The sequence below is a fragment of the Lampetra planeri genome, chromosome 23, assembly GCF_965212315.1.
Source record: "Lampetra planeri chromosome 23, kcLamPlan1.2.h2, whole genome shotgun sequence".
NCBI lineage: Eukaryota > Metazoa > Chordata > Hyperoartia > Petromyzontiformes > Petromyzontidae > Lampetra > Lampetra planeri.
Window position 1 is genome coordinate 2,051,555 of NC_136129.1, and position 69,410 is coordinate 2,120,964.

At 55.0% G+C, this 69,410-nt stretch overlaps 2 protein-coding genes across 3 annotated transcripts; one reads left to right on the plus strand and one right to left on the minus strand.

Annotated features, from left to right (window-relative positions):
* Positions 1-37: 37 nt before the first annotated feature.
* DSCC1 (DNA replication and sister chromatid cohesion 1) lies at positions 38-13,617 on the plus strand. The gene is made up of 9 exons (XM_078604743.1): positions 38-1,151; positions 2,754-2,928; positions 4,370-4,501; positions 5,403-5,493; positions 7,352-7,490; positions 9,088-9,143; positions 10,465-10,628; positions 11,857-12,005; positions 12,556-13,617. Exons 1-9 carry the CDS (start codon positions 886-888, stop codon positions 12,662-12,664), a joined length of 1,281 nt encoding a protein of 426 aa, XP_078460869.1. The 5' UTR covers positions 38-885; the 3' UTR covers positions 12,665-13,617.
* A 10,071-nt stretch (positions 13,618-23,688) lies between these two features.
* LOC144726224 (ADP-ribosylation factor GTPase-activating protein 1-like) lies at positions 23,689-55,865 on the minus strand. Of its 2 annotated transcripts, none has more exons than XM_078604745.1 (14): positions 55,736-55,865; positions 54,477-54,550; positions 52,532-52,641; positions 50,158-50,329; positions 49,884-49,984; positions 47,137-47,229; positions 46,609-46,720; positions 46,018-46,074; positions 38,174-38,206; positions 32,801-32,857; positions 31,108-31,167; positions 27,127-27,230; positions 26,697-26,862; positions 23,689-24,031 (listed from the first exon to the last, which is right to left on the minus strand). In XM_078604745.1, the coding sequence occupies exons 2-14, from the start codon at positions 54,534-54,536 to the stop codon at positions 23,780-23,782; spliced, it is 1,377 nt and encodes a 458-aa protein (XP_078460871.1). In that variant the 5' UTR covers positions 54,537-54,550; positions 55,736-55,865; the 3' UTR covers positions 23,689-23,779. The 2 variants fall into 2 exon arrangements, with proteins under 2 accessions (XP_078460871.1, XP_078460870.1); XM_078604744.1 differs by having other exon boundaries at positions 54,477-54,553; positions 55,736-55,839.
* Positions 55,866-69,410: the final 13,545 nt, after the last annotated feature.

Genomic DNA, 69,410 nt, shown 5'->3' on the forward strand with positions numbered 1-69,410 from the left:
AAGCGAGCGACATCCTTCCCGCACAGCGCTGCGAACTGTAACAACATTAACAACATAACGCTCGCAACACAACAGCAGTAACAACAACCAGACGTCAATACCTTGACATTACCTCAGCATACACACACACACAACACAGCAGTAACAACAACTAGACGTAAATAAAATCGACATTACCTCAGCACACACAATACAGCAGTATCAACAACTAGACGTCAATATAATCGACATCACCTCAGCATATATACACAACATTCACTCAAAACCAACAATAGCCTGCACAAGCGTGAACGCAGTACGGTATGAATGTTAATCACAGGCACAGTAACGTCGGCGCATCATTACAATAACAACACAACATTAACAAAATTACCTCAATAACAACCACATCAATAACATTACCTCAAGATAAACAACATTACCTCTAACCACAACACTAACATCGCCTCAACAACAATATCCACAACATTAACGTCACCTCAACAACTACAACACTAACATCACAACCACAACACTCACAACATCACCTCAACAACAATACCCACACACATCATTAACAACATCGCCTCAACCACCACCATATACCACACACTACCCCCACACACTATCACCACACACTACCCCCACACACCACACTACCCCCACACACCACCACCACTACCCCCACACACCACCACCACACTACCCCCACACACCACTACCCCCACACACCACTACCCCCACACACCACTACCCCCACACACCACTACCCCCACACACCACTACCCCCACACACCACTACCCCCACACACCACTACCCCCACACACCACTACCCCCACACACCACTACCCCCACACACCACTACCCCCACACACCACTACCCCCACACACCACCACCCCACGCGATGTGCGCGCCCCCGCGCTCGCTGAGCGAGGTGCTCGCCACGCTCGAGGTCGCCCGTCTGGACGAGGCGGAGCTCCTCCCGGTCTTCCAGAGCCTCAGCTTCGCCCCGCGGGGCGATGGGCGACAGCGACGACGACGAGGTGGTGGTGGAGGAGGAGATGGACGAGGAGGTGAGGACGACAAGGAGGGGGAGGAGGAGGAGGAAGACGCCATCGTCATCCTGGAGACGGACGAGACGCTCAGTGGTGAACTTCGTGCGGGCCACAGGTGCGGTGGACAGGGAGATACACCACAGCACTCACCACAGCACTCACCAGAGGTGGGACAAAGTCATTGTTATGCAAGTCCAAGTCGAGTCGCAAGTCATCAAATTCATGACTCGAGTCTGACTCGAGTCCAAGTCACATGACTCGAGTCCACATCTCAGAGGTGGGACAAAGTCATTGTTATGCAAGTCCAAGTCGAGTCGCAAGTCGTCAAATTCATGACTCGAGTCTGACTCGAGTCCAAGTCACATGACTCGAGTCCACATCTCAGAGGTGGGACAAAGTCATTGTTATGCAAGTCCAAGTCGAGTCGCAAGTCGTCAAATTCATGACTCGAGTCTGACTCGAGTCCAAGTCACATGACTCGAGTCCACACCTCTGGCACTCACCACAGCACTCACCACAGCACTCACCACAGCACTCTCCACAGCACTCTCCACAGCACCGACTTATTAACCGACTCAACTGTTGGTTTAATTTGCCAGGTGTAAGGCCCCACTGAGCTGTACAGTGTGGCTGTGTGTTTTAAGGGACCTGGCTATCGACGAAGCTGTCACAACCTGTCACAACGGCTTTGACCCCGAATTCTTCTTGTACAGGGACATTGAGTTTGCGGGTCTATACCGGGTACAGCCGTTTCAATACGGGCACAAACATGTTTTGCTCTATTTGTTTGTGTTTCTCTCCTTGTGATGGGACTTTATAGGGGGAACATTGAGATTTATAAGGGGCACAGGGTGACCAATAAGATCTGAATTGGTCTGTAATAAGGTAGGCACTGATAAGGGGTTGATAGGTAAACTATCACAAACGATGGGTCCAACCAAAAGTGGCTTATCATCATCATCTTTGCGTGTAAATGTAGAGCAGCAGCCAAATAATCTTTAACGCGTGCTGTGGATTCCTAAATTAGAGGGGGAAAAGAACCGAAGGAATCCGGAGGAAAAAAACCCACGTGACCACGGAGAGAGAGAAACACGCAAACTCTAACTATACAGCGGGCGTCAGTGGCCAGGGATTGAACCCACGTCTTGCTGTGTAGAAGGCGAGGGAGTTAACATCTCCTAGCCAACGTGCAGCCAACGTGGCGTACCGTGCAGTACGACATTAGCAGCAATACTCGCGTAGCCAAGCATAGCAACATTCCTATGTCTTCAAGACCCCATCTCATATAGGCCACCTCTTTCTTGAAGACCCCACCTCTCATTTCGGCCACAATTTTTTTTTTTAAAGGCCCCACTTTCGCCTGACTTTCGAGTTACACAGGACCTGCATCTGTGCCTCAGAGCCACGCCCGTGGGTTCGATCCCAACCCTGATGCCTGCTGTATATTTGGAGTTTTCGTGTCTCTCTCCCCGTGGACGCGTGGATTTTTCTCCGGGTCCTCTGGGTTTTCCCCTCCACATTTATAATTGTGCGTTCAGGGAATTTTGCTGCTATAAATTTCCACGTGAGAAGCCACTTCGTTGGGCTATCATTTGTGAAAACCAGGTCGCTTCTGAAAAAGAGCTACACTGCTCAGTGGGCCTTACCCAGTAAAATAAATAAAATAGTTTTCATGTTTCTTCTTCTTCTCCTCCCCTACCGATGGGTGCGTGCACAGCCTGGTGATCCGGGGCGACGGGGAGGACCACGCGGTGCTGTGCACCGGCGACGCTACCTACGAGCTGCGCACCGCCGACACCTCCAACCTACTGCTGCTGCTGCCCGACGGCCGCACGGCCGACTCGCTCCGGGCGGAGGGGCATGCCGAGGCCCCCCGGCTGCTCACCGCTCACGTGAGCCCCCCACACACCCCCCACAACCTCCACCGCACCGTGACGGCAGCCCGCATCGCGAATGTGCAGTAGACTCTCGATTATTCGCGTGCGGTTTATCCGATTTTCAGATTAACCGCGCACACAGAGATTTTGACAAAAGTTAATAACTCGTGGGTTTGCCCTTAAGCCCAAATGAAGAAGCTAAAAACAATTATATATTGTTAATCTTTGAAATATTGATTACAAGTCACGTGCTTGAACCGAACAAATATGTTGCTCCGCCAATCTGAAATACACGTGATCGCCCCTGGAGTACAGTAGTTGCCATATCGTTACAGCAGTGGGTGGAGATTGATGGATGTTGGTTGGCGTGGCTCTACTGTCATCCACTTCGTGGGCCGAGTCTTCTGCGCGTGAGCAGGAAAGTCTTATCACTGAGCAGGCGCTTCGACGGTCGATCCTTAGTATTCGTTCTAAATTTATACCCCTATATTCATGGTTTTTGGCATAGAGATCCATGGAAAATTATTATATTTTTGGATTACCCGAGATTTTTTTATTATCCGCGGCCGTCCTCCCCGTACGGAGTGAACTTCTTTTGCACCGTACGTAGCCAACCATGCTCAATGGAGGTGCGGGGGGGTGGACAACAAACTAAACAGACAAAGCAGTTCTACAGAAATGAGTTTTCAGTCTAGATTATTTTAAAGCCCATAGCTCCAGTGGCTTTGTAATATCGGAAGGAAGAGCGTACCAGACGGCCGCATCATCAACATCACCACCATCAACATCCCCCACTTCCTCATCATGCAAATACCTCCTCAACGTCACCACCACCAACATCATCACCACCATTGTGTATGTATGTACATTGAACTGCTTGTGGACCGTACGTAGCCATTGCGCTAATCGGAGGTGCGAGGGGAAGGAGAACAAACTAAACACAAAAAGCAGATATAAAGAAATGAGTTTTCAATCTAGTTGATTGAAGAGTGCATAGCTCCAGTGACTTCCTAATGTCGGAAAGAAGAGCATTCCAGATGTCCGCATCATCAACATCACCACCATCAACGTCAACATCCCCCACTTCCTCATGCAGCTACCTCCTCAACATCACCACCATCAACATCATCACCACCATTATCACCACCATCGTATATCTATGTATGTTGAACTTCTTTCACACCGTACATAGCCAACTGTGCTAATCGGAGGTGCTGGAATAGCCTGGGGGAGGGGGGGAGCTACGGATGGGTGAACCAGTGGATGCAATGCGTGACAGCTTTAATCATCCAGACTTAGACGGTGACCAAATTAAATCCACATTAACTAAGGTGTGACTCAATGTCCGTGGGTTGGTCGAGAGTTGACCGGACTAAGACTGTGACTAAGTCAGACTTGCCGGCTGCACTAATACTTACTTGGTGGCGTGTTGCGGGGGTGGGGGGGGTGGCGGTAGGTGTTCGGGTTTGCCAACAGCTACCTGGAGGTGAGGCGCTGCCGGCCTCGACTCAAGAAGCTGCGGAGTCTCCTGGGAGAGTGCCCCTTCAGCGGGCCCGAGAATGAAGCGCTGTGTGCGGGGCAGCAGAAGGCACGTGGCAGCATCGCACGCTGCGGATTCACACATCGCTGTGCCGGGGGACCTGTACAGTCGCCCAACCACCAACATTCTTTACAATCGCCCAACTGCTCAGTTTAACATGTAGTAGGCTTTCGCGTCCAACATTATCCACAATCGAGGTGTTTGATCGCGTGAATATAAATGTGTCATTAGGCCCGCCACCACCACCCGACACGGCCAATTAATCAGGGTTTGTCACGTAACAAAATGTGCCAATTAGTTACTATTTCAGTACACCGGTTGTTTGTTGGAGAGTAAACCCACAGCATTTACAATTAGAGAACGACCTTTTTGCTGATAATTACAACCAGCTTCATCAGGCGATAAGCCCGGCTGCTACCATCCACACCCCACGCCACCACCACACTAAACGTTTCCTAAGAGTGTCCCAAATGCATGTGCCTGCGTTTTCATCCGGTGTTTGTGATGTCCGTGCATGACTAAATGTATTTGACACAGAGGGATTACTGCATCTGAATTGGAACCAAACGGTGACCAGCGTAGAAGTTAGAAAAAGGTGGCACATAGAAGAAGACGACCTTGTGATGCGGGCAGTAATATGAGAAGGAAACTGGCACGATTTTGACACACATATGGGATGGAAACAACAGGAAAATTAAAAGTGTGCTGTTCAGGAAAATGTAAGAAACCAGAAAGAGAGGAATACCTCACGGAGATTGGCTTGACGATGGCATTATAAGAGATTGGTGCCAGAAAGGTGTGGTGCACTACTTAGGCATATTGGCACAGGAGACAGGAAAGTGGAAACAAATGACGACTTGGGCAGTGGACACCTACGAGCTATCTGCACCATGGATTGTGATGATGTGATGATGACGATGTCTGTGTGTACACGCGTGTGTGTGTGCAGTACACGACGGCCGATCTGCTGGACAGGGTGCAGGCGAGCGAGGTGGAGCTGCAGGCCGGCCTCAAGGCCCTCAATGCCTGTCAGATCGACGGTGAGAGTGTCGGCGGTGTGTGATGAATAATCTGGACCGGTCCTGGGCCTCCCCTATGTTTGAGTTGGCATTAAATAAGTACCTGGTACGGTGTGTAAACAATCGGTAGTCGGGGAAATAAAGCGCGGCTGGACGTGGAGTTGGCATCACACCATCCCTGCTTTTGCAGTCCCGGTCGCTAACAGCCCTTGGCCAAACAATCTGATAAGGCTATAGGGGATGTCTTTGCTGCACCACCTTCCCTTGGACAGTATAACAGGGAGGAAATGTGAACGTGAGGGTGTTTTTGCGTGGTCTTTGGCAACCGGGCTGAGACCATCGTCTCACTGCCTCTGAAGGCCGCAATTAGAACCCGTTTGAATCAAGCGAGGTTATGGTTGAGAGAGTGGAGCGGTACGAGGTAAGAAACGGAAAGAAAAGTGTTGTGTCTTGTGCCGCCATGTCACGAGTTCACATTTTTTTTGTGTTACCAGGTGGTGAGGATTCAGTATCTTGAATGAGTTAAAATTTCTTTAGAACTGCTTGTTGTTGTGTTTAGTTTGTCCTTCCCCCCCCCCACACCTCCGATCAGCGTGGTCAGCTACATGCGGTGCAAAATAAGTTTAACATACATGATGGCGGTGATGTTGAGGAGGTACCTGCATGATGATGAAGTGAAGGATGTTGACGTTGATAGTGGTGATGTTGATGATGCGCCCGTCTGGAACGCTCTTCCGATATTAGGAAGCAATTGGGATCTGTGCACTTTAAATTAATCTATTTTAACAAATTTATTTATTTATTTATAACAGCTGTTTGTGTTTAGCTTATTGTTCTTCCCCCGCACCTCCGATTAGCACGGTTGGCAACGTACGGCGTGAAAGAAATTGGACACACAACATGCATATCAGGATAGTCTCATTTGCAAGAGTGATGTGGGTGACCACAGTGACAACAGCATAAATAATATAATAAATTAAGTCTGTTCTACGCAGTGGTAGTTGGGTTCCTGAAGAATACAGAGGGTAAAGCACGGTCCACGATAACCCCGTGAGAGGCGTAACGCAGGCCGAGCAAAGACCAAGGCGCGTGGGTAACATCTAGAAGCAGCATCCAGAAGCAGCATCCAGCAGCAGCATCCCAATGCCTTGTGTGATGATGATGATCATGATAATGCTACACCGAGGCAGCAGCCTTTACAATTGCGGGCAACGTAGTTCCGGTCGCTCGATCGCGATCTATCCGATTCGCCGTGATGAAAACAATGTGTGGTGTTTATAGGCAGAGTTCGACTTCTATATTTTCAACTTCTACATCGCTTAGTACCTCACATTAGGAATTGCGGGTGGATATAATCAATGTACAGGGACTCGTCTACTTACGAACGAATTAGGTTTCAGAGTTCCAACTTTACTCCTGTCGATTCCAAACATGTTGTACAGTGTGTACACTGAACATGGGGAATGGCTTTAAAAGTTGTACAATCTCATGTAGATGTAGATGCCACTGGTTCTTCATGTTCTGCAGATGTAGATGCCACCACCGCCATCTATTGCGCGGCGGTTAAACTTACAAACTCTCGGTCCGAACAGGAAACTGGACATACGGACAGGTTTGTTCGTATCTCTTGAAGTGCGTAAGTCAAATGTAAGTAGAGGAGTGCCTTTATTTTTCAATCTTAAAAGTGAACTACTGAATTTGATTTATAAAGGTGCCCAGTTTGGGTGGGGCTATCGCCCCCTCCACCCCCCGTGCCCCCAAAAAACTCCGCCCATGCGCCGCGGCGTTTCTAGGAGAACGGGCTACACCGCACGGCGATGACGCGGATAGAAAATGGGGGGGGAAAAAACAACAACAACGCAAACTGTGCCGCCGCCAGGGCGCTGGCGGATGCTCGACTTCGACTACGAGATGCGGCTGCTGAGCCTCCTCACGCAGCTGGTGGACTCGGAGTCGTGGAGCTTCCGCCACGTGCCACTCCGCGTCTGCCTGGACGAGCTCGGCTTGCTGGAGCCCAGGTGAGAGGAGGAGGCAGCTCTCCTGCGCTCGGTGGCTCTGATTGGTGGCTCACGCTCGGTGGCTCTGATTGGTGGCTCTGATTGGCGGCTCCTCCGCTTGGTGGCTCTGCTCGGTCGCTCCGCTTGGGGGATTAATTTGGGTCGCGGCTGTGCCCCCGTCAGTGATACGAAACGTTCAGAATCTGAATATTTATTTACACTGGAGGAATCCGTTGAGCTACAAATAATTTCCACACTCGGCAGATCACCTCCAGTATACTTAAACAATTTTTATTTTACCAGCTAAGGCCCATTGAGCTGTATAGCTCTTATTTTCGAAGCGACCTGGCCACAAATGATAGCTAAATGAAGTGGCTTATCACGTGGAAATTCACAGCAGCCAATCACTCTAAACACGTGATGGCGATTCTAAATGTGGAGGAAAAAACCGGAGGACCCGGAGAAAAATCCACACGACCACAGAGAGAGAGAGACATGCAAACCCCAAATATACAGCAGCAGGCGTCAGGGTCGGGATCAAACCCACGACCTCCTGTATACCAGGCAATGTGGTTAACATCTCGACACCGTGGCACCCCCCATCTCGCTATGGCTGTGGCTGCTGCTGCTAGTCACATGCCATCGACTCCAGACTACCAGTGACCCGTACAATATTCAGTGATAAATTCACCCCGAAAAATCAAAATGCATACATGGAAGCCGATTCCATTCGTAAATACTGTTGGTTTTGGTTGTTGGGGCAGTCTTCAGCATAAAACCCGATTATTTTTCTTCTTTGGGTCTTTCGATAAAGTCACGTAGATAGGTTCAAAGAAAATAACAAAAAACAAAAAGTACGACGTTTCGATCGCAACACAAGCGGTCGTCTTCAGGGAAAGGGGGGTTAGTTTCCAAGGCAAACTGTTTATAAGGGTTTGAAATGGGCATAGCCCAAATGTCAGCAGCCAATGATAATGCAAGTGGTGGGCAGCCAACCCGACGGTGGTTGGTTTTCCACCAGGTGAAAATGAGCATGTTAACGTGAGATAATTAATCAATTCCTGCAGTCACGAAAGCTTTAAGTCCGATTAAGTTTGTGTATGGGTGTGAACATATACACATCCCAACGGTGGCGAGATGTTAACTACGTTGCCTGTTATGCAGGAGGACGTGGGTTAGATTCCGATCCTGATGCCTGTTGTATATTTGGAGTTTGCCTGTTCTCCCCGTGGTCATGTGGATTTTTATAAGGGTTCTCCAGTTTTTCCCTCCACATTTAGAAACGATGTGTGTACCCTCTGTAATTTGTGTTAAATTGTACTGCTACACACAAGTGTCGGGTGCAGAATCTTTAACGTAACGTCGTGGGTGCATCTAGGGTGAAGGCACGCGCGTTAACGCAGCGGCGTCACCGTACCACCTCCATTGTCTCCGTTCGCGCGGGGAAAAAAAATGTCCTTGACGTTGCTCCGACGTCCGTGGTCGTCGGCACCATTTCAGTGAACGTATCTCTGCTCGACGCAAGCCCGGGGGCGTTGCTGCTCTATTAATAGATCACGTGCGAGGAGTTGGAGTTGGGTAAAAGCGACGCGTCTCTGGTGTTGTTGCCTTTTTCCAGGGACATGATTGAGCACTGCCTCAACTGCTACGGTGAAAGGACAGACGGAGAGGAAGGTGAGGTGTTTTTTTCTTCTTTGAGAGTTGTGCAATTATAACCACACTTTGTTTCAGGCCCTTACACAGATACGTTTGGCCATTCAAACGTAAAGGAAAGTTGAATATCAATCGCAATGGTACGATGCTTCGTGGACATTCTATAAACAATTTTTTATGTTACCAGGTAAAGCCCCACTGAGCTACGTAGCTCTTTTTCAGAAGTGAACTGGCCATCACAAATGATAGCCCACAAAGTGGCTCCTCACGTGGAAATGTATAGCAGCCAAATACTCTAAACGCTTGATTATAAATGTGGAGGGAAAAACCGGAAGACCCGGAGAAAATTCCACGTGACCACGCGGAGGACATGCAAACTCCAAATATACAGCAGCAGGCGTCAGGGTCAAAATCAAACCCACGACCTCCTGCAGACCAGGCCAGGTAGTTAACATATCACCACCATGGCGAGAATCTTCCCCCCAAGCATCCGTGCTGTCGACTCCCTCGCTCTGTTCAAGTCCAGGCTCGCGACCTCCCTCTTCTGCTCTGCCTATGACCAACCGACTGCTTCTCCGTCTAGAATGAACATACCCACTGCTGCTTCTGTAGTGTCTTTTGAGAGGCTTTGTAAAGCCACATTATATTATTAACTCTTTCCCGTTCATGCGAGTCGTCAGTTTTTCTTCTGATTCTATTCCGATGACGTAAGTGCGTGCACATCATCGGAATGGAATCGGAAGTAAAAGGGCATTTAGGAAGGCGTGTGGCAGAGTTTGGCGCCAGCTATCGTAGAGTGCGGTTGTGACGCTACAGTTATCTGTGGTGAGCAACAATGTCTTTAAAAACAGCGATGCTATGCCTCTCTAAATAAAATTAACGCCAACCGCTCGCACGTTCCGAGAATCAGCGGTGAACGGGAAACCCACCCTGCAACTTGCAGATGTCTCGGAGCGGGAAAAGGGTTAATTGTACGTAAATGTTCACATTGTGTTCTGTAGACGCACGCAGAGTCTATAGACTCGCATGTCCACAGAGACCCATTGACTTTGCACAGAGATGCGGTTGCATTCCAAAGTTATAGAAATCCACATTGTGTTGTGCCGTATGCCGGCTGGTGTGGCACCCCATTCTCCCTTAGGCGGGGTGGCCGGCGCGGTGTACTGGCTACACAAGGACAGGGTGTGCCTCCCCCCCCTTGCCGTGTAGGCGTTGCGGCCGGGGCGGTGTATTCGCTATACTCGACAGGGTGTGCCTCCCCCCCTTACCGTGTAGGCGGTGCGGCCGGGGCGGTGTATTCAATATACTCAACAGGGTGTGCCTCCCCACCCTTGCCGTGTAGGCGGTGCGACCGGGGCGGTGTACTCGCTACACGAGGACCGGGTGTGCCGCGCCCTCGCCGTGATGCTGCTCAAGGGCTGCGTCAAGTTCAACCTGGCCGAGTTCTGCGACGTGTGGAGGCAGAGCGTGCCCGAGGGCATGGACGCTCAGCTGGGACAGCTGCAGGTGAGGGGTTCCCTCCAATCCAAGACCCGAGCTGTCTGGTCGTTGATAGTACAGGCAGTCATCGACTTACGAACAGCCGCACTCACGAACGCCACCCCCACTCACAAACACCACCCCCACTCACGAACACCACCCCCACTCACGAACACCACCCCCACTCACGAACGCCACCCCCACTCACGAACGCCACCCCCACTCACGAACGCCACCCCCACTCACGAACGCCACCCCCACTCACGAACACCACCCCCACTCACGAACACCACCGACACTCACGAACACCACCCTCACTCACGAACACCACCCCCACTCACGAACACCACCCCCACTCACGAACACCACCCTCACTCACGAACACCACCCTCACTCACGAACACCACCCCCACTCACGAACGCCACCCCCACTCACGAACACCACCCCCACTCACGAACGCCACCCCCACTCACGAACGCCACCCACACTCACGAACGCCACCCACACTCACGAACGCCACCCCCACTCACGAACGCCACCCCCACTCACGAACGCCACCCCCACTCACGAACGCCACCCCCACTCACGAACGCCACCCCCACTCACGAACGCCACCCACACTCACGAACGCCACCCACACTCACGAACGCCACCCCCACTCACGAACGCCACCCCCACTCACGAACGCCACCCCCACTCACGAACGCCACCCTCACTCACGAACGCCACCCACACTCACGAACGCCACCCACACTCACGAACGCCACCCTCACTCACGAACTCCACCCTCACTCACGAACGCCACCTCCACTCACGAACGCCACCCCCACTCACGAACGCCACCCCACACTCACGAACGCCACCCCCACTCACGAACGCCACCCTCACTCACGAACGCCACCCCACACTCACGAACGCCACCCCCACTCACGAACGCCACCCCACACTCACGAACGCCACCCTGACTCACGAACACCACCCCCACTCACGAACGCCACCCCACACTCATGAACGCCACCCCAGACTCACGAACGCCACCCCCACTCACGAACGCCACCCCCACTCACGAACGCCACCCCTCACTCACGAACGCCACCCCCCACTCACGAACGCCACCCCTCACTCACGAATACCACCCTCACGAACGCCACCCACACTTACGAACGCCCGCGCTTACGAACTCTCGCAGTCTCTCTCTCCCCGAGTCGTCCTCTCTATCTGAGTCGTCCTCACATCTCTTCTGGCGGTGCTCAGGGCGTGGCGCTGGTGGAGCGTGCCGCTCGACCGGAGGTGATTTCCCTGCTGCGGGTGGAGGACCTCCCCGACGATCCCCAGGAGCGCTTCTCCAAGCTCTTCAGCCTCCGCGACAAGTGGACGGAGGAGGATATCGCCCCCTACGTCCGGTGAGTGACTCCTCTGGGCGACTCTTCCCCTCCCCGCCAATGCTCCCACGCGCCCGGTTTAACGCATAGTAGTAGTAGTTCAGAGGCTTTTGTGACCAATATCCACACTAGAGTTGTTGTTTTTTGGGGGGTTAGATCGGGTGAATATAAATGTGTCGTGCAACCCGCCACCACCACCCGACGACACATGGCCAATTTAGTAAGGGGTTTGTCACGTAAACAAAACCGTGCCAATTCATTACTAGTTCAGCACTTCACCCGGTTGTGTGTCGGAGAGAGCGTGGCTCACGACATTATTGTGTTTAATAATCGTAGTCGCTGAACACAACACAGACCTCCGGGATGGCCTATGTAATACAATCACATTCTGTAAACTTTGCTGTGTGGGAAATGTTTTGTGGACAGCAACCTGGCATTGGGAGAAGTGAACTCTCTTTCGTGTGAATTTCCCAGCTCCTGTGGAGGCTGCTTTGACCGAGACTGCCTCCCCCACCCACCACCCCCCCTCCCCCACCCCCCTCCCCCACCCCATTGTGCCCCTCGCCCCCAGCGATCTGTGTGCAGAGAAGCAGAGCGTTTCAGCGCTGCTCACCAAGCACGCTCGCTCCTCCATGCACAGCGGGGTCAAGGTGTTCAACTCTCGCCGCTCCGTGTCGTGAGGACCGCCGCAGCCGGGACCGGGACTACGGGGGGGGCCCGGACTATGAGGGGCCCCCAGTACGCCCAGGAGGAACGGGACCGAAAAACGGAGGCAGGGTGGGCAGATGGCCGCTGTACCCCAACGAGTTCTTTTTTTTTGTTGCGCCGGTGCGTTTTGTTGGAAGAGCGCCGCTGAAAGTCAAAGGGGGTCGGTGACGCAGGCAAATACATTTCGCAGGAGAAACCGAATAACTGTGTGCGTCAGTACGGCGAGTCTTCCTTCTTCTTAAAGTGAATGTGTGAGTCGTCTAGTTTCACCTGTATGTATTATTTGCACGAGGCTCTTCTAGGATACCCAACAAGGCAGTGATCTTCGCTAATTTTCAGAGGGGGGGGGGACACATTGGCCGATAAGGCATCACAATCGGTGTGAGCGAGGGCCACCATATTTGAAACCATTGGGGGTTTGAGAGCAGCACGATGATGATGTGGGGGTAGGAGGTTGTTTTCACATTTTGTTGTGTATTGTCGGGGGAGGGCCGCACGTCAGGGAGCCGCACTGAAGGCCACCCAGGGGCCGCCAGTGGGCCCGCGGTGGCCTTGCATTGAAGAACACAGGAACAAGGCCTACGACCAAATCACCCGAGATGTGGCCCGATCTCGGCAGATCTCGGCAGCTAAGTTGGGGGTTGGGCCTGGATAGCACTCGGATGGGTGGCCACCTTACACAAACATATCTTCTCAAACACATCATCTTCTTCGTATGGCTGATGTTGATGGAGACTGTTTCTGAAATTGTTTGGGCTTACCGTCAACTTCCCCTTCTTGAATTTAGTTTCAACCTAGTTAGACCAACATGGTTCTGAGAAATAAATGTCCGAATAATGAACATCAATATTTTAATCAATTGTCCATTTTGCCAGGTATATCCTAACTAGCTACTAACTGCAAGCGAATAAAAAAAATCAACTTATGCCTCTGCGTGCGTAACGTCATTTGTTCGCGCTCGCTGGGTTGAGCTTGAAAACCAAAATTGCTTCCTATCAACGCGTTTAGAAAGGTCTTTGATATCGTTCTCGGTTACCATATCAATTAAAATGTTATCACATTTATTTTTTATATTGGAAGATTCATCCATGATTATCCACCAATGACTCATGCGCGATATAATTTCACATTTATAAATCGGCTCGCGTTACCCCCCCCCACCCCCCCACTAATGTAACAGAGCAACAACCGTCATGTTACATTGCGGTGGCCGAGCCGGATAATTGCGTCAGGAGTAGCGGAGCGGTGAACTTACCGTTCAGTGTCTGTGAATCAGCCATTCAGTCTTCGTCATGGTTCTGTTGTGTGGGGAGCTGTGGTGCAGCGGTTAGCGCTGCGCTACAAACCTGGCGACCCGAGTTCGATTTCTGCTCACGGCCAACACCAGTGACGATTATCTGAACTGGTCCTGGGCCTCAAATGAGTACCTGGTGCGGTGTGTAAAAAACATCACTGGGGAGACAAAGGCGGCTGAGCATGGTGCTGGCCACACTCCCTCGTGTGCTGTTCTGGCCTTCATAGGTGCTCGCTAACAGCACTTGCCCCAACAGTCTGTTAAGGCTATACGGGAGATCTTTGTCTTCATGTTTTGGGCAATCGCAGCCGATGAGTGCCGATGTCACGTGTACCGACGTCACTGGGAGGAAGGGGGGGGGGCTGTTACGTCGCAAGCTGTCAAAGACAAAACCTTTCAGCATCCGGAGTTTAGGGCAGACCCTACGGTAAATGTTCGTGCGGTTTTCTCAAACAGCGACGCTTCAACGCTCACGGTTCGTCCACAGAAAATCATCTCAACGAGAGTTTATTGTTGCCGGAGGCAATGCGTTAACGCTTTTGATCTCGGCATTCGAGAGAGAGCGAAAACTGCACAACGCTGAGAAAAAAAGACTCGATAGTTTAATGAGATTGCATTCCACTTAAAATCGTTTCGCTCAAAGCTCGTCACGAAGTTGAATTTACAGCAAACTGCAACGCCCGATTTGGTAAACGTTATTAAGGCGTTGCGCTGCCATGCAATACGATCACCCGCGGTGGGGGGGGGGAACACGGGAGAACATTGATCGCTTTCCCGCTCCAAGACGTCCGCAAGTTGCAGGGTGGTGGGCGTCCCATTCACCGCCGAATCTCGGAACGCGCGAACGGCTCCGCGTTAATTATATTTAGAGAGGCGTAGTAGCGCCGTAGTTGTAAGTTCACATTGTTACCGCAGAGAACTGTTAGCGACACCACCGCTGCCACTCGACGATAGCCGGCGGCCAAACTGTACCACACACGGCCCTCCAGCATGGCCTTGTGGGAGCCTGGGTAACGATAACGTGATTTTATTTCAGCTTTTTCTTAAATTAACACGGCAATGGAATTGGAAGAACAACTCATGACGTGTACGTACGTATGCACGTCATCGGAACGGGACAGGGTCAATGAATACGGTACAGTTACAGAAGACGGCACAACATCACACTTAAATTAACACTCGGCAATACGGTTCGCAACCCAAATGGGTTCGTAATGGTCGACACGCTTCCCCAGAGCACGCGACCGTTCGCCACTATTGTCCACACAGCGATGATACACTACTACTACTCGGCTGCGCCTGACGCGGTTGTCTGGCTTGACCACCGGAATGTGAAATTGTCGTTGTTGCTCTGCATCTACGTCAGCCGTACGACAAGAAAAAAGATCCACACGCCTGCCCCGTAACGCACCACGATCGGCAGCTGCTATTTAACAATGAACGAAGGCCCCCTTGAAATCCATCGCTTGCAAGGCAGTTCAGTCAATCCCTAATTTGTAGTAGTAAGTCAGCGGGCCAGTTAGCCTGGTCAGCAACGACAGCACAAATAAAACACGCATCACATTCTGGTTGTGCACTTAAGTTGGCGAAATTACAGCTCTAGAGAATTAAAACTACCAGTTTGTCCGTGGCACGGCGAACATTTACTCTGGTGTAGCAGAGCGAGTGGCATGTGGCTGCCCCCATAGCATGCATGCACCAGAGAGGTCACTCGAAGGAATCTCAGAGGTAGCTCTTTGATATCCGCTTCCGCATGCCGTTCACCAACGTGGGAAGTGAGATGCCCTCTGTGTGTGGGTCTTGGAGGTAGCTCTGCAACGGAATTCGCTTCCGCGAGGTCGTTCAGGAGATGTCTATCTCATGCCGCCAACAGCACAATCGGGATAAACTTAATGAAAAATTTACTAAATTAGTTTACAAACAATATTCTCTCTCAAGTCTTTATTTCCAGGTGATAACTAAATTTGGGATTTGTTAGATGACGTGAAAACCATGTCCTCCTGCTGATAATGTGACGAAGTCTTTAACATCTTTTTTTTTGGCATCACGCCACGCTTTGGAAATCCCCAGAATAAATGGGTTGGATCGCGTAAATATAAATGTGTCGTTAAACCCACCACCACCACCACCACCCGACACAGCCAATTATTAAGGTTTGTCCCAAAAACAAAACGTGCAAATGTGTTACCAGTACAGCACACCGCTTGTGTGTTGGAGAGTAAACCTACAACATTTGCAATTCGAGTGACGTTTCACCACTAATTACAACCAGCAGCACAACTGGCTGTCGCCTGATGATGCAGGTTGTTGTAATCATTGGTGACGTCACTACTCGAATTGCTTCAGTGGCATGTCTGTCGGCGAGCCCCAAACTTGTACTCGGTAATTGACAAGCAAATCGGGTGGTGTGGAATTATGCGTTAAAGGAAACTACTTTAAAACGCCAGAACGTCTGGCAAAATGACATGGTTACTACAGCAACACAGACAAATATAAAAAAAACATTTTTTTTTAGCCAAACTTGAGTATACGGGCTAAAATCGCCATTGAACAACAGCAACGTGTAGAGAATGTGAAGCGCCACCCCTGCACCACTCTCCGTATTAACTTTAACGACTCGCAGAATGGAGCGGTTGCGACGATACCCAGAGGCATGAGTTTTATTCCCAGTCCCTGTTAATATTGGCTGCAATTGATATATGAACGGGTCCCTGGCCACCCTCCCCACCCATCACAAAATCCTGGTGAAGTATGGTCAAACAACCCCCCTGACCGATAGAGCGTGGCGGGGCATTAATCAGGCAGTGGATTGGCAAATGGTTTCCCACCTACCCACGCATTGGTAACCAAAATCATTTCGGATCGATTTAAATTTTAACAAGAAAAATAACCTAAACGCATCCCGCTGCTGATATTGCGTTGCAGTCGACGACGCAAGACGGAGTGTAAACGACGCAAGACGGAGTGTAAACGTTATGCACAAAAGGTTATTCGTAGGCGGCAAAGGTGCGTTATTCACGAATTGGGCTGTCCACGGATAAAGAAAGTAATGAGAGAGAATGTGATGCGAGATAAAGTGATGCGATAAAGTGACGAGAGATAAAGCGATGAGAGGTAAAGCGATGAGAAAAAGTTATGAGAGAGAATATGATGAAATAAGGTAAGTTCATTTATAAACTATTATTTAATCCTTTTATATGTATTTAGTATTTACTTTGTTTATTATGACCAATTCAAATTGTGTTACGATAATCGTCACGTATTTAATAGCTCATGTATTTATTTACGGTAAATCATTTAAAAGGTTTTCCTCGGCCAATATCATTATCCGCGAAATCTGCTTCCCTCGCCGCGAATAACGAGGGAGGCGCTGGGCATGCAGTACCGTGGCGTCACGTGACGCGCGCATCGCAGGAGGACCGATCTTGTGGTCACAATGGCATCTCTCTCACGTCGAGTAATCACATTTTGCGTGCTATTACCACCACTTGCCGCTCACGATTCATCATTCTCCAGCCCCTGCATGAACGTGTTCTGTTTGATAAGTTTTCCCCGTCGTAAACGGAGAGCGTTAGAATTGGTTTCAATATTAGTGGAGTAGAACCCCTGTTAACGACTAATCGCTAAATGACGGGCCTCCAGGAGCCCAATGTGTTCGCTTACCGACCATTCCCCTGTTAACGGCGTGCTGTTCTAGGTACAGTAAATATGAATGCATTAAGCCTTTTTTTAACTATGTGTTTATCATTTTGTTAGTATCTTCATGTATTACTATCAATTGTTTAAGTATATTGAAGTACGTATTTTTTGGTGAGGTAACTTTCGATGCTATCGGAACGAATTAAGTCTTTAACGTGCATTTCCTATACTCGCTTAACGATCAAGTCACTTAACGGCCGGTTTTGTGGCACCAATCACCGTCGTTAAGAGGGGTTCTATCGTATTGTGCAATAGATTCGGCGGGGGCGGTGACCCGTGCGGTAGCACGTTGGCCGCCCCGTTGCAGATGTTTGTGGTGCGAACCCAAGCGGCCGCCCTGGCTAATACTGCCGCGAGATGTTAACTACTTCGCCTGGTATACAGGAGGGCGTGGGTTCCATTATTTGGAGTTTGTGGTGTGTGTCTCTCTCTCTCCCCATGGTCGTGTGGATTTTTCTCCGGGTCCTCCGGTATTTTCCCCTCCGCATTTCGAATCGACGTCACGTTTAGAGTATTTGGCTGCTGCTCGACATTTCCACACGATGGTGAGCTGGATGAGGGCATCCTCCCCCCATACTGTGCAGGCCGTTGGGGGAGGGGGGGGCTACTTGACCATACTTCGCCACGCCGGTCACTGGGTTAGTGAAACTCGGGAGCAAAGGACGTGGGAGCGTATAACTGCAACACAACATTGCATTTGACCAAATGTCCCGAATGGATTCCGGCAGCTACCTGGACGACAACCCCATTCTGCGTCGTGGTCAACCATCCGCAAGCGCACGCCTGCTGAGCGTCCGAGATCCGAGACGAGATCGGGGCACGATCCTGGTGACGTGGTCACGACGATGGTGTGTCAGCTGGAGTATCGTTTGTAAAATACAGTCATGCACAGCTGTGTATCCATGCACGTGCAGAAACACGGTAGGAAGCGGGGTTGAAACAAACATCGGTGATTCCACGTTTTTTCATGCAGGTTCCGGCCAACTACTTTAATTACGAATGCGCGACAGGGCAAGGGAATCTTCCTACCGAGGAGCTACATTTAATTCCCGATAACGCTCACCACGAGCGTTCGTCTCGATTGCAGGAGCTGGGCCGTTTTTGACTTTTTACTGGGCCCTCATCAGGGAGAATGTGGCCTCGAAAAGCCAAAGCCCACCTCTGGGCTCGCCGTGACTAGTTGGGGGGGCGGGGGGGGTCTCAGGAAACCTGCCCATCTCTGTGCCGCATTTGAGACCTCAATTCTCAAAACGCAGCAGGAGCCTCGTGCCGAAAACGAACAGCGTGGGCGGTGTATGCAGCAGCAACAACGGCGACAACGACGAATCACGTGGGCGCACAGAGCGCAGCAGTAGTTCTACTTGTTGGGCCGAACGCGACCAATATTAACCCAACAGGCCCACAGCGATGACATCGACTGCTCCATTTAAGACCAAAACGGGAGGAATTCTCCACAATTGTGGCCGTTGCCTAGTGAGGCTGGCTGGTTGTTGTGGTAATCACCGGCGAAACGTCGTGGTTACTCGTATTGTGAACGTCTTGGGTTGTTTTTTACTCTCCGACACACACACACAATCGGTGTGACAAACTATCAAATCTACAATCGGCACGTCTTGTTGACGCGGCGAACCTCGCCAAATTGTCCGTGACGGGCGGCGGAGGGTTTAACGGCGCACTTATAATAATAATTCTTTGTTTTTTTATATTCACTTTCACCGGTGGCGTTTTGGTGAGTCGTCCCCCCCCCCCCCCCCGCTCTCTCTGCCGTACGCGAATGCACGAATCCCACTCACCCCACCCCCCGCGTACGCAACGCGCGCCGGCTGGACTGCAGCAAGCGGCCTAAACAGCGCCGCCCCGGTTTCTTAAATGCCGGCACTATTGCACATTGCCGTTTGCCCTTGAGGTTGTCCTGAACGCGTTTCAGCTCCCGCTCCCTCGAGCAGCGCGTTTCACTTCGTTTCTCTTGGTCCATTCATACCGACAACAGAGGGGGAGCGGGGAGCGAACAGTTTTAGTTCTTTTTAGTTAAGTTGCAGAGGGCAACCGCGCGATTAAAACGCGCCTCCCTCCCCCTCTTCACGTTATCCAATTATGGTGCGAGAGACAATCGCGCGAGCGTGCGAGCACCTCCTTTGCCGCCCGACAGCGACACGTGCACACGCACGTGCACGCGCACGTGCACACGCACGTGCACACGCACACGTTAAAAAACCCCCTCCGGTGCCCGGATCAGTGCCGCTACAAGGATGCGACCACGGCACGCATCGCCGATTAGATGGAAAAGTTTTGGCTTTTTTTTTTCGTTCGTTAAACATTTGGTGTCAAATCGACGGAAAAAAACCATACATTTTGCAGCAGCGGTGGCGTGTAGGTGGAATTAGCCTCAACAGCTACTGAGCACGCACGCGGGACACGGTGGGGTCCGGGCTGGCGCTAGGGTAGGCCCTGCACCACCAAATGTCACCAAAGATCACTCATCTCCTAAGCGGTGTATCACGATTCCGGTGCCCCCCCTAATCCTCACTCGGCAGCCCTACTGGCCCCCCCAAACCACTCCTGCGTCCAATAGCAAGTCGTCGCGAACGCAGTGGTCGGGAGTCGCCGCGGCGAGCACGGCCGCTGCATGTTAAAACACAGAACACCCTCGCGGTGGGAGCGGAGGGCGCCGGGCACCGTCGTCCCATACTGGCCGCGTCCTGGAGCTGCTCGCTCCCGAGTGGCGGCGAGCACTCGGACGGCTTTGGGAAGAGGAGCGGTGGGGTTAGGGCTGAGAGGCCCGTGACCCAGAGGTCGATTCCTGGCCATGGTGAACACGTGACGAGCGACGCATGAACCGTGGTGAACACGTGACGAGCGACGCATGAACCGTGGTGAACACGTGACGAGCGACACATGAACCGTGGTGAACACGTGACGAGTGACACATGAACCGTGAACACGTGACGAGCGACACATGAACCGTGGTGAACACGTGACGAGCGACGCATAAACCGTGGTGAACACGTGACGAGCGACTCATGAACCGCTTCCTGGCTTCCTCCGACAACTTCACCAGCCCGCATTGACCGGCGTGGTGGTAAAGTATCGTCAAACCAGCGTGGGAAAGGTCCTCATCCAGCAGTGGATTAACAAGGCTGTAAGTAAAGTAAAAAAAGAATCAAGCAATAAGCAACAGACGCAAAGAGCCATGGGAAAGATTGGAGCTTGAAACGAAGAGAATTTGTCATCATAAATGTACAAGCACCCAAAGGTTTTAGGTTCAAGCGACGTGATGTTGGACTGCAGTCCCAGTTGGGGCTAAGCCTAAAAAAACACCTCCAAGTTATTCAAGAGACGTTTTTTGTTTTCCTCCCACCAGCCAAGATCCCACAGCCTTTCATTGAGCCGGAGTTCACCAACTCCTCTTGGGCACCAACGAAGACCCGATGTGAATCTACGACCGTGACGTTACCGTCATTATTGTTTCCCTTCGAGTGTTTTTATCACGGCGACCGGAACACTGAAATGAGAGAGCGGTCGGTGTGACCCGACACGAGAAAGACGTTTCGCGCTCGCTCAACGGAACCCTCGGCAGACGGCTCCAGGCAGACTCGCAAGTGTGAGTGTGTCTGTGTGTAAGTGTGAGTGTGTCTGTGTGCGAGTGTGTCTGTGTGCGAGTGTGTCTGTGTGCGAGTGTGTCTGTGTGCGAGTGTGTCTGTGTGCGAGTGTGTCTGTGTGCGAGTGTGTCTGTGTCTGTGTGCGAGTGTGTCTGTGTGCGAGTGTGTCTGTGTCTGTGTGCGAGTGTGTCTGTGTGCGAGTGTGTCTGTGTGCGAGTGTGTCTGTGTCTGTGTGCGAGTGTGTCTGTGTGCGAGTGTGTCTGTGTCTGTGTGCGAGTGTGTCTGTGTCTGTGTGCGAGTGTGTCTGTGTGCGAGTGTGTCTGTGTGTGTCTGTGTGCGAGTGTGTCTGTGTCTGTGTGCGAGTGTGTCTGTGTGTGTGTGTCTGTGTGTGTCTGTGTGCGAGTGTGTCTGTGTCTGTGTGCGAGTGTGTCTGTGTGCGAGTGTGTCTGTGTGCGAGTGTGTCTGTGTCTGTGTGCGAGTGTGTCTGTGTGCGAGTGTGTCTGTGTGCGAGTGTGTCTGTGTCTGTGTGCGAGTGTGTCTGTGTCTGTGTGCGAGTGTGGGGAGCGGTAGCATGGCGGTTAGCGCTGCGCTGCGCTACCAACCCGGCGACCCGAGTTCGATTCCCGCTCACGGCCAACGCCGGTCACGATTATCTGAACCGGTCCTGGGCCTCCCCTAGGTCGACTCGGCCTCAAATGAGTACCTGGTGCGGCGTGTAAAACATCACGACTGGGGAGCCAAAGACGGTCGAGCCACCCACCCCCTGGTGTGCCAGTGCCGGCCTTCAAAGGTGCTCGCTAACAGCACTTGCCCCAACAGTCTGTTGAGGCTATACGGGGATCTTTGTCTTTGCTCAGTGGGCACATCACGCGTCAAGGGATCCCCTCCATCAGTTTTAATTTTAATTTCCTGAACATCCCTCGGAGCGCCAATGTCTGCGCAGTCATTTCCCCCCCCCCCCCCAACACTTAAAATACATCAACAGCAGTGACGGCGGCAGTGGCGAGATGTTAACTACCTCGCCAGGTATACAGGAGATCGTGGGTTCGATCCCTGACCCCTGACGCCTGCTGTGCATTTGGAGTTTGCGGTGTCTCTCTCTCTCTCTGCCTGTGGTCACGTGGATTTATCTCCGGCTCCCGTGCTTTTTCCCTCCTCCGCATTTATAATCGACATCGCCGCGCGTTTTTAGAGTATTCGGCTGCGATTCATTTCGACGCGGGGCTGGGCTCGTGTAAGACCCACGGCAGCTAGTCGTGAAGAAAATCCTGACGGCTTGATTTCAATTAATTACTATGAAAAGGTTTTACTTACTCGCTATCAAAAGGTTTTACTTACTCGCTATCAAAAGGTTTTAATTACTCGCTATCAAAAGGTTTTAATTACTCGCTATCAAAAGCCGGCGGCGGCACTGCAGCGAGTACAATGTTGTCGCAGGCCGCGTTATTCATGTTGCTGATCGTCAGTTTCCACTCTGCAGGTGTAACGAACGAAACCGCTTCGCCGTCGTCTGCAATTTGGAGGGACGAATGCACTGGGGCCTCTAAGACTGAGCCGACGTGTTCCGGCGTCGATGTTGTAATTACCTGCGCACGGAGAAGAAGAAAACCAAAAATCGATAAGGGGGCCTTGGGGCCGAAACACCCCCCCCCCCCCCCAGCCAAACCACACAGAGGAGAATCGCTGTCACGGGCATCACAACTAATGACGAACGAATATCTCACGTCGTCGTTTATAAGGCCGCAGGCCCGGTCTCGGATCGACGTTTCGTAAACCATATCACGACCAGCGTACGGACCGATGCTCCGCCTATTTGTTTCAGACTGCCTCGAGGTTGAAAACGATTTCCCACTTTCCGGAACGTGGCCCCAATGCTGACGGTTTTTTGTTCACCTGCAACTACTCAATTGGGAGCCACGCGAGTAGAGTAGCAGCAACGTCACCCGGCACCGCGGACACCTGAAACTCGGTCGCATCTTCCACACCCCACCCCGCACCTCCCCTTACCACGGCTGGCGACGCGCGGTGATGCGAAGCAAGTCCAATGTACGTACGCACGCACACGTGCCGACCAATCCTCTCACCCCCCCCTCGCTAAAAAATCCTGACTTTGAGGTGACTTTGGCCGAGTTTGGGTCACAGCGGCGGGGAGGAGGGGGGGGGGGACGAGACGCTGGAGGGCGCAAAGCACGGACAGAAGAGAGTGCGGCAGGAGCACCGAGAGAGAGAGACGTGGACTGCTCCCCTCCCTGTCAAGAATCCACCACACTGACGAAGACCGACCGAGATGACATTTAACGCGCCACCGACCCGGACATCGGACGCCGCCGCCCCCCCCCCACCGACGCTGGATACGACGAACCCCCCAGTCCAGTACCACATCCGCCTCGCCGTCGCAACTCGGAGGAGGGGCCACCGCCGGGGGGGGGGGCGTGGCCACCGCCGGGGGGGCGTGGCCTCGCTCGCGGACCCAGCGAGCGTCTCTCCCATGCCGGCTACCACCCCACGGCGTCCCAGGCGTCTTGCTCCTCAGCCTTGGCTGCCCGCTTGCTGCTGCTGCTGTCGACGGCTCCCCCACCTCCTCCTGCGTCGCCGCCGGCGCCGTCGTTCGCTTTGCTCTTCTCCTTCTTCCCAACGTCCCAGCCGGAATCCCAGGAGGCGTCCCAGCTGTCCTGCCGGCGTGGATCGCCGGCACCGCCGCCGCCCCTGCCGCCACCGCCCCTGCCGCCCTTCTTGTCGTCTTGCTCCTGGAGAAAGAGAGCCGCGCGGAACACCGGGGGGCCGTGAACTTCCGTCGAAAGGAAAAACAAAGTTGTTGCCGCTTGAAGTCAAAGGAAATCCCGCCCGAGCGGACGTCCACCGCGGAGGTGGAGCAACAGAGTGGGACTCGTGTGCTGGAGGTGGATGGACGGATCGTCTCATCGCGATGACGTGATGGAAGGCAATGGCCTTCAGCGGTGGGTTCATCGTGGCTGGCGAAGATTTACGCCGCGATGGCTAGAACACGTTGACTGCCTCGCCTGGTATAGAGGAGGTCGTGGGTTCGATCCCGACCCTGACGCCTGCTGCTGTATAACTGGAGCTTGCGTGTCGCTCTCTCTCTCTCCGTGGTCGCGTGGATATTTCTCCAAGTCCTCCGGTTTTTCCTTCCACGTTGAGAATCAACGTCAAGGGATCTCGAGTATGTGGCTGCTCTAAATGTCCACGTGACGATGAGCCACTTCCGTGTGGGCTACCATTTGTGCTCGCCAGGTCGCTTCTGACAAAAGAGCTACATAGCTCAGTGGGGGCCTCACCCGGTGAAACTAAAATAGTTTCTAGTTTTTCCAGGGACTCATCGACTTGCGAACTTTCACATTTAGAATCGACGTCACGCGTTTAGAGTATTTGTCTGCTGCTAGATATGTCCACGTGATGACGATGATGTTAATCTCACTTTCGTAGAACTATAATTTGTGATAGCCAGCTTTACCTGGTGAAATAAAATAGTTTAAATAGTTTTAGTTTATCCACGGGCCAGGCGGTGAGGCCCTCTTGTGACCAGTCGCGATATTCCACGTGAGCAGCCGCTCGTTGGGTTTTGGTGAAAAGCAACCAGAAGAAAAACATAATAATAATCGGTATTTACCCTTTCTGGCAATGAAACAGGAGTTGTGTTCAGATGTTTAAACACCAAACGGAAACCTCTCGCAAGGCATCAAGTACCGCGTTAACCACACGCGGCGCTTGTGGTGAACATGCAAACAAAACACGCTCTGATAATTACAGATGGCGTTGTCTTTGAAACTGATTGGCCTTGTCTCACTACCAGTGTCAGACTAGAGAACACCAAAACAATACAAAGCCAATGCAAGTATCGGCATTTGTAGGTTGGGGTGAGCGGGGATTGTGTCTGCTGCCATCGCGTGCCAACACCCGGAAAAAGGAAATAAACGTGCGCAATTGCTAGGATCCATGCCCCCACAATATTCCACGAAGGAAAATGATTGGGCGAGCGAGTGGGTTAGTGAGTGGGTGAGCGAGATGGTGAGCGGGTGAGCGAGCGAGTGAGCAGGTGAGTGAGCTGGCGGGCGAGCGGGTGAACAGGCGGGCGAGCGAGCTGGTGAGCGAGCTGGTGAGCGAGCTGGTGAGCGGGCTGGTGAGTGAGCTGGCGGGCGAGCGGGCGAACGGGCTGGTGAGCTGGCGGGCGAGCAGGCGAGCTGGTGAACGAGCTGGTGAGCGAGCTGGTGAGTGAGCTGGCGGGCGAGCGGGCGAGCTGGTGAGCGAGCTGGTGAGCGAGCTGGCGGACGGGCGTGCTGGTGAGCGAGCTGGTGAGTGAGCTGGCGGGCGAGCGGGCGAGCTGGTGAGCGAGCTGGTGAGTGAGCTGGCGGGCGGGCGAGCTGGTGAGCGAGCTGGTGAACGATGGTGGGTCAGCGAGCTGATGAGCGAGCTGGTGAGTGAGCGAGCTGGTGAACGAGCTGGTGAGTGAGCGAGCTGGTGAGCGAGCTGGTGAGTGAGCGAGCTGGTGAGCGAGCTGGTGAGCGAGCGAGCTGGCGAGCGAGCTGGTGAGCGAGCGGGCGAGTGAGCTGGTGAGCGAGCTGGTGAGCCGTGTGCACTTGGCTCATGACTGTGGCTTGGTGGTGCAGAGGTGAGCGCATAGCGATACGAACCCGTCGATCCGAGTTTAAGTCTCACTCACGGGCACAAAAAAACAGTGGCAGCGAATATAAAACGTCTCCTAATGGCCAGTGTTTAAATCGGCACGTGAATGGTTACACTGTGACAACCCCCCTACTCCACCTTCGATAATCACGAAGCATTCCTCCTTATTTAACTCGTATTCAAAGCGAAAATGATCAAATGTTGCTGGCACGGTGCACTGCGGGGAAATGGTGGCGTGAGTGCTGCGCCACCCGGCCGATCCGAGTTCGAGTCCCGCTCGCGGCCGATACCGCCGACTATTATCTGTAACCTGGGCTTCCTCCCCTAGGTCGACTCAGCCTCAAATAAGTACCTGGTGCGGTGTGTAGTAAACATCAACACCAGGGAGACAAAGGTGGCCCGGGTGTGGTGCTGGCCACCCACCACCTCGTGTGCCGTGCCGGCCTTCACAGGGACTCGCTAACAGCACTTGCACCAAGTCTGTTACAGGCTATAAGGGGGATCTTTGTCATTGGGGAGCCGTGGCGCAGCAGTTAGCGCTGCGCTGCGCTACGAACCCGGCCGACCCGAGTTTGATTCCTGCTCACGGTCAACACCGGTGATGATTATCTGCAACCGGTCCTGGGCTTCCCCTAGGTCAACTCGGCCTTAAATGAGTACCTGTGCAGTGCCAGCCTTCACGGGTGCTACTCGCTAACAGCACTTGCCCCAGCAGTCTGTTGCAGGCTCCAGAGTGGAGGATTATCTCGGTGGTTGAGGCCTGGCACTTACCGCGCCCCAGCCGTCCCAGCCGTCCTGCGTCCGCGCTGCGCTGTGCTCGCTCACAAAGTCCCAGTTGTCGATGTCAGCCGCTGGCGCCCCGGCCTGCGACTCGTGCCCAAAGTCATCCCAGAAAGTCCCGTCAGCGCACTTCCTGCTGTTCTGTGCCGCTGTGTCGCTGTTGGTGGGGGGGGGGGGGGTGGTGGGGTGAAAGAGGGGGGGGGGGCGGTGATTGAAAAGTTGCACAGCTGCTCCAGTGGCTTCCTAATGTCGGAAGGAAGAGCATTCCAGACGGCCGCATCATCATCACCAACACCATCATGTATGTGAACCGCACGCAGCCAACCGTGCTGATCGCAGGTGCGGGGAGAAGGACCACAAACTAAACACACAAATCAGTTGTAAAGAAATGAGTTCTTCAATGGAGGCCGCTGTGGGTTACCCCTCTCGGTGTGGCGAGTCGACTCCGGGCAGCGTCTCGTGGCCCTGTCTCCCCGACCACAGGTTCGACACCTCCCTCCAGCCCTTGGCTCCCACGTCCTGCATCTGGGGGATTGGCACCGATGGGGATTGCAGAGAGGGGTCAAGTTAACAATTTGTAGAGGGTGAGCGTGCGCGCGCGTGTGTGTATATTAACCCTTGTTAGCCCGCTCCAATGACGTGCGTTGTGCGTCACCCCGGTTTTTCTTCGGATTCTATTCTGATTTACGTTCGTTTACCGTCATCGGAACGGCATTGGAAGTAAAGAGGTCTCGTGTGTGTGCGTCCGTATGTGTGCGCGTGTGTGTGTGCGTGTGTATGCGTGTGTGTGCGGCACAGTTTTGACGCCGGCTATCGTAGAGTGGCGGCGGCCGTTTGGCTACTTGTCATCCCTGTAGTCCGCGTACATTTAGAGCAGCAGCCAAATAGGCGTCACGTCCATTCTAAATGTGTGGAGGGAAAAACCCGGAGGACCCAGAGAACAATCCACACGACCGCGGCGAGAGACGCAAACTTCCAAATATACAGCAGCAGCAGGCGTCAGGGCTCGGGATGGAACCCCACAACCTCCCGTATACCAGGCGAGATCGTTAACATCTTCTAGCCACCGTGGCGCACCGGGATAAAACTCACTCACCACCAGCAGCAGCAGCGGCGTCACGACGGACAGTGCCGTGTTTGCGAGCAGAACGGGCGAGACAAAGCAGAAGACATGGGGGGGGGTAGGGTTAGTGGTGGGGGGCTGGAGGGCAATGCCGGGAGGAGGAGTCTCTGCACGAAAGGCCTCCTGAGAGCCGGAGGATGCGCTCGGAGTCTCGTTCCTCGTTACGTTGTGATTGGCTGTTGTGGTTGGCTGTTGTGGTTGGCTGTTGTGGTTGGCTGTTGTGGTTGGCTGTTGTGGTTGGCTGTTGTGGTTGGCTGTTGTGGTTGGCTGTTTTTCTGCAAAAAAAAGGTCGTGGCTACCCGGGAATTTCACGCCCCCGCCCCCCCCCCGCCCCCCCGCTGATGCCTTCGCCGATGTCAAAAGCCACCCCCTCCCCCCCACCACCTACCAGACTGTTTCCTCTCATCGCTGCTTTGCGTTCACCCGCCGTGCTTGCAGGACACAGCGGGCTCCTCACAACTCACTCCCCCTCTCTCTCACTACCTGCCTCTCTCACTCCCCGCCTCTCTCACTCCCCGCCTCTCTCACTCCCCGCCTCTCTCACTCCCCGCCTCTCTCACTCCCCGCCTCTCTCACTCCCCGCCTCTCTCACTCCCCGCCTCTCTCACTCCCCGCCTCTCTCACTCCCCGCCTCTCTCACTCCCCACCTCTCCCAATCCCCACATCTCTCACTCCCTGCCTCTCCTCTCACTCCCTGCCTCTCCTCCCACTCCCTGCCTCTCTCACTCCCTGCCTCTCCTCTCACTTCCTGCCTCTCCCACTCCCTGCCTCTCTCACTCCCTGCCTCTCCTCTCACTCCCTGCCTCTCCCACTCCCTGCCTCTCTCACTCCCTGCCTCTCCTCTCACTTCCTGCCTCTCCCACTCCCTGCCTCTCTCACTCCCTGCCTCTCTCACTCCCCGCCTCTCCTCTCACTCCCTGCCTCTCTCACTCCCTGCCTCTCCTCTCACTCCCTGCCTCTCTCACTCCCCGCCTCTCCTCTCACTCCCCGCCTCTCACTCCCTGCCTCTCTCACTCCCTGCCTCTCTCACTCCCTGCCTCTCTCACTCCCTGCCTCTCCTCTCACTCCCTGCCTCTCTCCCTGCCTTTCTCACTCCCCGCCTCTCCTCTCACTCCCTGCCTCTCCTCTCACTCCCTGCCTCTCTCCCTGCCTCTCTCACTCCCCGCCTCTCCTCTCACTCCCCGCCACTCCCACTCCCTGCCTCTCTCACTCCCCGCCTCACTCCCTCCCCATGTGGACCCCCTGCCAGGACCTCCACCTCCCTCCCACCTCCCCACTTAGGGCGCAGCCACGGTGGCTAGGAGATGTCAACTACCTCGCCTGGTATGCAGGAGGTCGTGGGTACGATCCAGACCTTGACACCTGCTCTGTATAGCTGTAGTTTTCGTGTCTCTCTCTTCGTGGTCGCGTGGATTTTTCTCCTGGCGCTCCGGTTTTTCCCACCCACATTTAGAATCAACGTCACGCGTTTAGAGTATATGGCTGCGATACATTTCCACGTGATGATGATGCTGATGATGAGCCACCTTCGTTGCGCTATAACCTGTGATGGTCAGCGTCACAAAGAGCTGCATAGCTCAGTTGTGGGGCCTTAGCTGGTCAAATGAAAAATTGTAGATCGCCTCAATGAGCGCGTGAAGCTGTTCACCACCTGCTATTGTCACCCATGTCGACACGTTCGTCAAGGAAATACAACTAATGGTCGGAGTCTCGGGTCAAGGTCCATCATCATGACTCATCGGAGTGCTCAGAATGCCTGGCTGCTTCGCGCTCTTGCGTAGACCACCCCGGGGATGCGCGTCGCGTCCGGCGACTGTGATCACTCAACACAACGAGGGGCGAGCCTCGCTGCGAGGCCTTTCTCGAGGTGACGGGGACTGGATTGGGAGCAGCACTGAGCATGGAGGCGAGAGCCCCCTTCCCCGTTTCACGAGCTCCTGGTTCGGGAGGCAAGAGCGCACCGCTCCTGGTTCGGGAGGCTAACCTCGCACTGCTTCGTTCAAGTGCAAAGTCGGCACGTGTGTGTGTGTGCGTACGTATGTTAGAGGGAGCGGTGGTGTAGCGGTTAGCACTGTGTGCTGTGTTCCGAACCCAGCGAGCCGAGTTCGATTCCCGCTCACGGCTACCAACACCGGTGACGATTATCTGAATCGGTCCTAGGCCTCCCCTAGGTCGACTCAGCCTCAATTGAGTACCTGGTGCGGTGTGTAAACCATCGTCACTAGGAAGGCAAAGGCAGCCGGGCGTGGTGCTGGCCACCCACCACCCACTCGTGTGCCGTGCCGGCCTTCGTAGGTGTTGCTCGCTAACAGCACTTGCCCCAACAGTCTGTTAAGACTACACGGGGGTGGGGGCTTTGTCTTTGTATGTCGAACTTCTTTGGCACCACGTAGCCAACCGTGCTACATCGGAGGTGCGTGGCGGGGGATAATTAAAATTACCCAAGACGGGAACTGAGCGAGGGAACCATACTAACGAGTCGGTAAACAATTAAATTACAAAATATAATCGCAACGCCGAACCGTGACGATTAACCAAATTGCTTGGAGAGGCGTGGGTGATAGTTTTCGCAAGGCAACGTGTTTAACGTGTTCACGGTGGGGTTACGGGGTTGCGGTTAATGGTTCAGGAGTTTTCGGTTAGTAATTTTTAGGGTATCGGTCAGTATTTGAGAAATTATCGGTCGGTCACGCAGGATAAAGTAGTCCCTCGGTTGACGGTAACATCATCGGTTAACGTTTCTCCTCCCCGTCATGACCCCGCCCGCCCACCAACCATGGTTTTCGACCGCCGTTAACATTCCGACCGCTGGCGACACGTTCACGCAACGCCAGCGGTGGCGCCAATTCCAGCCAATCAGAGCCGCTCGTTAAGTGTGGGCTGCTAAGCCCTCACAGCCAATCGGCGGCTCCCCCGTTCACGGGCGTTTAGACCTCGGGCTTGGCTTCAGTTGACATTACGTTTCCTGTTCTTTGTTTATCCCATAATGGACCATGGCTACTCTTGCAGACTCGTGGTGAATTTCTCCGCACATTTCGAGCGACAGGTTACAGCAGGCCTCGTCGGACGGATTAAGAAATAAAAACCGTTGACCGAGGGACTGCCGTAACCGTACCGGTTGTACGGACGCAAGACTCGGGCGCGGAGACGGCGCTGGTTAGTTTTAGTGGGTCTCGGGGGGTTTAAGCGTCCACGGCTTTCGTTCGGGGGGGGGGGGAGGGGGGGTGGGGGAGCCGACGTGGGTGCTCGTGACCGACCGCGCGCCGCCCTCCCGGATACCTTGGTGGCCAGGTGTGAGACCGACGACGACACGTCGTCCAGAATCTTGCCGTCCTTAACCTACAGTATACATGCACGTGGCCGTCATGCAACAGCACACACAACACACAAAGACAAACACACAAAAAGACACGCGCACACAAAACATGCAAAAACACAAGCACACAAAGACGCTCCCCCGCCGTGTAGCCTTTGACAAGGCTATCGCGGCAAGTGCTGTTGGTGAGCATCGAAACTGTAAACTATTTCTTTTTTTACCCGGTAAGGCCCCACCACTGAGCAGCTGTGTGGTTCGTTTTCAGAAGCGACCCTGGACCATTGCTCAACGAAATTGGCTTAACCCCAACCATCATCATCATCATCATTGTCGTCGTCGCATGTAAATTTAGTGGCCAAATACTCTCTAAACGCGCCTGACGTTGATTCTAAATGTGAAAGAGAAAAACCGGAGGGCCCGGAGAACAATCCACGTGACCACGGGGAGAGAGAGAGCGACATGCAAGCTCCAATCATACAGCAGGCGTCAGGGTCGGGATCAAACCCACGACCTCCTGTAGACCAGGCGAGGTAGTTAACATCTCCTAGCCACGGTGATGATGATGAGAGACACACAAACTCCAAATATACAGCAGGCGTCAGGGTCGAGGTTAAACCCACGATATCCTGTATACCAGGCGAGATAGTTAACATCTCCTAGCCACCTATTGCCAGTGCGCTACGAACCAGGCATCTGGAGGTCAATTCTCAGGCACGGCTTGCATCAGTGGCGAGAGGCAATTATATATATATATATATAATCAACCCGTCCTGGGCCTCCCATTTAGGTCAATTCAGCTTTAACCCAGATGCTGGAGCGGTGTTTAAATCATCAGCGCTGGGGAGAGATGGAGGCAGCCAGACACGCTATAAGCCACACCACCACCCTTCTCGTGGATTGTGTGCGGCCTTAATAGGTGCTCACTAACACGTGCGGGCCCGCACATGCATGCATGCACGCACGCCGACTTGCGCATGTCGAACGGTACGGGACACATGCCAAGGTGACGGGTGTTTTGGCCGCAAGGCATCATGGGAAGCCCCCATGATGCCTTGCACCGCCGAAGTGAACGAACGCACGCACACACCCCGCCGTGTTTTAAAATGAAACCACGGAGCCTCCAAACAGCAAATCGCTTTTACAGGCGGCCGTTTTGAGCGTTGCCCTCGGCAAAAGCGATGTGACAGTCGCGTGAGCAAGCTTCGCCCCCCGTTGGGGATGGTCGGCGCGGGCGAGGCCTGCAGCGCGACCGCCACGCTCTGCGGCCGTGCGCCGTCGCCCCCCTGGGTCTACGCGACGACGCTGCTGCTCGCGACCGCCGAGTGGGTCGCCACCCCTCGGCCGAGTTCACCTTTTTCTTATTTTAATTACTTTTACCGGGCGACACCTGGCCACCATCACAAACAATAGCTCGGCGAAGTGGCTTATCATCATCGTGTGGAAATATTTAGCGGCCAAATAATCTTAAACGCGTGAAGGTGGTTCTCAATGTGAAAGGGAAAAACCGGAGGTCCCGGGCAAAAATCCACGCGACTACGGGGAGAGAAAGAAAACACACAAACTCCAAATACACAGCAGCAGGTGACAGGGTTGGGATCGAACCCCACGGCCTCCTGTAGACGTGGCGAGGGAGTTAACATCCCACCACACAGTCACCTTGTCTGTCGCAGGCTTGATGATGTTATCACTCATCGTCTGGCTTAGCTCAGATGCCTGTGGGATGGGGGGGAGGCGAGGAGAGGGAGGAGAGGAAGGGTGGGAAGGAGGGAGGAGAGGGAGGATTTATTGGTCAACCACCTGCCTTCTGGACGTACTTGCGGTAACGCGTCAGCCGCCGATGATACCGGAGCGAGAGGCCAAAGGTCATGGGGCTTCGACGAGAACCATCGGCGTGCGATGAATCGCGTGGATCCAGTTAAGCGCGGAAGCGTAGAGCGAGGGAAGGGTCGGGGGGGGGGTGTCACGTTCAGATGGAGCGGCTCGGGTAGATACACACGGCGGTGACAGGTAGGGGAATACAGCGACTCCTCTACTTACGCACATTTGACTTAACATATTCCTCTACTTACGACCATTTTAAATAACATACTCCGCTACTAACGAATACTCGACTTAACACACTCTACTTACGAATGGTCGACTTAACAGACTCCTTTGTTTACGAACATTCGACTTTCAGAGAAACGAACAAGCCTGTCCCGTATGTCTGTTCACTGTTTGGACCGAGAGTCGTAAGTTCAACCACTGCGCATTAGATGGCGGTGGTGGCATCTACATCTGCAGAACGTGAAGAACCAGTGGCATCTACAGCTACAGAACGTGAAGAACCAGTGGCATCTACATCTGCGGACCATGAAGAACCAGTGGCATCTACACCTACAGAACGTAAAGAACCAGTGGCATCTACATCTGCAGAACATGAAGAACCAGTGGCATCTACATCTGCAGAACATGAAGAACCAGTGGCATCTACATCTGGAGAACATGAAGAACCAGTGGCATCTACATCTGCAGAACATGAAGAACCAGTGGCATCGACAGCTACAGAACATGAACCAGTGACATCTACATCTGCAGAACATGAAGAACCAGTGGCATCTACATCTACAGAATGGGAAGAACCAGTGGCATCTACAGAACGTGAAGAACCAGTGGCATTTACATCCACAAAACATGAAGAATCAGTGGCATCTACATCTACAGAAGGTGAATACCCAGTGGAATATACATCTGCAGAACATGAAAAACCAGTGGCATCTCATATACAGAACTTGAAGAACCAGTGGCATATACATCTACAGAATATGAAGAACCAGTGGCATCTACAGAACGTGAAGAACCAGTGGCATCTACAGAAGGTGAAGAACAAATGGCATGTATATCTGCAGAACGTGAAGAATCAGTGGCATCTACAGAACGTGAAGAACCAGTGGCATCTACATCTACAGAACATGAAGAACCAGTGGCATCTACATCTACAGGAGATTATGCAACTTTTAAAGCCATTCCCCGTGTTTAGTGTACACGCCGTACAACACGTTTGGATTCGACAGGAGTAAAGTTGGACTTACAAACAAATCGACTTACGAACAGACCTCTGGAACCCACCTCGTTCGTAAGTAGAGGAGTCCCTGTATTTATCTGGCTGGGATCATGATTTCGGCCCGACGTTATTCAGCTCTCGTAGAGGGGTGAAGGTCGTGTCGCTACGGTTCCCCGCGGTGAGTAATTACGCCTGTTAAAAACAACAGCGCTGCTGCTGCTGCTGCGCCTCTCTAAATGAAACACCACGCTGTGAACCGCACCCGCGAGGTCCGAGAGTCAGAGACGGCACGTGACGGGCGACCCCCTGCGACCCCCCCCCCGCCTCACTGCGGCTTCGACGGGGGCCCACAATGTGTGTCGTTAAGAGTGGAATTTCACACAACCCTCTCTCTCCTATCTCTCCGTCTCTGTCTCTTTCTCTACCATCTCTCCGTCTCTCTCTCCTCTCTCTGTCTCTTTCCCCTCCACTCCCTCGCTCTCTACCTGCCCGCCTACCCTTGTGACCAAAGAAAATAAGCGTTTTATTTATATTTACCACAGACAGTATATTGAATGGATTTGTATTATTCTTACGATTAATGTAAAGGCCCTATTTACACGAGAGATGGGGAGCGGTAGTGTAGCGGTTAGCACGCTGCGCTATGAACCCGGCAATCCGGGTTCGATTCTCACTCACGGCCAACACCAGTGACGATTATCTGCACCGGTCCTGGGCCTCCCCTAGGTCGACTCAGCCTCAAATTAGTACATGGTGTGGTGTGTTAATATCGTACTGGGGAGACAAAGGCGATCGGGCGTGATGCTGGCCACCCACCCCCTCGTGTGCCGTGCAGGCCTTCACAGGTGCTTGTTAACAGCACTTGCCCCAACAGTCTGTTCAGGCTACACGCTCACAGCGAGCACCTATGATCTTTGTCTTTTTGTGTGTGTGTGTGTGTGTATGTGTGTGTGTGTATATGTGTATGTATGTGTGTATGTGTGTGTGTGTATGTGTGTGTGTGTGACGGGAAAGGTCCTGGCAAGGATTATTCAACATTGTCTTGCTATGCACGCTGAGGAGAGGCTTGCGGAGCCCCAATGCGGTTTCACGAAAGGGCGGTCCTGCACAGATGCCATATGTTCTGTCCGTCTGCTACAGCAGAGGTATAGGGAATTCCAACAGGACCTACATCTCTGCTTTATTGACCTGGTCAAGGCCTATTACACCATCAGTAGGCCTGGGCTCTGGGTTGTTCTTCGTGCTTTCAGAGTCCCTGACCCTCTGCTCACAATCATTAAGGACCTTCATGATGGTGAGCGGGCCCGGGTAAAACTACGTGGCCGGGAGTCAGAGCCTTTCCCTGTACACCTTGGGGTGCGACAGGGATGTCCTCTGTATCCCACATTATTTAACATCTATTTTGACCACGTAGTTCGTGAAGCCTTCAATAGCTGTACCGGGGGAATTTCCATTTGGTAGAGATATAATGGGAGGCTGATCGATGCCCGGGTGCGATTGGTCAACCACATTATGTATGCAGATGATTTGGTTATAGCTGCTCATTCAGAGGAGGAGTTGGAGACGCTGCTGCTGAGACTGGAGCATGCCACTAAGAGGTGGGGCCTTACCATCAGCCCCACCAAAACTAAGCACCTGCCTGGGTATTTTGTACCGTTGGACACTCCACCCCCACAACTCACAATCGGTGATGGGGCAGTAGTGGAGTGGAGAGTTTCCCATACCTGGGCAGTGTGCTTATGACCGGCTCCAGTTTAACAGCAGAGGTCTCACTCCGAATCAGTCGAGCGGCAATATCTTTTCATCGGTTGCGTAATGTCGTGTGGAAGCTACCTGGTCTGTCACTCCGCACGAAGCTTCAGGTCTTCTCGGCCAGTCATTCCCTCCCTTCTCTATGCTTGCGAAACGTGGACCCCCCTAATGGAGCATCTTCGCCGGTTGGAAACATTTAGGCTGGCCTGCCTACGATCCATCCTGGATTTAACCAGGCTGGATTGTGAGGATTTCACAAATCCTTGAAAGATCTGGGCAAAGTCCCATCGGTGAGCTCCTCCGGCAGGCAAGGCTGCGTTGGCTGGGTCATGTAGCCCGCATGCCCAGCCACCAAGAGTGGACTTGCCGATGACTGGTACCAGCAGTGTCAAGATCGGCCTCTGTGGAGGAGGCTCGTGAAGGACGCTACTGGGCAGTTGGAGGCAGTCGCCCTCCAACAACAACGGAGGGCGGAGGAGCGACGCTCACAACAACGAGCGGAGCGCCGGGTGGCTAAAGCACAGCAAGTTGGTACAGTAGGGGGCACAGGTGGTGGATCAGCAAATCATCTCGGTCATCTCGGTCAGTCGACCCGTGGCACCTGGGTCTGCCCCGTGACCTCCTGCCAGCGGGCATTTGACACTTCACGTGGCCTCAAGGTGCACTTGGCCTGGCACAAGCACAAGCATCGTGGTGACGTCACCGCCACTTAGTGGCGAATGGCGGTTGTTGTTGTGTGTGTATGTGTGTGTGTATGTGTGTGTATGTGTGTGTGTATGTGTGTGTATGTGTGTGTGTGTATGTGTGTGTGTGTATGTGTGTATGTGTGTGTGTGTATGTGTGTGTGTGTATGTGTGTGTATGTGTGTGTGTATGTGTGTGTATGTGTGTATGTCTGTATGCGTGTGTGTGTGTGTATGTATGTGTGTGTATGTGTGTATGTGTGCGTGTCGTGTTACCGGATCCTTGTTGCCCCACAGCTGCCGTCCGGTGAGAGCGTGCGGGGGGCGGGTTGCACACGGTCACCGTTAAACAACGCCGGCAAGCGCCGGTGACACAAACAACAACAACAACAACTGCTGCAGTTGTTGTTGCGTTGTATCTCCGGCAAGCGCGGCGACACAACAACATGGGTGCTAGTCACTAACAGCACTTGCCCCAACAGTCTGTTTAGGCTACACAGTGGAGCTTTATCTTTGTTTGTCTTTGTATGTGTTGTTTAACTTTCGCACTGCACGTAGCCAACCGCGCTAATCGAAGGTGCAGTGTTGAGTCTATGGGCAGTGTTGAGTCTATGGGCAGTGTTGAGTCTATGGGCAGTGTTGAGTCTATGGGCAGTGTTAGTCTATGGGCAGTGTTGAGTCTATGGGTAGTGTTAGTCTATGGGTAGTGTTGAGTCTATGGGCAGTGTTGAGTCTATGGGCAGTGTTGAGTCTATGGGCAGTGTTGAGTCTATGGGCAGTGTTCGTCTATGGGCAGTGTTGAGTCTATGGGCAGTGTTGAGTCTATGGGTAGTGTTAGTCTATGGGTAGTGTTGAGTCTATGGGCAGTGTTGAGTCTATGGGCAGTGTTGAGTCTATGGGTAGTGTTGAGTCGTTGGGCAGTGTTGAGTCTATGGGCAGTGTTGAGTCTATGGGCAGTGTTAGTCTATGGGCAGTGTTGAGTCTATGGGCAGTGTTAGTCTATGGGCAGTGTTGAGTCTATGGGCAGTGTTAGTCTATGTGTAGTGTGTACTCTTTTGAACTTCTTTCGCACTGTACATATCCAACTGTGCTCATGGGAGCTACGGGGGGAGGGGGGGGATCACAAACTAGACACAAACATCAGTTTTAGAGAAATGAGTTTGTCAATGTCGATGGCAATGTAAATCTCCGCAGAGCTCCGAGTGGCTTCCAAATATCGGCAGGCAGAGGCGTTCCAGACGGCCGCAGAAGCGCGCGCGATGCAGTCGTGACGTCTTTGTTCGACCGCCCCCCCCGCCCCCCCCGCCGTAACAGACTGTTGGGGTGGGTGCTGTTAGTAGCGAGTAGCGGCAGCAGCGGCGGCGCCGCCTACGGATGCCGCCACTGTGGCACACGAGGGGGTGGGTGGCCAGCGGCCACGCCCGTACGGCCGCCGTTGTCTCCCACAGTGGCGATGTCTACCACACACCGCACCAGGTACCCATTTGAGGCCGAGTCGACCCAGAGGAGGCACACACACGCGCGCTTGCGCGGAGTGCTCGGGGCGGAGTACCTTTTGAGATGCCTGGGATCCCAGCTTAGCGGCCTGTGTGGAGCGTGCGGACGAGGAGGAGGAGGGGGGGTGAGGAGAGACAACAAAATAAAGTCACAACCCGGAGCGTCGCAAACGCGTCGTCACGCACAGCGCCAGCGCCAGCGTCAGCGCCAGCGTCAGCGCCAGCGTTAGCGTCAGCGCCAGCGCCAGCGTCAGCGCCAGCGCCAGCATCAGCGCCAGCGCCAGCGCCAGCGTCAGCGCCAGCGCCAGCGTCAGCGCCAGCGTCAGCGCCAGCGCCAGCGTCAGCGCCAGCGTCAGCGCCAGCGTCAGCGTCAGCCCTCTTGTCCATCCACTGCTAGATGACAGCATCCATCACCCACCACCGACTTCGATCAATGTGTCGGGGGGCGGGGGGGTTGTTTGACCATACTTCACCATGCCAGTCAAGTGCGGCGTGGATGGCGAAGGACGGTGTGCAGCGGTCCGGGCGCTGAACTTCACCCTCCGGACTGACGTTAGCCACCCCCGTGTCTCAGCGGGGTGGCTGGCCGCTTCAACAGCGCCGGTGGTCAACTTTACACGCCAGCCAGCCAAGCCAGCCAAGCCAGCCAAGCCAGCCAAGCCAGCCAAGCCAGCCAAGCCAGCTTCCTCATTCTGACTTTTTTCTTACCCAGGGGGCACAAACAGCCAAGTGGCGGGACCTCTTCGTCTCGGAGGAGGGGGTCACCCCCCCCCACCCCCCGGCCTCTTATCTCTTCGCTGGCTACCGGTCAAACTCCGAGTAGATTTTAAGGCACTGATATTCACCTATAAGTCTTTAAAATGGCTCACCACCCACGTTACTTGCAGCAACTAATACATTGATATATATACAATCAAGGTCCTTAAGTTCTTCTGATCTTCAACAACTCAGCACTCCCACAGGTCTCCAGGCTGCGCTCTTTTGGCGATCAGCGCTGTTGTCAGCGTGGCACCACAAACTACGGGACGCCTTGCCACTTGAAATCAGGGCGATCGGAATTGGTAGATAGATTTAAGTCTGCTTTGAAAACCCAACTCCTATAAACTGGTCTTCACTCTTCAGTGTGGGCGTTTGGCCCACTGGGTTCTGTTTTTGAATTATTCTTATCATTATTATAAAACTTGAGAAGTTTTCAGTCGCCTATTGCGCGTTCATACGTGGCGGGAGGAGGAGGAAGCCCCGAGAGCCCGGAAGACAACCGGATGCCTTTGCGAGCGAGGGGGCAACGCTCGATCCCCCCCTCCCCGCACACATGGAGACAGGCGGCCGATTAGTCCACTCGCTGACAGAGCCAGGAGGTTACATGGCCCATAACTGATGTCTGCGATTAAGAGCTTTATAGATTCCGACTCGGATTCTGATCTCGACGCCTGCGGGGTTAAGTGAGTCTAACAGCCGAGGCCAATCCGTGTCGAAGGAAATGCTCACATGGAGTGGAATAATTATCTGCGTGCGGTTATATATCCGATTTGCGGATTAACCGCGCGCACTGAGATTTTGCCCCAAGTTAATAGCTCGTGCCCAAATTGATAATCATAAAACAGCGATACGTTGTTATTCTTGGAAATGTTTATTTACAAGTTGCTTAACCAGACAAATATCTTCCTCCGGTTAATCCCAAATCCACGTGAGATCACCTCTACAGATTATCTGAACCGGCCTTCATAGGTGCTGCTACTCGCTAACAGCACTTGCCCCGACAGTCTGTTAAAGGCTACACGGTGGGGGGGGATCTTTGTCTTTGTGTCGCGGGCGCGCATGGGTATTAAGTTTTTAAGGGCTACGTTATTCCGTGTTAAACTTTAATCTCGCGGCGTCGGATTTCGCTGTCGGCAGAGGGAGAAAATAAAACCGCCGACTTGCCATCTCGGCAGCAGCGCGGCGCAATGCCTCTCACGTTGCCCACGCGCGACGATTCAAACGGTGTGGTGACGATGGCTAAACCCGTCGCATTCTTCCGGATGTGGTCAAAATCGCACTCGCAGTCTTCAAGATCCATCCCTCCATCTACTTACTACCGCTGCCTACCCTCTCCCCTCTCATCTCACTCCAGTCCCCTCCACGCACTCTCCTACCTCTCCCCTCTCATCTCACTCTACTCCCCTCCAAAATAGTTTCGTTAGTTAGCTCAGAGACGGTGATTGGTTCCAGGAGACCGATTATAACGTACTTTATAATATTTAAACGGTGGATATTAATAACAACATAAACACACGATGTTAAAATAAACACGGTTAATAAATGCATTAATAAAATATTTTACTCGACCTACAACAGCCCGTCGTTAACAGGGGAATGGTCGGTAAGCGAACACGTTGGGCCGCACCGCCGGCCGGCAATGACGCCGCACCGCCGGCCGACGGCGACACCGCACCGCCGGCCGACGGCGACGCCGCCACCGCACCGCCGGCCGACGGCGACGCCGCACCGCCGGCCGACGGCGACGCCGCACCGCCGGCCGACAGCGATGCCATACCGCCGGCTGAGCAGCTGTCTGCTCCGCCAACCGTCCCCTCTCCAGCGTTGGGAGCAGGGATGGAGGAGGCGCTGCTTCGCCTCACAGAGCTGCTCTGCGCGACCGCCTCCCTCCTGGGCGAGATGCGGCGCTCACATGCGATGGCGGGAGGGAGAGAAGAGGCGCAGCGCTCGCCCGAGCCTGCCACCGCCGTTCCCGCCACCGGCATTCCCGCCACAAATGTGGGGGATACTTCCGGGTGTGTCGTCACTTCCGCCGGGGGAGCAATGACCGCTGGGAGCAACGTCACTTCTGGGCCCAGCGTGGTCCAACCAAACAACGCCGCATCATCAGCGCTGCGACCTTCACCGCCGGACGACAGCTGGCTTCAACCTAGCATACCGCGTCATCAGCGCTGCGACCGGACAGTGAGGGCGCCATTCTTACTGTAACCGGCGCCGGGGCCGGCACATCGATCGACACGCTGGTCGTCGCCTTTGCTCTGGCCAAAGGTTGGAGGTCGGTAGACCAGGCCCCTGACACTTCGTCCATTTACGCGCTCCGGGTTAATGATTTTTGTTGACATTTTCTTCGTTGTCGTTGGGGAGTCGTGATTGTTGTTGGGTAAACTGTGTGGAGCTTCGCTCGTTAGTGTTGTCAATGTGTGTGCGAAACTTTGCTTATGATTGTTAACAATGTATAGTTTGTATGGAGCTTTGTTCGTGATTGTAAATGTATAGCTTGTGCTGTCATTGTTAACGATGTATAGACTGTATGGGGCATTTATCTTGAGATGGTGACATGCTGCCAGGGATTTGGAATTGTCGTGCTGGCTCTCAAATATCTTGGGGTGCAGATCCTGACCAGGATGGCCCAGCGGGTGTTGCGTGTCTAACACGAGAGTTGTGGTCCCGTCATGCTATGGCTGACGGCTTGACCTGACAGCCCGGAGATAGAGACACTCCGTGGCATGTCTAGCCTAGTGGGCTGTGCGCTCCCATGGCTCGGAGAGTGTGGTCCCGTCATGCAATGGCCGACGGCTTGACCTGACAGCCTGGAGATTGAAACACTCCGTGGCATGTCTAGCCTAGTGGGCCGTGCGCTCACATGGCTCGGAGAGTGTGGTCCCGTCATGCTATGGCTGACGGCTTGACCTGACAGCCTGGAGATTGAAACACTCCGTGGCATGTCTAGCCTAGTGGGCCGTGCGCTCACATGGCTCGGAGAGTGTGGTCCCGTCATGCAATGGCCGACAGCTTGACCTGACGGCCCGGAGGTTGAAACCCTCCGTGGTGCGTCTGGAGCTGTAGGCTCGCCCTGACGGTCCGGAGATTGAGACACTCGGAGGCGCGTTGAAACAGTGGGCTGGAGATGCGTAGTGTTCAGGTGTAGTTGTCCCGTTACGTTGGGACTGTATCCCTCAGTTGTTAGGGTGCATGTTGTGCAGTGAGTTAACGATGGGTCATCTCAGCTCGGTCGGTACAGCTATATGCTGCGACGCGAGTCTTGGAGAGAGACTGGGTTGAAGTTCCCCCGATACGGCCGACGCGTGAGCGTCGGAAAGGCGGGGTGTGATGCCGAGTGGCATGAGATGTCCGGGTTGGCCTTCAAGGGAGGGCTGCTGGGTTGTGCGAGCGCGGGAGACCACGGGGATGCGGTTCGCGCAGTTCAGACCGTGGAGGTGCCATCTCTTGCAGGGATCTGTACGATGTCTCAGCCATATCATTGGCAAGTCGGGCATTGCTGCGGATCCCGAGGAGGGCTAGGTGTGCCGAGGGTCGTTTGTTCACGTGTCATTGCTTCACCTTTTTGTTGATTGACGCTTGTATATAGTGTAAAGTTGTACAGGTTGGTTAGGGTATTTATGGTTGCTTTCTTGTTTTATTTTCTTTTCCTGTTGAGGCTCGCGTATTTTTTTTTCTTCCCTTTCGTTAATTTAAACATTCTAATTATTGACAGCCGGGATGGCTGGAGGCTACATAGAGGAGGGTAATGTAGTGACATAAGAGGGGAGGGGCTGCTGGGGGCTCTGGGACCCTAGGCAACCCAGACGCTTAAGCCCCATGGTGCCAGGCGCGGGGATCCCAGACAACCCAGCCAGTTAAGCCCCTTGGCGCCACCACCGGGGGGGGCTGTGTGTGCTCTGTGGGATATCTGGGGGCGCACACAACCCCACCCCTCGTTGGGGACGAGGCATAAAAGGGCAGCTCCCTGGCCGATCAGGGCCAGTTGTAGCTCAAGACCCAAGACCAGCCATCTCAGGACCCTGGGACGCTGTGAGGGCCAGTGGTGGGACTCTGGAACTCCCGGCTCTACGTCCTTGTGAGGGCGAGTTCCAGAGCATAGCCAGAGTAGTGTATCTAGGCTGTGTACCTAGGCTGTGTACCTAGGCTGTAACAGAGTATCAGGACTGTTGGATTGTAATAAAGAAGTTACCTCTACAAGTGTCTCCGGAACCCATTACAGAGGCACTACACTACACTATACACTACTATACACTACACTACTATATACTACACTATACACTACTATATACTACACTATTATACACTACTATATACTACACTACTATACACTACACCACTATACACTACACTACTATACAATACGCTAAACCACTATACACTACACTACTATACACTAAACTACTATACACTACACTATACACTAGGCCTCGGCAAGGTAAGGTAAAAGTTAAAAGGTAAAAACAACGAGCCTACCTTTACCCTACCACAATACAATCACTCTACCCTACCTTTAACCCTTTAGCAGGGAATTACCCGATTACAAGGTAATCACATGGAAAAGGTTTATAACGGTAAATGCTACAGGTAGAGCGCTTTATTCATATAGAATACTCGCGATGATTCCAATTTTACACGCTTGTTGTCGTTGTTGTCATTGTTGTTGTCGTTGTTGTATCCTCCAATCGTGTAACTCAATTTTAACCCACTTCCTAATGTGGTATCGACTGCAAACTTGGTATACTTCTGTCATACTGATAACAATACTATATTCTATCATAAAATATATATATTTATAAACATAATTTGTTATATGTTATGTTTTGGCTTGGGTCTAATTGTCCACACTCAACTGACGTTGGCTGTAATTCGACACAGTCCCTTACGTTATGGCAAGCTTCGGGGCCACTTCCTGGAGTCGTGGAGTTCTGCCATTACTAGTACATTTAATAAAAGCGTGTTTAAAAAAAAGGTTTTTTAAATATTACTTGTTAAATGGAGGCCACGGACTACGCCACAGAGCTTTTAGCGGTAAACAAGGTACCGTGTTTACCGGGTAATACTTCGCGCTACCTTTACCCTACCGGGTAATTCTTCCGAGCTACCTTTACCCTACCCTTTACCTTATCCCTTGGCATGTCGACACCTTTATCCTTTTACCCGGTAAAAAGGGTAAATTACCTTACCGAGGCCTACTATACACTACACCACTATACACTACACCACTATACACTACACCATACACTACACCACTATACACGACACTACACTGCACTACACATTGGCCTCTCTGGAGGCCCGTCATTAAGTGATAAGTCCTTAAGGGGGCTGCTCGTCAAGAGGGGTTCTACCGTAACAAGGTCGCGATCCTCACGCAGCGGACCGCTTCAACCACGCCGGGTTGGCGGCGGAAGGTGTGGGGGGGGGGGTGGCGGGGTGTCGCACAGACGCGGCGACGTAGAAATAGAGGACAACAGCGGACGCTGCATCGCGATTCAGCACGCACGGGGGGTGCGGCACTAGGAGGCGGTCCGTCGATTGTTTTTGTTGCAAAGCCTGGGAGGGAGTGAGGGAGCGAACGAGGGAGCGAGGGAGGGAGGGAGGGAGGAAGGGAGCGAGGGAGCGAGGGAGCGAGGGAGGGAGGAAGGGAGCGAGGGAGCGAGGGAGGGAGGGAGGGAGCGAGGGAGGGAGGGAGCGAGCGAGGGAGCGAGGGAGCGAGGGAGGGAGCGAGGGAGCGAGGGAGCGAGGGAGCGAGGGAGGGAGGGAGCGAGGGAGGGAGCGAGCGAGGGAGCGAGGGAGCGAGGAAGGGAGGGAGCGAGGGAGGGAGGGAGCGAGGTAGGGAGGGAGCGAGGTAGGGAGGGAACGAGCGAGCGAGGGAGGGAGCGAGGGAGGGAGGGAGCGAGGGAGGAAGGGAGCGAGGGAGCGAGGGAGGGAGGGAGGGAGGGAGCGAGGGAGCGAGGGAGCGAGCGAGGGATCGAGCGAGGGAGCGAGGGAGCGAGCGAGGGATCGAGGGAGGGAGCGAGGGAGCGAGCGAGGGATCGAGGGAGGGAGCGAGGGAGCGAGGGAGCGAGGGAGCGAGGGAGCGAGGGAGGGAGGAGATCGCAGGGCTGCAGCGCGACTGCATTTTTGACCGCTCACGGAGCCTCACTGAAGGGACACGCGCAGGCTTGGACCATTACCGAGGCTCAACCGATTCATGAGACTCTTTGAAGATTAAGGAGACTCTAGACGATGAACGAGTCTCAGAGGAAACAAACGAATAACGAGACTCGGTGATTCACGAGAATCGGGACGATTCACAATTCATGGCGCCCCAGCTCAAGTTTCTCTTGACCGCGATGGATGGCCTCGGAGCATCGCCATCAAGACGACCGAGGGGTCGGTGATTAACAACGAAGACGCTCACGGCAGGGACGGCACAGTCCGAGCCGAAGGCGGTGGGGGGGGAGGAGGAGGGGAGGGGGTTTCTTTTGATAAAACGAGGAACTCAACAGACCGGGATGAGTCTCATTTACAAACAAAATCACAATTACGGTCGATCGTCCATCAGCCGGCACCGAGCGATCATCCGGCTGCTGCTTCCAACGTTATCCAGCGGTCCGGAAAAACCGCTCCACAGGCTGTAATCCACTCCGGCGATCGGCACCGTGTCGCGTGACAAGGTAGCCACGCTCGATTTCGGCGTGAAATATTAAACACGCTACATTATGCAATACATTCAACTTACACAATGAAAATACTGCACGTCACCCCATGCCGAGTCGTCGAGATTGATGTTGTCGGCACAGTACGGTAAATACAGCAACGCTTTACAGTCCGGATACTCGTGTGTTTGTCTGTTCATTTGTGCCAATTCCATGAAATAAACGCAGCAGTGGCAGCAGCTGTAGCTACTGCTCCTGGGTAAAGTACGAAATGGTGAAGGGCAAAGTCAGCTGACCGATTCCCGCTGAGCCCGGCCACAGTCCCACTCGATGGATCCTCAAATTGCGTTCTTAAAACGTCTCCGGGCGCCAGGCGCGTGGCTCCTGCATGCGCCTGGCACCGTACCTACGTTGGGCGTAGAGGGGTTGGCTACGTACGGTGGGGAGGGGGAGGGGGGTGGGGGGGTGGGGGGGTGGGGGGGCACAGCGGCACTCACCCCTTCCTTGGCCACGGTGGCGATCTTGCTCGCCCCCACCGCGAAGCTGCTCCAGCCCTGGCGGGGAGAGAGCAAGCAAGCAAGAAGGAGGAGAAGGAGGTGTGAGGGGGAGGTGGGGGGAGGAGGAGTGGGAGGAGGTGTGAGGAGGAGGGGGGGAGGAGGAAGGGGGGAGGAGGAAGGGGGGAGGAGGTGGAGGAGGAGGTGTAGGAGGTGGAAGAGGTGATGCAAGGAGAAGGGGGAGGTGGTATTTAAAATCGCATTTTTTTTATAGTATACAGTACATGTTGTGTTTCTCTGAATGGTGCTTCTTGAATGTGTTATCGTTAGTGTCGACGTTAGCTAAGGCACACTCATCCTGAGCTGCTGTGCAGTTGCCTGGGTGAAAAGTGGGAGGGGGGGGGGGCGGGTGGGGGCTCATGGCGGTGTTGAGGGGGGGGGGGTTCATGGTGGTGTTGAGGGGGGGGTCTCACGGAGTAGAAGGAGGACATGGCGTTGTTGAGGGGGGGGGGGTGATGGTGGTGTTGAGGGGGGGGGGTGATGGTGGTGTTGAGGGGGGGGGTTGATGGTGGTGTATGAGGGGGGGGGTCTCACAGAGTAGAAGGAGGACATGGCGTTGTTGAGGAGGTCGTCGTCCTTCTTCTGTGGCTCCACGGTGTTGCCGAAGCCGACGTAGCGACTGTCATGGCCGCTGTGGCCACCGCCGCTGAGGCACGGAAACCACGGTGGTGGTGGTGGTGGCGGCAGCAATGACAACAACGATGACGGTGACAACGAAAACAACAAACGACGATGACAACACCGAAAACAACAACAACGACAACAATGACACCGAAAACAATTACAATAACAACAAATGACATAGTAAACAACAACAATGACAACGACGACAACAACATCAATGACAATACAGAAAACAACAACAACAACAAACGAGAACAACACCGAAAACAACGATAATAAAAAACGATAACAACAATGACAACAGCAACAGACAACAGAATCAGAATGGTTATTCGTTCCCCAGGATAAATCCGATTATCTACAAACGTCAGAAAGTTACAGAACGATACGAAAATAACAAAACCCGATGGTAGCGACGGTGTTTGCCAGGAGGCGCACCTCTGGTAGCTATCGTCACCGAGCCAGTCCTCGTAGTCGCTGGTCGTGGTGAAGGAGGAGGGCGTCTGCTGCTTGGAGCTGCTGCTGCTGTTCCTGTGGCGCCGGACAGACCGTAGAGACGGCGGAGAGACGGTGGGGAGACGGTGGAGAGACGGTGAACAAAACCCGGCAGCGAGGGGCGGAGTGGGGGAACGATGCCCATCACATTTGAAGAGCTGGGTCCGAGTTGGGTCAGAGTTGGGTCAGAGCTAGAGGCCGACCAAAATTCGGTTTCGATTTCGGCGCCGAAAGTTGGCAAATGGCCTCTTTCGGCATAGTTTCTATTTCGGCCGAAGCCACAAAGTGAACTTTCGGCGGTTTACTTTCGGGTTTCGGTCGAAAGTAAATATTGAACTTTCGGTCTGGTTTCGTTTTTGGCCGAAACCAGAAAGTCAGTTTCAGTCAGAGCTGGGTCAGAGTTGGGCCACCACACCGGTGTTAGTGAGGGTCACCACGCCGGTGTTAGTGAGGCCCACCACACCGGTGTTAGTGAGGGTCACCACGCCGGTGTTAGTGAGGGTCACCACGCCGGTGTTAGTGAGGGTCACCACGCCGGTGTTAGTGAGGGTCACCACGCCGGTGTTAGTGAGGGTCACCACGCCGGTGTTAGTGAGGCCCACCACACCGGTGTTAGTGAGGGTCACCACGCCGGTGTTAGTGAGGGTCACCACACCGGTGTTAGTGAGGGTCACCACGCCGGTGTTAGTGAGGGTCACCACGCCGGTGTTAGTGAGGGTCACCACGCCGGTGTTAGTGAGGGTCACCACGCCGGTGTTAGTGAGGGTCACCACACCGGTGTTAGTGAGGGTCACCACGCCGGTGTTAGTGAGGGTCACCACGCCGGTGTTAGTGAGGGTCACCACGCCGGTGTTAGTGAGGGTCACCACGCCGGTGTTAGTGAGGGTCACCACGCCGGTGTTAGTGAGGGTCACCACACCGGTGTTAGTGAGGGTCACCACGCCGGTGTTAGTGAGGGTCACCACGCCGGTGTTAGTGAGGGTCACCACGCCGGTGTTAGTGAGGGTCACCACGCCGGTGTTAGTGAGGGTCACCACGCCGGTGTGAGTGAGGGTGACCACGCCGGTGTTAGTGAGGGTCACCACGCCGGTGTTAGTGAGGGTCACCACGCCGGTGTGAGTGAGGGTCACCACGCCGGTGTGAGTGAGGGTCACCACGCCGGTGTGAGGGTCACCACGCCGGTGTTAGTGAGGGTCACCACGCCGGTGTTAGTGAGGGTCACCACGCCGGTGTGAGTGAGGGTCACCACGCCGGTGTTAGTGAGGGTCACCACGCCGGTGTGAGTGAGGGTCACCACGTCGGTGTGAGTGAGGGTCACCACGCCGGTGTGAGGGTCACCACGCCGGTGTGAGTGAGGGTCACCACGCCGGTGTGAGTGAGGGTCACCACGCCGGTGTGAGTGAGGGTCACCACGCCGGTGTGAGTGAGGGTCACCACGTCGGTGTGAGTGAGGGTCACCACGCCGGTGTGAGTGAGGGTCACCACGCCGGTGTGAGTGAGGGTCACCACGCCGGTGTGAGGGTCACCACGCCGGTGTGAGTGAGGGTCACCACGCCGGTGTGAGTGAGGGTCACCACGCCGGTGTGAGTGAGGGTCACCACGTCGGTGTGAGTGAGGGTCACCACGCCGGTGTGAGTGAGGGTCACCACGCCGGTGTGAGTGAGGGTCACCACGTCGGTGTGAGTGAGGGTCACCACGCCGGTGTGAGTGAGGGTCACCACGTCGGTGTGAGTGAGGGTCACCACGCCGGTGTGAGTGAGGGTCACCACGCCGGTGTGAGGGTCACCACGCCGGTGTGAGTGAGGGTCACCACGCCGGTGTGAGTGAGGGTCACCACGCCGGTGTGAGGGTCACCACGCCGGTGTTAGTGAGGGTCACCACGCCGGTGTGAGTGAGGGTCACCACGCCGGTGTGAGTGAGGGTCACCACGCCGGTGTGAGTGAGGGTCACCACGCCGGTGTGAGGGTCACCACGCCGGTGTGAGTGAGGGTCACCACGCCGGTGTGAGTGAGGGTCACCACGCCGGTGTGATTGAGGCTCACCACACATCTGGGGGAGAAGTCCTAATAAAAGGCCACTAGGGGCCGCCAGTGGGCCCGCGGTGGCCGGAGAGGCCGCGTGGTTGCGTGTCTGTTGTTGGCACAGGAGGGCGGACACGTGGTGCATCGGCCAGTCATCTCGGTCATCTCAGTCAGTCGACCCACGGCACCTGGGTCTGCCCCGTGACCTTCTACCGACGGGCGTTCGACACTTCACGTGGGTGTCAACGTGTACATGGCCTGGCACAAGCGCCGTGGTGACATCACCGCCACTTAGTGGCGAATGGCGGTTGTTGTTGTTATTGTGTGCGTGTGCGTGCGCGCGTGCACACGCACACAATAGTGTAGTGGTTAGCGCACGATGCGACGAACCCGTCGACTCGAGTTCGATTCTCGCTGACGGCAAACACTGGTGACGATTATCTGAACCGGTCCTGGGCTTCCCCTAGGTGGACTCAGCCTCAAATAAGTACCTGGTGCATTAAGTATTGCCACTGGGGAGACAAAGGTGGCCGGGCGCGTGTCGCTGTCCACCCACCCCACTCGTGTGCAGTGTCGGCCTTCACAGGTGCTACTCGCTAACAGCACTTGCCCCGGCAGTCTGTTGAGGCTACACGGGGGATCTTTGTCTTGTGTGTGTGAAGGCCGCACCTGTGGGAGGCGTTGAGGCGGCCGCCGGCCTGCGGAGGCGCCCAGTTCCGGGCCTCCGACGTCTCCTCGGACCACTCGCGCCCCTCGGCCTGCGCCGAGATCTGGGGGGGGGCGGGGGGGGGGGGGGTGGCACGGGGAGAGTGGCGACGGTGACGACGTGCGGGTAACTGCCGTCGTCACGGGTAACCGCCGTCGTCGCGGGTAACCGCCGTCGTCACGGCCACACGAGGGGTGGGGGGGATGGGTGGGGGGGGGTGGGGGGGTGGGGGGTGACCTTGTCACGGTAGAGGGCAGCGGGGCGGCTGTTGTACTTCTCCTGCAGCGTCCAGCCCTCCTCCACGTCGTCGCGCTCCCCCAGGAAGGCGCGGAACCTCGTGTTGCCCCCCGCCTTCATCTTCGCCAGCTCCAGGTCCTTCCACTTGTCCATGGAGACCGAGCGCACAAAGCTGCACCGCACAGACGGTGGGGGGGGGGAGCATGCGAGGGAGGAGAGAGAGGAGAGGCGACGGTGACTGAGAGCACGCATGTGGCAGTGACAGAGTGACTGGGAGGATGATGAGTGAGTGACTGGGAGGGTGATGAGAGTGAGGGAGTGATGAGGCAACAACAGCAGTGGGCGGAGGAGTGATGCACGCAAACGTCGGTCACCGGCCGTTTTAAAACAAAGACACTAAAACTATTTCTGATTTTACCGGAGCGGGAGAGCAAGCGGGGGCGGGAGAGTGAGCGGGAGAGAGAGTGGGAGAGCCAGCGGGAGAGTGAGCGGTGGAGTGAGAGCGAGCGGAAGAGCGAGCGGGAGAGAGAGCGGTGGAGTGAGAGCGAGCGGGAGAGTGAGCGGGAGAGAGAGCGGGAGAGCGAGCGGGAGAGTGAGCGGGAGAGCGAACGGGAGAGTGAGCGGGAGAGCGAGCGGGAGAGTGAGCGGGAGAGTGAGAGTGAGCGGGAGAGAGAGCGGGAGAGTGAGCGGGAGAGTGAGTGGGAGAGTGAGCGGGAAAGTGAGTGGGAGAGTGAGAGTGAGTGGGAGAGCGAGCGGGAGAGTGAGCGGGAGAGCGAGCGGGAGAGCGAGCAGGAGAGCGAGCGGGAGAGAGAGCGGGAGAGTGAGAGTGAGCGAGAGAGCGAGCAGGAGAGAGAGCGGGAGAGTGAGAGTGAGCGGGAGAGTGAGAGTGAGAGTGAGCGGGAAACAGAGCGGGAGACTGAGCGGGAGAGCGAGCGGGAGAGCGAGCGGGAGAGCGAGCGTGAGCGGGAGAGTGAGCGGGAGAGTGAGCAGGAGAGTGAGCGGGAGAGTGAGCGGGAGAGAGAGCGGGAGAGAGAGCGGGAGAGAGAGCGGGAGAGTGAGCGGGAGAGTGAGAACGGGAGAGTGAGCGGGAGAGTGAGCGGGAGAGTGAGCGGGAGAGAGAGCGGGAGAGTGAGAACGGGAGAGGGAGCGGGAGAGAGAGCGGGAGAGTGAGAACGGGAGAGTGAGCGGGAGAGTGAGCGGGAGAGTGAGCGGGAGAGTGAGCGGGAGAGAGAGCGGGAGAGTGAGCGGGAGAGTGAGAACGGGAGAGTGAGCGGGAGAGTGAGCGGGAGAGTGAGCGGGAGAGCGGGCGGGAGAGAGAGCGGGAGAGAGAGCGGGAGAGTGAGCGGGAGAGTGAGCGGGAGAGTGAGCGGGAGAGTGAGCGGGAGAGCGGGCGGGAGAGAGAGCGGGAGAGTGAGCGGGAGAGTGAGCGGGAGAGTGAGCGGGAGAGTGAGCGGGAGAGCGGGCGGGAGAGCGAGCGTGAGCGGGAGAGTGAGCGGGAGAGTGAGCGGGAGAGCGAGCGGGAGAGCGAGCGGGAGAGCGAGCGTGAGCGGGAGAGTGAGCGGGAGAGAGAGCGGGAGAGTGAGCGGGAGAGTGAGCGGGAGAGTGAGCGGGAGAGTGAGCGGGAGAGAGAGCGGGAGAGAGAGCGGGAGAGTGAGCGGGAGAGTGAGAACGGGAGAGTGAGCGGGAGAGTGAGCGGGAGAGAGAGCGGGAGAGTGAGAACGGGAGAGGGAGCGGGAGAGAGAGCGGGAGAGTGAGCGGGAGAGTGAGCGGGAGAGTGAGCGGGAGAGTGAGCGGGAGAGAGAGCGGGAGAGAGAGCGGGAGAGTGAGCGGGAGAGTGAGAACGGGAGAGTGAGCGGGAGAGTGAGCGGGAGAGTGAGCGGGAGAGTGAGCGGGAGAGTGAGCGGGAGAGAGAGCGGGAGAGAGAGCGGGAGAGTGAGCGGGAGAGTGAGAACGGGAGAGTGAGCGGGAGAGAGAGCGGGAGAGTGAGCGGGAGAGTGAGCGGGAGAGTGAGCGGGAGAGTGAGCGGGAGAGTGGGCGGGAGAGCGGGCGGGAGAGAGAGCGGGAGAGTGAGCGGGAGAGTGAGCGGGAGAGTGAGCGGGAGAGTGAGCGGGAGAGCGGGCGGGAGAGCGGGCGGGAGAGAGAGCGGGAGAGTGAGCGGGAGAGTGAGCGGGAGAGTGAGCGGGAGAGTGAGCGGGAGAGTGAGCGGGAGAGTGAGCGGGAGAGCGGGCGGGAGAGAGAGCGGGAGAGTGAGAACGGGAGAGGGAGCGGGAGAGAGAGAATGAGAGCGGGAGAGAGAGAATGAGAGCGGGGGCGGGAGAGCGAGCGAGCGAGTGGCTGAGCAGCGGGGCGTTGAGGGGTGCGTCGTGGCGACTACCTGAGGTGCACCCCGAGCCCCCGGTGCCTCCCCGAGCACTCGAGGCAGATCCAGATGCCGTAGGTGACGCTCACCCACTGCGGGTTGAACGCTCCGCACTCGAAGCACGTCTGTGGCACGCAGCACGGCACGGGACACGCAGCATGAGACACAGCGCACGGCACGGGACGCGAAGCACGGGACACGCAGCATGAGACACAGCGAACAGCACGGGACGCGAAGCACGGGACACGCAGCATGAGACACAGCGAACGGCACGGGATGCGCAGCATGAGACACAGCGAACAGCACGGGACGCGAAGCACGGGACACGCAGCATGAGACACAGCGAACAGCACGGGACGCGAAGCACGGGACACGCAGCATGAGACACAGCGAACAGCACGGGACGCGCAGCATGAGACACAGCGAACAGCACGGGACGCGAAGCACGGGACACGCAGCATGAGACACAGCGAACAGCACGGGACACGCAGCACGGGACGCGCAGCATGAGACACAGCGAACAACACGGGACACGCAGCACGGGACGCGCAGCATGAGACACAGCGAACAACACGGGACACGCAGCACGGGACACGCAGCATGAGACACAGCGAACAGCACGGGACGCACAGCACGGCACACGCAGCATGAGACACAGCGAACAGCACGGGACACGCAGCACGGGACACGCAGCATGAGACACAGCGAACAGCACGGGACGCGCAGCACGGCACACGCAGCATGAGACACAGCGAACGGCACGGGACGCGAAGCACGGGACACGCAGCATGAGACACAGCGAACAGCACGGGACGCGAAGCACGGGACACGCAGCATGAGACACAGCGAACGGCACGGGATGCGCAGCATGAGACACAGCGAACAGCACGGGACGCGCAGCACGGGACGCGCAGCATGAGACACAGCGAACAGCACGGGACGCGAAGCATGAGACACAGCGCACAGCACGGGACGCGAAGCATGAGACACAGCGAACAGCACGGCACACGCAGCATGAGACACAGCGCACAGCACGGGACGCGCAGCATGAGACACAGCGAACAGCACGGCACACGCAGCATGAGACACAGCGCACAGCACGGGACGCGCAGCATGAGACACAGCGCACAGCACGGGACGCGAAGCATGAGACACAGCGCACAGCACGGGACGCGAAGCATGAGACACAGCGCACAGCACGGGACGCGAAGCATGAGACACAGCGCACGGCACGGGACGCGAAGCATGAGACACAGCGCACAGCACGGGACGCGCAGCATGAGACACAGCGCACGGCACGGGACGCGAAGCATGAGACACAGCGCACGGCACGGGACGCGAAGCATGAGACACAGCGCACAGCACGGGACGCGCAGCATGAGACACAGCGCACGGCACGGGACGCGCAGCATGAGACACAGCGCACGGCACGGGACGCGAAGCATGAGACACAGCGCACGGCACGGGACGCGAAGCATGAGACACAGCGCACAGCACGGGACGCGAAGCATGAGACACAGCGCACGGCACGGGACGCAACAAACAAAGATCAGAGCGGACGGGAGCTTCCATTCCTTGAGTTATCATTTGCGATAACCAGGCTCACTGCTGAAAAGTAACTATTAGTGAAGCCCCACCCACAATGGATTGGAGATGTTGACTACCTCGCCTGGTGTGCAGGAGGTCGTGGGTTCGATCCCGACCCTGACGCCTGCCACTGCTGTATATGTGGAGTCTGCGTGTCTCTCTCTACCCGTGGTCGCGTGGATTTTGTTCCGGGTCTTCCGGTTTTTCCCTCCACATTGACAATCACCGTCACGCTTGGAGTCGTTTCCACACGACGACGATGATGATGAGCCACCAGCCACCACGGGTGGCCAGGGTCGCTTTTGAGACAGGAGCTACACAGCTCTGTGTTGCACGTGGAGAGTGGCGGGTCGAGAGGCGGAGGGCGACTCACCGCGTTGTCGTCCTGGCCGCGGACCTCCTTGAGCACTCGCCGGGTCCTGGGGCTCGCCATGGCTCCTCCTCCTCCTGCTGCAACCCACGGGGAGCGTAGAGTCCACCACTAGAGTCCACCACCACTAGATTCCACCACTAGTCTACCACTAGAGTCCACCACCGCTAAACTCCACCACCGCCGCACTCCACCGCCACAGTCCACCACCACACTCCACCGCCACAGTCCACCGCTAGACTCCACCGCCACAGTCCACCGCCACAGTCCACCACCACAGTTCACCACCACAGTCCACCGCTAGACTCCACCGCCACACTCCACCACTAGACTCCACCGCCACAGTCCACCACCACAGTCCACCGCTAGACTCCTCCACCACAGTCCACCACCACAGTCCACCGCCACAGTCCACCGCCACAGTCCACCGCCACAGTCCACCACCAGACTCCACCGCCACACTCCACCACCAGACTCCACCACCACAGTCCACCACCAGACTCCACCACCAGACTCCACCACCACAGTCCACCACCAGACTCCACCGCCACAGTCCACCGCTAGAGTCCACCGCTAGACTCCACCGCCACAGTCCACCACCAGACTCCACCGCCACAGTCCACCACCAGACTCCACCGCCACACTCCACCACCAGACTCCACCGCCACAGTCCACCACCAGACTCCACCGCCACACTCCACCACCAGACTCCACCACCACAGTCCACCACCAGACTCCACCACCACAGTCCACCACCAGACTCCACCACCACAGTCCACCGCTAGACTCCACCGCCACAGTCCACCACCACAGTCCACCGCTAGACTCCACCACCACAGTCCACCGCTAGACTCCACCACCAGACTCCACCGCCACAGTCCACCACCAGACTCCACCACCACAGTCCACCACCAGACTCCACCGCCACAGTCCACCACTAGACTCCACCACCACAGTCCACCGCTAGACTCCACCGCCACAGTCCACCACCACAGTCCACCGCTAGACTCCACCGCCACAGTCCACCACCAGACTCCACCGCCACAGTCCACCACTAGACTCCACCACCACAGTCCACCGCTAGACTCCACCGCCACAGTCCACCACCACAGTCCACCGCTAGACTCCACCGCCACAGTCCACCACCAGACTCCACCACCACAGTCCACCATTAGACTCCACCACCACAGTCCACCACCAGACACCACCACCACCACTAGACTCCTCCGCGGTAGATCCACCGCCGGGCGAGCGCCACTCACCGCCGGCTCGAGTCTGACCGCGGGGGGCAGGAGGCGGCTCGGGGCTTGCGGCCTCCTCGGCTGCTCGCCGCCTCGGCTCCTGCCGGGACGGGAAGCCGCCAGTCGCCGAGACGGACAAGCGATAAGAATCACCGATCGACGATGGTCGGTGGGTTGATGATCGATGGGTTGATGATCGATGGGTTGATGATCTATGGCTTGATGATCGATGGGTTGATGATCGATGGGTTGATGATCGATGATTACGAATCGGCTCGAGTAGTGATCGGGGCCGCTGCTACCGCCGCCGCTGATGACGATGACGATGCCACGACGCAGTGACGTCACAGCCCCCCCCCCCCGAGTTGCCCCCCTCCTCCCCCTTGCCAGGTCCGAGGGTTAAAAAACCTCTAGGGCACCCCCCTCCCTCGGCTGGGTGAGAGCAGAGAATCGATTTCGCCTATTGGAGAGGTGGAATCGAGGTGTGGGCGATCCGGGGTTGGGGGGTCCCCCCACCCCTTCCCCACCCCATCTCGGTCCGCCTGGGGAGTTGGGAGAGAGAGCGAAGCTCACAACAACGAGCGGAGCGCCGGGCGGCTAAAGCGCAGTGGATTGTTGGCGTCTCAGTCGGTCAAACCCACGGCACCTGCTGGGTCTGTCTAGTGACCACCTCCTGCCCCTAGCCTGCACAGCAGTCATCACATAGCACATGGGTTTGTTTCGTGACCTCCTGCACCTAGCCTGGCACAGCAGTCATTCCATAGCACCTGAGTCTGTCCCGTGACCACCTCCTGCACCTAGCCTGGCACAGCAGTCATTTCATAGCACATGGGATTGTTTTGTGACCTCCTGCACCTAGCCTGGCACAGCAGTCATTTCATAACACATGGGTTTGTCCCGTGACCACCTCCTCCTCCTGCACCTAGCCTGGCACAGCAGTAAAACCCCCGGCGCTAGGGTCTATCCCGTGACAGACCCAGGTATAATTTTATTTAAGGTACAAATACAAATAAGCTAAACTTAGATTTTATAGCTCAACGAAAGTGGCTTATCACGTGGACATTTATCGCAGCTAAATACTTCAAACGAACTTTTTATTTGTCTATTTCTTTTCGAGTGATGTGTTTACCTTGCCTATACTTTGCACTCCGTTATTGTTTGTAAAATGTGTTTGTTGTTGTTGTGACGTTCGAGCCTCGTGCTCCTAATGGTCATCTGTGAAGAAGAGCTTTATAGCTCATCGGATTCCTCCAGGATAAATAAATACAGGGACTCCTCGACTTACGAACTAGGTGGGTTCCATAGGTCTGTTCGTAAGTCGATTTGTTCGTAAGTCCAACTTTACTCCTGTCGATTCCAAACGTGTTGTACGGCGTGTACACTAAACACGAGGAGTGGCTTTATAAGTTGTAAATCCCCTGTAGACGTAGATGCCACTGGTTCTTCACGTTCTGTAGATGTAGATGCCACTGGTTCTTCACGTTCTATAGATGTATATACCACTGGTTCTTTACGTTCTGCAGATGTAGATGCCACTGGTTCTTCATGTTCTGCAGATGTAGATGCCACCACCGCTATCTATTGTTCGGCGGTTGAACTTACGACTCTCCGTCCGAACAGACAACTTGGACATAGGAGAGGTTTGTTCGTATCTCTTAAAGTTCCTAAATCGAATGTCCGTAAGTAGAGGAGTATGTTCAGCAGAGTGCTCGTAAGTAGAAGAGTTTGTTGCATCGTTTGATCTTAAACCAGGGGTCGGCAACCTACGGCTCCGGAGCCGCATGCGGCTCTTTACGGGCTGCTTCTTGACGATATGTACGTATGTACTCAGATGCATTGCGGCTCTTGAAATACTGAATTTTGTACCGAATTGGAAAGAAATGGCTCTTCTTGTTATTTTGGTTGCCGACCCCTGTCTTAAACAAAGGAGTTTGTCCGGTCAAATGTTCGCACATAGAGGAGTCTGAAATTGACCAATCGGAGTTCGTGCTGTAAGGAGGCGGGGTCGCGAGACATGGGGGGGCGGGGTTCGGGACACGTCACCAGTAGGGGGGGAGGGATCGAGTCACCCCACCCCTCGCCCCCATTCATTCCCAGTGATGTCACTCACATCAGAGGCGTCTGGGCTGCAGGTTGTCAGATGAGAGGGATGTTATTTCTACTAAGTTATTTACATTGAGTTTAAACATCTGAATCATTATTCAGACTGCAGCAGGGAATCCCAAGAGCTATGAAGGAAATGTTTATTTATTTATTTTTACCGACGTCCAGTGTGGGGTCAGCAAGTTACAAACCAAGCAACCCACACGTGATGCAGCAAACACCCACGTGGTAAGCGAGTCACTCAACATAAATACAACGGAAACACACATCGATAAATACCCCCCACCAATAATCGATATACATTATAATTTATATAAATACATTATACATTAACGACATCACGTTCAACCCTCGTCTCTTTAAGGGGCCGTCCATTAATGACGTCACGCGATTTTTTACGATTTTGACCCCCCCCCCTTCGTCACACGGCGTCATAAAAAGAAAGACCCCCCTCAAATATGACGTCACAAAGCTCTGCCCCCCCCCCCCAAAAAAATATAAAACATGCTTCAAATCGCTTTAAACTATTGTCATTGTAGTGCGTATTTAATGTGGCGCTGCACTCTGATGTTGTAGGAGAAAACATTTATTAAAAAGTTAATTAAGTAGAACGTGTTGTCTATATTTATTTAAAGTTGCGCATTTTGATGTGACGTCACATTTCTCACCCCCTTCCCCCTCGTCACACATCGTCACAAATATCTGACCCCCCCCCCCTCCTAGGTTCGTGACGTCATTTATGGACGGCCCCTAAGACCGAAACAGCAGGAGGAGGTGGATTTCTCCACAAGTCTGGCTGTCGCCTGACGATGCTGGTTGTGGTTGTTGTTGTAATCACCGGCGAGACGTCACCGGCTCCTCGAATTGTGTAAATGTCGCTGTGGGTGTCACTCTCCCCAACGCGCAACAACCGGCCAAGTGCTGGACCAGTCACGAGTTGGGCACGGGTCTGTTTACGTGACAACTGGTTGGCTGTGTCGGGTGGTGGCGGGTTTAACGACACATTTATATTCACGCGGTCTAACCCAAAAGACAACCTCTATTATGCGTGAATTCTGATTCACCGTCAGCCACGATCGATCCACTGCTGGATGAAGGCCTCCCCAAACCGCCACTTCCCCCTTACTAAAACTACATTCTCAACTAATTTGTATTTTATTTTTTTACCAGGTGTAAGGCCCCACCACTGAGCTGCTACGTAGCTCCATCACAAATGATCGCCCGACGAAGAGTGGCTCATCACCGTCATCGTCATCGCGTGGAAATTCATCGCAGCCAAATACTCGAAATGCATGACGCTGATTCTCAATGTGGAGGGGAAACCCCAGAGGAGACGGAGAAAACTCCACGCGACCACGAGGAGAGAGAGAGATACCGCAAACTACAAATACACAGCAGCGGCGGCGGCAGGCGTCCGAGTCGAGATCGAACCCACAACCTCCTCCATACAGAGCGAGGTCGGGAATATCTCCTAGCCACCGCACTTACAATGATGGATCCTGCGATGCAGCGACCCACCCAGCACCTCCCTACGTGCGTTCTCTACCCGATTTCGTCACCGTTCCATCTCCTCCTCGGTGGTGCCCCACCCTTCCGGACGCGTTCCACGCCTTGGCTGCTGCTCCGTTGCTGCCCTTCTCCGATGTCTGTGCCGTGATAGGGTCTTAGTGCAGGCCCCGCCCACCCGCCCGCCACGGCGGCTATGAGATGAAGATGTTAACCACCCGAGTCCCCAGTCGCTTGCATCCGTCTCAATCACCATTCAGTCACCAACTCGCTCACCCCTCCACTCGCTCGTGTACTCTCGCCCACTCGTTGACTCACTCAATAACTCACCCGCCCCCCCCACTCACCCACACACTCAACCCTTTCGCTCATTCATTCACTCACTCGCCCACTCACTCATTCGCTCAATATCTCACCCACTCACTGTAATGCATCAGATAAATAAATGCGTGACTATGCATCTATAAATATACGATCACACCAGCTCAGGTTGGCCGCTACAGTGGCGAGATGTTAACTTCCTCGCCTGACATACAGGAGGTCATGGGCTTAATACCAACCTCGACGATGCCTGTTGTATTTTGGAGTTTGCGCCATCTCTCTCTTTTTCATCATCATCACGGTGGCTATGAGATGTTATTCAGGAGGTCGTGGGTTCGATCTGAGCGCGGGGTACGAGAGGCGCTGGGGGAAGGGGGGGGGGGGTCTGGTTGCGTGGCGCTGTCTCGAGGGGGCGCCATCGCACTGGACTTGGGAGCCGCGTGGAGTCGAGCTCACGAACACGGCGGCGCCGCCTCCGTCGTGGGCGAGCCGGCGATCGGCGATCCGCTGGGGGGCTTCGTGAGCCTCCGCCAAGCTGCTCGTGGTCACACACCACGAACCCGCATCCGCTGAACAGAAACCGTGGCGGCAGTAGCAGCAACAACAGATGCGGATGCCTGATGGTGATGATGATGCACACGTGGAAAAAATACATGAATAAACTATACCAGGGGTCGGCAACCTACGGCTCCGGAGCCGCATGCGGCTCTTTGCGAGCTGCTTCTTGACGATATGTACGTATGTACATAGATGCATTGCGGCTCTTGAAATACTGAATTTTGTACCGAATTGGAAAGAAATGGCTCTTCTTGTTATTTTGGTTGCCGACCCCTGAACTATACACAGCAGTAGCCTGTGACTGTGGTCATCCATAACAAGACCGTACAACATATTCACTAAACTATTACACAAGTATTATTGTTTTTGCCAGGTAAGGCCCCACTGAGCTACGGAGCGATTTTTTTCAGGAGCGACCTGGCCTGGCTATCAACAAATGATAGCTCGACCAAGTGGGCTCATCACCATCATCATCACGCGGAAATGTATAGAAGCAGCCAAAGACTCGAAACGCGTGACGTTGATTTTAAACGTGGAGGGAGAAACCGGAAGACCCGGAGAAAAATCCACACGACCATGGGGAGAGAGACACGCGAACTCTAAATATAAAATATACAGGCGCCGGGGTCGAACCCACGGCCTCCTGCATCCCAGGCGAGGCAGTTCACTTCTCGCTTCTGTGACAGCCAATCAGAGCTGGTCTGATCGTACATTTACAGACTCGCCTTTTGCTCCATACAAAACCTGTAAACCCATTATAATGACAACTCGCCTTTAGCCCGTCCAAGGATGGGTGTATTGCAGTAAATGTGAAACTTGCAAGCGAAGAGCAGACTGCGACGTGATATTCATTGCATCCATTCGTGTGCAATTTGTAAGGGCGCGGTGACACAGACCTATTTCACTGAAAGGTTATAATCCCTTGTTCATCACGACGTCCTTTTTACTTCGATGTCTCAACAACAGCGTTACGGAGATCACGTGACGTGAGGGTTCTGCCTTTGTAGTGAGGGTTGTGAGTTGACGCTGAGGAGGGGGGAGGAGGCGCCCCCCCCCCCCACCATATGGAGTGACGTCCCTAGCTCATGATTATTAATGAGGGGGGTGAGTGTGGATGTGTGTGGGTGAGTGGGTGAGTGTGTGGGGGAGTGTGTGGGTGGGTGAGTGTGTGGGAGAGTGGGAAATTGGGTAGGTGGGTGGGTGAGTGTGGATGTGTGTGGATGTGTGTGGGTGAGTGGGTGAGTGGGTGAGTGTGTGGGTGAGTGGGAAAGTGGGTGAGAAATTGCGGAAAGTGGGTGAGTCAACGAGTGAGTACGTGAGTGAGTGGAGGGGTGAGCGATTTGGTGAATGAATGGTGATTGAGACAAATGCAAGCGACTGGTGGCTCAGGTGAGAGGGAACTGGACCTTGGAGCGCGTTGATGCAAAGTGTGGGGGTTGTAACACGGCCAGAGATTACGTGTGTGTGTCTATGTGCAAGTGAGTGTATGTGAGTGTGCGTGCATGTGTGTATGTGCGAGTTAGTGTGTGTGAGTGTGTGTGTCTGGCACCACCTCCTCGTGGTGCAGGACGGCAACGTTGTGGTGGGCAGTGCCGTGGGGGCAGGGCCAATTTAGATTGGCATTTCCCTTCATGGTGTTTGTAACCACCACAGCGGCCAAATGAGGGCTCTAGATGGGTGCGAGGGGCTGGTAACCAATCCACCTTCAATTAACTACCACTAAATTACGATGTAAAAAATGTATTAAGCTTGTGCCGGAGGCCCCGGGGGGACAGGCATCTATGATGTCTCCTGGACAAACCCCATTTGGCGGGGCCAGGAGACTGAATCCTTACCCTCGGAGCTTCTCCAGAAACAACAAAAAGCCACAACAGATGGCCACATGGAGTGTTCAAACGCTCACTGCGGAGGAGAGGCTTCCACTCCTCTGTCGGGAGCTGGACCAGTACCGCCTGGATCTCTGTGGTATTCAGGAGGTCCGGTGGACCGGCTCTGGCTCCTGCCACCATGAGGGGTGGACAGTCCTCCACTCTGAACAAAAGAATGAAGGGGGCGTGGGAGTGTGGCGGTGAGCTGTGGGAATCTGTAAGCCCCAGGCTACTTTGGGCTCGCCTTCCCATCAACCAGAGGCGAGGAGTGGTGGTCGTGGTTACCTAACCCCCTACAGGCAAGGCCGATGAGTCAGATGCGGGATCGCACGGAGATAGAGAGAGTCAGCGGAGTGTGTGGGATACCCGAAGGGCGGTGTGGCCAGGGGCGGGTGAGGAGAGAGCACACGGAGGGGCCGACGGAGATGGCATGGCGAGAGCCACACAAAGCGTGCGCGGGGCGCACGGCGACGGAGACGGCGAGGGTCAGAGCGAGAACCAGCGGGTGCGAGGAAAGAACCCAATAAAGGACCAACGGAGAGCGACATCTTGTGAAGGAGTCCTTTATTACACTGATGTCAGAAGTGAACCAAGATGTCTAAGCATCTTAAAAAGAAGAACGTACCTGCACCATCCTCGGACGACGAAGACGAGCTTCCAACAGCGGCGGCGTTCCCGACGATGGAAGGAGGGGTCGAAGTGTGGACGGGCGACACGCCGGGGGTGCAAGAAATTGTCGGTGCGGCAGAGCCGTCTGCTTCGACGGGCGCTGAGGAAGGCTGGCGGCACGTGACGGCTCAACTCGAGTTGCTGCGGGCCACGCTGACACAACTGTGCACCCTGGTGACGACGACGGCGAGGCCGGATCGCCCGAGCGGGGAGCCGTCCGCCATTGGGGCCCGCGCGACGCTTCCCGCCCTCTCCGCCACGCGGCAAGACGCCGCCATCTTGGGCGGGGCCGGGGACGAAGCGCGGGAAGCCGCCATATTGTCACCGCGGGAAGCCGCCATCTTGTCACCGCGGGAAGCCGCCATCTTGTCTCCGCGGGAAGCCACCATCTTGTCACCGTGAGAAGCCGCCGTCTTGTCAATGCGGGAAGACGCTATCGTGTCGCCACCGCGTGGAACACCGTCAGCGGATTACGGCGACTCGGGGACCCGCAGCCATCGTGTGACGACGCTCAAGGAATTCTCCATTGGCAGCGACTGGAGTGCGTTCGCCTGCCGCTTTGAGGCGGCAGTCCGCTCTGCAAAATGGATGGATGCGGAGGCTCTAGAAGTCCTGCCGACGCTCCTGGATGACGAATCGGTCAGGTTTTTCCGCTCCATTAAAGCCGCGAGGAAGACTACGCTGAAGGCTGTATTTGAAGAGATGGCTTATGAGCCCCCGGACGATGCACATTGCAGGTTTATTCAATGGCAACGGGCTCCGGAGGAAGCTCCTGTGGCTTACCGGGTGCCGTCTTGGAATTGGTTATGGCCGCATACCCGGATTTTAGGAAAAATGTTGGAGTTGTCCAGGGATTTGGGCATCCCCATGCCTGTGTGCGGCCACGAACAACTGACCTCTCGGATAGCGGCTAAGTGCCTGGACGCGCAATTCAACCTGCGCCGGTGGAAGCAGGTGACAGCCTGGACGGGGAGCCCCAAGATCGAGGGCGGTGCCACGGGATGGGATCCGTCCAAGGCCGTGTACGTGCGGGATGAGAGGGGGCCTGCGGAGTTGACGGCAGCAGCGACTCAGCCGCCTACTCGCGGGGGTGCGGAGTTGCGGCCGGGGCCACCGTTACGAGATCGCCAGGACAGGGGGGGCGCCGGACGACGCCCGACCTGTTGTGCTTCCGCTGCGGCCGTCGGGGGCACTTCGCCAGGGAGTGTTGGGCTCGCCCTCGCCCACCGCTCCAGCAGGAGGCCCCTGCCAAGGAGGCAACACGTCAAGAACAACCACGACAGGCAAGTCGGTACGCATCAGACACCCGGCAAGGCCTGTCACCTCATGCATCACTTTCGCCGCGGGGTCCGGATAATGTTACTAACGGGGGAGCGCTGGAAGGGCCGTGTTGCTCGCTGACGCAGTGGCGTAAATTGGCACGGAGGGTGGTTGCGGCCGCTACTGGGTCGTCCACTGTGCCGGGTTCCATCCAAGGGGTGGACGTGCGTATTTTGGTGGACTCGGGTGCGTCCGCGACCATTATCTCAGACGTTATATTTCACCTCCTGTCCATTCATCCGGAGCGGGTGCGACCGGTTTACGACTCGTGCATAGCGGTGAATGGGGGAAGTATGGGCATTGTGGGTCAGGTGGACACCAGCATAGCGGTTGGGGATGTTTCGGTTTCTGGGACGGTGTTGATTTCTAGGTCCCTCGCTGTGCCCTGCTTGTTGGGAACGGATTTCCTGGCGAAAATGCCCATTCAGATTAGGGTGGATCAGAATTGTATCCAATTACTGGGGGGCCGCCAAATTGCCTTCTTGCCATCACCCTGGGGCCAGTCCGTTCCTGACCGCCAGGTGCAGGCGCTCTCCGAGGTATCGGTTGATGTTCCACCTGGGTCGCAAACGCTTATTCTGCTGCGTTATCGGAAACCAGTGCCGGGAATCGAGGGGGCGGCAGGTGTGTTGTTGTCGCCGTCTAATGCTATAACGGGGGGCTTGACACTGGTCGGGGCGCAGACGATTGTTCGGCCGGGTCAACCCCCGTTTTTACAAGTGTTGAATGGGACCGCAGATAATGTTAGTGTGCCGGCCGGAACGGTTTTAGCTCATGCTACGACTGCTTTCACGGCCCATGACGATGGGGGCCTCCGGGGCCTCGTAGGGGGGGTCTTGACCTCCACGGCACAGGACGATCGCTGGATTGCAGAATGGGTGCCGGGAGAATGTGTCCTTAACTGGGGACCAATGATCCGCGCTTCGCACACTGTTGGGAAAGTATTCCGACGTTTTTAGTTCGGACGATTTCGATTTGGGACGCACTTCTCTGCTCCCCCACCATATTGATACGGGGGATGCCACTCCGATTCGGATGAACCCGCATCGGTTGAGTCCGTCGGAGTGGGATCATATACAGGGCGCGGTGGAGGATATGCTAGCCGCCGACATTATTTCCTCGTCCAACAGTCCGTGGGGTGCTCCAGTGGTCCTTGTGAAGAAAAAGGATGGGAAATTGCGGTTTTGTGTCGATTTTCGCAGGTTGAATAAAGTGTCGGTTGCGGACGCGTACCCCCTGCCGCGTATGGATGATTCCCTCGATGCCTTGTCTGGGGCCAAAAAAATTTCTACTCTCGATCTTTCATCGGGATTTTGGCAACTTCCCCTAGACGAGTCCTCGAGGGAAAAGACGGCTTTCGGTACGCCGCAGGGCTTGTTTCAATTTAATTGTCTCCCCATGGGCTTGAACGCCACCCCGGTGACGTTCCAGCGATTGATGGAACTCGTGTTGACCGGTCTGCAGTGGGACACGTGTCTGATATATTTTGACCATGTTATCGTCTTCAGCCGCACGTTTGAGGAGATTGGACATGGTGTTTGCAAGGATGCGTTCCGCTAAATTGAAGTTTAAGCCTAAAAAGTGTCACCTGTTGCAGTGATCCGTGCGCTATTTGGGCCACATAGTCAGCTCGGACGGGATGGCCACGGAGCCGGAGAAGACGGCGTGCGTCCGAAACTGGCCGACTCCGGCCTCAGTGGGGGACGTGCGTCGGTTCGTCGGGTTCGCTTCGTACCTGACTTTGCCACGATCGCGAGGCCATTACACCTCCTTACGGCAAAGGGCCGGAGGTTCAGTTGGGGACCGGCGGAGGAGGTGGCATTTCAGAGCCTACGCGATCGTTTGGCTTCGGCACCGACGCTGGACTATCCAGATTTTTCTCGGCCATTTATCCTGGATACTGACGCGAGTGACAAGGGGATTGGGGCCGTCCTGTCCCAATCTAGGGACGGCATCGAACGTGTAGTGGCTTACGGAAGCCGAGTGCTGTCTCCGGCGGAGACCCGCTACTGCGTTACTCGTCGGGAACTCTTGGCCATAGTACATTTTCTTCGCCAATACCGGCCGTATGTTTATTGTGCGCACGGATCATGCTGCTCTGCAATATGCCCTGAGGGTTGATCAACCGTCTGGCCAATTGGCACGATGGTTGGAAACCCTGCAGGAGTTTTCATTTGAAATTCAGTACTGGAAGGGATCGCATCACGCGAACGCGGACGCACTTTCTAGATTGCGGCAGGGGTCCCCTTGCGCTTGCACTTCGGGCACAAATAGGTGCACGCGGGTTCCGCTGCCACCTCGGCCGGTTATGTCCGCTGTGGAGGTGCCTGAGGCTCCCGCGTGTCCAGAGCCGGCTGATGGGGTTTTGAATTTGCCACGTTCGGTATGGGTTCGCGAGCAATTGCTTGATAACTCACTGGGGGCCTTGCGGGGTCGGGCTGCGAAGGTAAGGGGTGGCCCACTGTCCGATGGGACGCCGGGAGCTGCTCTCCGGGATGGCTTGTTGATGTGGAGGGAAGGCTTGCACGATCGCTGGCGTCTTGCTGTGCCGGTGTCACTGCGATATTAATTGATTCGGATTCTGCATTCGGAGAAGTTGTTACATCTCGGAGTGCAGAAAACCTTGTTGACGTTACAGCGGGATTATTTTTGGCATGGCATGATGACTGATGTCGTCGGGCACATTCGGGCGTGCTCCGACTGTGTCCGACGGAAACCGCCTAAACACCCATATGTTCCGCCAGTGCAGTCCATACAGGTGTCACGGATTAATGAATTAGTGGCGTTGGATATTTTGGGACCCTTTCCGCCGTCCGCACGGGGTAACAATTTTTTATTGGTTGGAGTGGAATATCTTTCCCGCTGGCCGATGGCCTGGCCCTTAGCCGATCAGTCAGCGGCGTCTATCACGGAGGCGTTCCTGTTCGGATATGTAATGGACAAAGGGGCACCGGAAAGGTTGCTTACGGACCAAGGGCGAAATTTTTCTTCTAAACTATTGGCTGAGGTATGCGCTGCACTGGAGACCAAGAAGGTACGGACGTCTCCGTACCATCCGCAGATGGATGGGATGGTTGAACGTCTTAATCGGACCCTATCGACAATGCTCTGTCATACGGTTAGCGAAAAGCAGGCTGATTGGGATTTGCATATCCCTGGGGTGCTCTCCGCGTACCGGATGATGCCACATGCGTCGACGGGGAACTCGCCTTTCTTTTTGATGTACGGCCGCGAGAACGTGCCGCCGGTGGACGTGCAGCTGGGCACAGGGGTGAAGGGTCCTGTTAAGCCTCTCCCCGATTATATTCGGGACACCGTTCGTCATGTGGCTGAGGCGCGGGAGGGTGCCCGATTGGCTACTGCCAAGACCCAGGCCCGGAACGAACGTTGTGCACGACGCTCGCATGGTGAGTCCCCCTGGCGGGTGGGGGACATGGCCTGGCTGCACTGCCCACAGGTACCGGTGCGGACCTCCCCTAAGTTGCATAGGCCGTGGCAGGGCCGGTGGTGCTTATTGAGGTTCCTAGTCCGCAGTCCGCGCGTGTTCGGTTCGGATCGCGGCTTTGGTACGTTCATACGTCCCGATTGAAACCCTATGTGGCCCCACAGACGGATGCGTCATCTCCTAATGTTGCCTTGCTGGTGTCTGTCGCGACCGACGCGCCACTAACTTTGCCTGTTCTTTGGAATCAACCTGCAAGCGCGCCTGTCGTGCCTCCTGTAGACGGACCGGCTGTGATCCTGCTGGACATGGTGATTCCTGCTCCGGGTGGGCCTACCACGGCGACGGGGGCACTTAACCCCGCTGCCCCTACAACCCCACCTCGGGCGCAGTTGCGGGAGGGCTCGATGACGGGCCTCTTTGGGGAACGGGACGCTGGGAGTGACGGGCCTCCAACAGCGGCGGGCGGTTCCAGTCCCGCCGCTCCTAAAACGCCGTCAAGGCCACGGTCCGCGCGGGGGGGCACCCCCGCGCGGGACGGCCCGGCGACTCGCATGCGTTCTAAATCCCTTCCCTTTCGTTAATTGTTATTGTTCTAATCTCCGTTGTCTTCTTATGCCTGAATGTCATGTGTTGCTCGCATTATTGTTGTTCTGTTGCAGCCGAGGACGGCTGGCTTTTTCATCAGGGGGGGGGGGTCGTGTAATGCGAGCAAGAACGGAGAGCGACATCTTGTGAAGGAGTCCTTTATTACACACAGCAGGGGTAACCAAAATGATTGAACAACCTCTACCGTAAGCAGTCATGAACAAACACAAGATTCAAGTCCGATATAACACAGTACATCAAATTTGTGATCTGATCCCATCTGTGAAGGACAAGATACCTGACATGCAATATCCCGGCATCTACAAACTAAGCTGTATCTGCGGCAGCAGTTACATTTGGGAAACTAAGCTACATGTCTCGAATCGTGTTCGTGAACATAAGGCAGATTTGAAACACTTCTGCCATTGCTGATCATTATTTTAGTGCGGCTGGCTCACAAGAAATTTATTTCTCTAAGACGAAGGTACTTTGCAAACACACTGGCTATCAACAAATATTAGTTCATGAAGCCATCCATATGTATAGACGTAGACACAATTTCAACCGAGAAGATGGGTACAAACTCAGCAATCACTGGAAGGACGTTATCAACCAGTTCAAGTCATAACTGGCTGTGATGTTTCCATTTTAGACCTGGCAGCCCTTTAATTGGTGGAGGCCCACCACCAGGACCATCGCTGCCCACTACTACCATCACCTCTAACAGCAACCTCCACCGTCAACAGTGTGAGTGTGTAAAGCGAGATGCAATGATTACCTGACAGCCCTTTCATTGGTGGAAGCCCACCATCAGCGTCGTCGTTGCCCACTACAACCTCCACTTACATTAACATCAGCTGGCCCGCCCATGCTGCTGACACTTGGGCTACGTCCATTTTAAACCTTTATTAATAGTTTGCCTTTAGAGGCTAAACCCCCTTTTCCTGATGCGATCGAAACGTCGTGGTTTTTATTTTAATTGTATTCTTATATTTTTTTATTCACTTTATTATTATTTTGGTAGAGGAGGACGTGGAGCTGAATGTTCTTGCCGATGACTGGTACCAGCGGTGTCAAGATCGGCATCTGTGGAGGAGGCTCGTGAAGGACGCTGCTACTGGGTAGTTGGAGGCAGTCACCCTCCAACAACAACGGAGGGGGGAGGAGCGACGCTCACAACAACGAGCGGAGTGCCGGGTGGCTAAAGCACAGCAAGTTGGCACAGTAGGGGGGCACAGGTGGTGCATCAGCCAGTCATCTCAGTCAGTCGACCCGTGGCACCTGGGTCTGCCCAGTGACCTCCTGCCAGCGGGCGTTCAAC

Bases quoted from the DNA above. Each gene is read 5' to 3' on its own strand.
- DSCC1 (XM_078604743.1), top strand. From the start codon at position 886: ATGTGCGCGCCCCCGCGCTCGCTGAGCGAGGTGCTCGCCACGCTCGAG. The intron at 10,629-11,856 runs GTGAGGGGTTCC...GGCGGTGCTCAG, and splicing joins CTCAGCTGGGACAGCTGCAG to GGCGTGGCGCTGGTGGAGCG. The intron at 12,006-12,555 runs GTGAGTGACTCC...CCTCGCCCCCAG, and splicing joins GATATCGCCCCCTACGTCCG to CGATCTGTGTGCAGAGAAGC.
- LOC144726224 (XM_078604745.1), bottom strand. From the start codon at position 54,536: ATGGCGAGCCCCAGGACCCGGCGAGTGCTCAAGGAGGTCCGCGGCCAG. The intron at 47,230-49,883 runs GTGCGGCCTTCA...CCGGCGCCACAG, and splicing joins CGCCTCAACGCCTCCCACAG to GAACAGCAGCAGCAGCTCCA. The intron at 24,032-26,696 runs GTAAGTGCCAGG...CTCTTTCTCCAG, and splicing joins GCTGGGACGGCTGGGGCGCG to GAGCAAGACGACAAGAAGGG.